The 72089-nt window shown below is 33.2% G+C and overlaps 1 long non-coding RNA gene across 2 annotated transcripts; it reads left to right on the top strand.

The window, feature by feature from the left end:
* Positions 1–11916: 11916 nt before the first annotated feature.
* On the top strand, positions 11917–71452 carry LOC129533314 (uncharacterized). Of its 2 annotated transcripts, none has more exons than XR_008679455.2 (3): positions 11917–11966; positions 12645–12734; positions 71299–71452. It is a non-coding gene; the product is annotated as an uncharacterized lncRNA (long non-coding RNA). The 2 variants fall into 2 exon arrangements; XR_010133223.1 differs by having other exon boundaries at positions 11954–12197.
* The last annotated feature ends 637 nt before the right edge of the window (positions 71453–72089 follow it).

Raw genomic sequence — 72089 nt, 5'->3', positions numbered from 1 at the left:
TGGGAAATATTTGACTTGGTGATTAACCAGTATTAGTCATATTTTAGTGTTAAGAATGAATCTCTGACAATCACAATATTGAAGAAAATTTAACTGAGGATATGACAGCTTTGCATTTCCAGTATAAAATATGAAATTAGAGAAACTGATTTATCATGAATGTTGAGAATGCACAAATATTATGCAGAAGGAGATATTTTTGGATTCTTAAATTCACTATATTTATTTTATTATAGTGACATGAAATAGTTAGCTTTAGCATAAATGTCCATCACTTCTAGACAAATTATAGAAGGAAAACAGATATATTTATAAATGAAGATTAATATATTTGATGGTGTTAAATTAAAAGTCTAGTACACATATAAATATATAACTAATATAATCATTGCCAAGATCTACACAATATTATAGTACTCTGCTCCCCAAAACCCTTTTCTTCTTTGCAAAAGTAAACATTACTCTGATATCAGATATCACAGATTATTTTTGCTGACTTTTAAACATTATGTAAATAGAATCAGGTAGCAGGTACTATTTTGTTTAGTATCTTTGCTCAATATTATAGACGTAAGATTTTTCCACTTTGTTACACAAAACAGTCCCAAGTTCATTGTCATTGTTAGGTAGCATTTTATCTCATGAATATACAACAAATTATTTACCCATCTACTATTAATAGTTATTTAGCTTAGCTTTTTAAAGGTCTTTGACTATTGTAAATAATGCATTAATATTCTTTTACTTTTTTAAATAAATACACTCAAACACTTCTGTTGAATATATACCAAGATGTAAAATCACTGAATTATACATAGGATATTTTTACCTTCAGCGATAATGAAGGTGATCAGGTTTTTTTAGTAACTTCTGTTTTAGGCTAGTTGTGTCAATGTGATTTAGTTATAATTTAGATTAAAATTGAAAAGTTAAATGCTTTTTCATATTTACATATCCTTTTTTTGTAATTTTCCTGTTTAAGCCTTTGCATATTTTTAAATCGTGACTTTCAATTTCTTATTGATATATAGGATATATTTTAAACACTTGATTAGTTATAATTATGAATATATCACAATCACTTGGCAAATTGATATTTTTTCTCTTACTGGTGAATTTTGATTAATAGAATTTACTCATTTTAATAATCACCAACAAAAAACTTTGTGGTTAGTTGATCCTTCGTATGGATTTTGGTGTCTCAATTTCATTCAGTACTGCTCTGATTGTAGTTATTTATTTTCTTCTACTAACTTTGGGGTTAGTTTGTAGAAATCTCAGCTGCTTACATCTTCAGAAAGGGTGAGGCTGGGCGCAGTGGCTCATGCCTGTAATCCCAGCACTTTGGGAGGCCGAGGCGGGCGGATCATGAGGTTAGGAGATCGAGACCATCCTGGTTAACCCCGTGAAACCCCGTCTCTACTAAACAAAATACAAAAAATTAGCTGGGCCTGGTGGCGGGCGCCTGTAGTCCTAGCTCCTCGAGAGGCTGAGGCAGGAGAATGGCGTGAACCCGGGAGGAGGAGCTTGCAGTGAGCCAAGATCGTGCCACAGCACTACAGCCTGGGCGACACAGCGAGACTCCGTCTCAAAAGAAAAAAAAACGGGTGAGACACAGGACCTCTCCCAATTCATTATAAAATGCATGTGTACCCTATACCCACAGGTCTGCCTGCCACCGTAATGTGTTCTTCTTCTTTTCTGCTTTTTATTAATTTTTCAGGTACTGCTTATTAGTAGCTAGTCTAACCTAGTTGCTCACTAATAAAAGACTCCAGATAAGTAAATTCCGAGGGTTCTTTCTGATTTTCAGGATAGCGTGTGGAATAAAGTCTATCCTGACCATCAATGATCCAGTATAGCCCTATAACCTTTTGTAGTTTTCTCTTCTGCAGAGCTGAGATGAACCACTGGAAGCCATCTTATGCCAATGCTAGAAGAGGGCCTATAATGCGTCCACATTTTTTATTTTGTCTTTTTCTAGATGACAAAAACATCTCCTCTCAAGTAAATAGAGACAATATTCCCTCCTGTTTTACTGCTTTGGCCACAATTAAGTGAAAAAAAAAATGTGTTTCCAAAGGAAAGTCTAAAAGACCATCTTTTCATGTGTAATTTCTCATCATATTTCCTTTACTACTGAAACTAGAAGCACGATGTCCTACTGTGATGATGAGTTGTGCAATTGAATTAGATACTACTCTTTATTCCCAATCAAAATGAAGAGACTTGAGAAAGCTTTCTGCATCTTCATAGTCTTTATCTTTCCTACACACATACACACACGTGCGCACCCACACAACTCATTCATTTACAATGCCCACAGTCACACACACAAATGCACAGACATAGGGCAGAGACACATGAACATGCTTATATAGCATGAACGTATTTTTTTGTAATATTAATGAGGTTTATTTTGGGAAACAGTAAAAATGAACAAATACTTTCCAAGTTTTCAAATTATAAATTAAAACAATATTATTTGTGTGGAGTATTTTACTCCTGCTTTTTAGTTTCCAAAATAAAATTGAAATTCAACCAAGTAAAATTTATTTTTGTGAACATGCTTAAGAAATGAATATATTTTGCACGTTATCTGCTTTGAACTTAAAGATCCATGAAAAGAAAACCCAATTTTGGTTTTCAAATATAAGTTTAAAAATGGTACCAATAAGAGTTTCAAATTGTCCATTTACAGAATACATTGAATTTTTTTTAATGGTATAGCCATACATATGATGTGTAATAAAATCTTTCCTAACCTGTGGTCGTCTTAATTGCATAAAAACTTAAGCTGATGTCTATTAATGTATTGATATCTGAATTGATATCTAAACAATACTTGCCTAAGTCATATTTTGATTCAGTTATAATGGTGACTCTATAATTGACACCAGAAACTTTAAACTCTAAAAATTTCTTCTGCATTAATCAATATTTAAGATTTTCACGAAAGATTGAACTCAGAGCCAACATTTTTCAAAATAAGTCATTTGAACCACTGTATATGAATGGAATTATATAGTATTCAAACTTTTCAGGTGGGATTTTTCTCACTTAACATAATGTCTTGAAGATTCGTCTAGACTATTGCATGTCAATGTGTTTGTATTGCTGCAGTATTGTGTGCAACAGTTTTAATCATCCTTTACCTTTTGATAGATACCTAGAATTCTAGTTTTAGGCTATGATGAATACAGGTGCTATATAAACATTCATGCACAGGTGTTTTTGTGAGCATACATTTTTGTTTCTCAGAGACAAATCCTAGTATACATTGATGTGCCGTTAGATTGTGATTTCTGGATTATATGATATTTGCATGCTTAGTTTGTAAGATGCTTCAAAATTGTTTTCTAGAGTGGTTGTACCATTTTAATTCCACCAGCAATTTAAAAGTAATACAGATTCTTCCAATTCTTGCCAGCATTTGGTGTCATTTTAAATTTTATATTTGAATGAGTGTGCTGGGATGTATCATCGTGGTTTTAATTCATACTTCTCTAATGTTTAATGATATTGAAGATCTTTTCATACGTTATTCATTTACCATCTATATGTCCTCTTCAAAGAAGTGTCACTATATTTCTTTTGCTCATTTTCTAACTAGATTTGTTTGTATATTTGTCTTTACTGCTGAGTTTTGAGAGCTTGTTTTATGTTCTAGATTCTAAAACGTCAAATATGTGATTTGTTAGTATTTCTTCCCACCCTGTAGCTTTTACTTTCTACCTCATAAGGGTCTATTACAGAACAAAAGTGTTATATTTTAGTAAAATTTACTTACCAGTTTTCCCTTTTATGAGTTGTGTTTTGGTATTAAATGTAAGCACTATTTTCCTTGCCCTATATCCCAAAGATTTTTTTTCTTTTTTTCCTGAAAATTTTATAGTTCTACCTTCTAAATTAAAATCTGTCATTATAACTTTTGAGTGAATTTTTGTATAAGGAACAAGATTTAGATTGAAGTGAAAATTTTAACTTATGAGTATCTAATTTCTTTTATGAAAAGGTGGGTGATTTTTTTCCTCCATTGAGTTGCTTTTGGATATTTGTCAAATATAGGTTATGGATTTTTGTGTGGATCTATTTATGAGTTCTCTGTTCTGTTCCCTGGATCAATATGTCTATCACTCCATCTATGTTATTGGCTTCTTTAGCAACCAGTCTCTGATATATGAGTCAAAACGAAATTCCAGGAAATTCACAATCATGGTGCTCTTCAAGTATTGAGGTCTGGGGTGCATAGTTCACTTCCCTCTGTCTTTCACCTTTCAAAATATTATGTCTGTTTTCTGTGTAAGATCCAAGGTTTTGGGTTGTACTTAGTGACAGGAGTAGGAAAAGGAATGTCTACTTCATCTTTCAGAAATATAAGTCATTTCCATTTCTTTTGGAGAAACATGCATTCATTTAAAAAATTTTAAAGAGAATATGTCATCCTTGTAGAGAAACAGGACTCTTACATGAAGGTGTAAAAAACTTATGTTTGACCGTTAGTTTACTTATAAAATTTTTAAAATAACAATTTTACACTCAACTCAAAATGAAATTCATTTGTTGAGAAAAATAAATCTAAGGCAAAACTGCAGGTAAATATTAGATGATTTTTAGTTTAATGATATTTTGCTCATTTATTTTTGCTTTTGTTTCTGAACTTTGAATGTGATATCCAAAATATCATTGCCAAGGCCAATTTCAAGGAGATTTTTGCCTATGTTTTCTGTTAGAATTTTTACAGATTCAGATCTTATGCTTACGTTTTGTTTCCATTTTGGATGCATTTTTGCCTATAGTGAAAGATAGGAATCTAACTTTCGTCTTTTGCAAATGAATACCCAGTTTTTTTGAACTATGATTTATTGAAAAGACTATCTTTTTTTCATTGTGTTTTCTTGGTGCCTTGTTCAAGAATTAGTTGATTGTATATGCATAGGCTTATTTCTGGGTATTCTATTATATTCCATTGATCTATGTGTCTGTTTTTATGTGAGCATCATAATGTTTTGATTACTATAACTATGTAAGATAATTTGCAATCAGAAAGCATGATGGCTCCAGCTCTATTCTTTTTTTTTTAAGATTCTTTTAGCTACTGGGATCTTTTGTAGTTTCATACAAATTTTGAGATTTTTAAAATATTGTTGTGAAAACTGCAATTGGAATTTTGACAAGGATTTTGTTGAATTTATGTATCTTTTTGGGTGATTTGAACATTTTAACAATACTAATTCATTTAATTCATGAACATGGGATATTTCCTTATTTATTTGTGACTTTTCCAGTTTCTTGTATTGATGTCTTGCAGTATTCAGTAAATCTTTTATCTCCTTGATTAAATTTATTCCCTGGTATTTTATCCTTTTTTATGCTATCAAAAAAGGCTTTTTTTATTTCTTTTTCACATAAATTGTTTTGGTGTTAAGAAATATAACTAATATTTTATGTTAATCTTTCATTGAATAACTTTACTGAATTCATTCATTAGTTCTAACAGCTTATTCATTAAGTCCTTAGATTTTTCTATGTCTAGGATCATGTCATTTGCAAATGGATAAAAATTTTACTTTAAGAAAAAAATAATCAACAAAAATGAAAAGATAATGGAATGGAAAAAATATTTTCAAACTATATGTCTGATAAGGAGTTAATTTCCATATATATGAGGAACTCATACAACTAAAAAGCAAATAAAAACAAAACAAAAAATCAAACAGCTTAATTAAAAAACAGGCAAAAGGTCTGAGTAAACATTTCTTCAAAAAAGATGTAAAAATGGCCAACAGGTTTATAGAAAGGTTCTCAACATCACTGGTCATCGGGAAAATGAAAATCAAAGCCACAATGAGATGTCATCTCTCACCTGTTAGGATGGCTATTAACAAAAAGACAAAAGATAACAAGTGTTATCCAGGTTGTGGAGAAAAGGGAACACTTGTACACTGTTTGTGGAAATCTAAATTGTTATAGCCATTATGGAAAACAATAGAGAGATTTCTGAGAAAATAGAAATAACGGTACATATGATTCAGCAGTCTATTTTCTGGGCATATACCAATAGGAAATGAATCAGCATCTCAGAGATATCCATGGTCCCATGTTCATGATAGCATTATTTACAATAGACAAGTGCAGTGGCTCATGCCTGTAATCCCAACACTTTGGGAGGCCAAGGAGGGTGGATCACCTGAGGTCAGGAGTTCAAGACCAGCCTGGCCAACATGACAAAACCTTGTCTCTACTAAAACTACATAAATCAGCTGGAGGTGGTGGCACATGCCTGTGTTCCCAGCTACTTGGGAGGCTGAGGCAGGAGAATCACTTGAACCCAGGAGGCTGAGGTTTCAGTGATCTGAGATCACACCACTGCATTCCAGTCTGGGTGACAGAGAGAGGCTCCATCTCAAAGGAAAAAGAAAAATAGACAAGTTGGGTAATCACTAAAAAGTCAGGAAACAACAGGTGCTGGAGAGGATGTGGAGAATGTGGAGAAATAGGAACAGTTTTACACTGTTGGTGGGACTGTAAACTAGTTCAACCATTGTGGAAGTCAGTGTGGCGATTCCTCAGGGATCTAGAACTAGAAATACCATTCAACCCAGCCATCCCATTACTGGGTATATACCCAAAGGACTATAAATCATGCTGCTATAAAGACACATGCACACGTATGTTTATTGTGGCACTATTCACAATAGCAAAGACTTGGAACCAACCCAAATGTCCAACAACGACAGACTGGATTAAGAAAATGTGGCACATATACACCATGGAATACTATGCAGCCATAAAAATGATGAGTTCATGTCCTTTGTAGGGACATGGATGAAATTGGAAATCATCATTCTCAGTAAACTATCGCAAGAACAAAAAAACAAACACCGCATATTCTCACTGATAGGTGGGAATTGAACAATGAGAACACATAGACACAGGAAGGGGAACATCACGCTCTGGGGACTGTTGTGGGGTGGGGGGAGGGGGGAGGGATAGCTTTATGAGATATACCTAATGCTAAATGACGAGTTAATGAGTGCAGCACAGCAGCATGGCACACGTATACATATGTAACTAACCTGCACATTGTGCACATGTACCCTAAAACTTAAAGTATAATAATAATAAATTTTAAAAAAGATATCATAATTGATGAATACAAAAAAAAAGATGTAGAATCAACCTAGGTGTCCATTGATGGGTAAATGGATGAATAAACTTTAGACTTTAGTGTATGTACATACACACACACACAAAATCTTTGATGTCACAGATGAATCTAGAAGACATTATGTTAAGTGAAATAAGCCACACACAGAAAGAGAAATACTGCAAATTTGCATTTATATGTAAAATCTGAACAAAGCTCAATACAAAAAAAGGAAGTAGAAAGGTGATCATCAGTGGAAGGATGGGGAGAAATGGGGAGATGTAAGTCATAGCATACAAAATTACAGTCATATTAGGATAAGTCTAAAGATGTATAGAATAAGGACTATAGTTAATAATATTATATTATATTCTGAAAATTTGCTGAAGTAGAGATTTTAGGTGATCTTACCATTTTTTTTAAAAGGTAAGTATGTGAGGTGATGGATAAATTTTTGTGGATTGTAATCACTTAACTATTATATGTGTATCAAAACATGTTGTATACCTCAAATATATATGATAAAAGCCATTGAATTGTTTAAAAATATCCAATTAAAATTTCATATTAAAATATTATGCCAAGATTTAACACATATGTGTATATAATATTAAATAAGATGTTATCTAAATTTATTATTAATTTTTAGGACAAAAAGCTAATGGACATTCAGTAATATCAGTGCTATATTGAATTCTACTCAATAAGCTCAGCTTCAGAAATTTAAGCCTTATTTGCCACAGGCACTGTGCCAGGCACTGGCTTTATTAATCTAATGGGTGTTCTGATAATAGTCTCTAGAGGCAAAACCAAAAAATTCTAGGAAGAAAAAAAAAGCCATCTAATTAACTTATCATTAGTGGTAATGCCACACCTATATTTTCAAATATAATTACATGCATACTTACAGCTGTTAAAATTCCTGTCTAAAGTTTATATAAAAATTATTTGCTGAGATATATATGTATATATATACACTAATGAAATGTCCTAGTAATTTTTGATTTCATTTTTATTGATCTTTTTTAGCATACTGAGGGGAAGTTGTCACATATAAGGTTAGTTCTAAGCTCTATCAGTAGAGTCACGTATCAATCAGTTCATCTTTAAAATGGAATCCCAGTGCAAGGTATCTTGGTAAATAGCTTTCTGTCTGGTAAAAAGAGAAATTAAGTGACTCATTTACGTTTAGAAAATTAGCTGATTTTACTCAGACTGAGTAACTGGAAAGAAAAATATGCCATAAGCACAAATGAAAACTTATCATTTTGTGCATTTCTTTCCCCCAGAGAACTTGATTGTGTGTAAGAGGCCAGCGTTTCGCTTTGTCTTGCATTCTGTTCTCACCCATTATGCCAACCTGTCTTTTGAACATATCATCTCACTGTGCAGCCAAGTTGTAAGACCATCTGGTGCAGTTAGCATTCCAGAAAACTGTGAGATTCTGAGAAGCAGTGATTTTAAAGTGCTTGAATGAGACACTCTCACCTAAGTTAATAACTTGACAATTGTATGTTCATCCAAATGTAGATCATTACATCTAATATTTGACTTCAGGTTCTGTGTCATGTATGTGTGTGTTTTTCTATGTCTTTGTGTTTATTACAATTAACAATTTGAATACTGAGTGTCTAGTCCACAAATTATATATATTATATATATATAAACATACATTTTGAGAAATCAATTTCTCCTCAAGAAAATGCTTATAATTAAATATAGGAAAAACTGTACTCTTGATATCCCACCGCCAAATATGTCCTTTATTGTCTTCTTAATTTCTGCAACTTATCTTCGTCTAATCTTTAGGGCAAAATCTTAGTCTGATTTCTTGCCAAAACCTTAAGGTCATACTGATTTCCTCTACTTCTTATATATTCTACATTCATTTGTCAGCAAAATCTTTCAGTTCTAATTTTTATATATACTATGTCATCACTTAAACATTCTATTTGATACTTTAGAAAAGAGACCTTACATACATGTGTATATATGTATATATGTATGTGTATATATGTGTATGTATATATATTTGTATACCCACTAATTCTTAGACTTTGTCTGTTACAACATTCCCCTGTAATTACTCTCTGTAAAGGTTTATTTCTTGCATCACCTGGCCAGTCACATTCCTGCCTCAAATGTTGTTGATTTATCTACCTAAAATAATTCTTTCTTATACCTTCAATCCACAGCTCAAAGAACATACTAGTAGAGGTGTTTTTACATGACTTGTATAAAATAGTAATCCCCATCCTCTGCTTTTCTAAAACTGCTTTGCCTAATTTAATTTTTGCTCATAGCACTTATAATATTATTATTATCTGACATAATACTTACCTAGATTTATTAAATTTAAGACATCATTAAATATAAGACATACCATTAGTTCATATATTATTAAGAGTGACAAAAAGAGCTTACAGTTAAACTATAATGTATAAGTTTGCCATCACTTAAACATTATATGTTATACTGTTGGAAAATAGGCTCTCTCTCTCTGTGTGTATATATATATGCATATATAATTATCTATTTATCTTGTGCATATGTTAATAGGAAAATAAACTGGCCAATGAATTCATTAAAATGTTCATACTCAGAGATATATTTTACTGAAATATTTACTGATTCAGCTTCTTTGATGGCCACATATCACTATTCAATGACATATTTTGTGACATTACATTTGGTTATATATGCAGAGGTGAGATTTCTCGATTATATGGTAATTCAATTTTTATTTTTTTGAGGAATCTCCATACTCTTTTCCATAATGGCTGTACCAATTTTCATTTTTGCAAATAGAGTACAAACAGTGTACAAACGTTTTCTTTTCTCCACATTCTCTTAATTATTTGTTAACTTTTTTTATAATTGCTATCCTACCTGGTATAAGGCATTATCATCACTTCTATCCCTTTTATTAAATATATACATTTATTTATGAATCTATCACTTTACTCACTAAACTACATGAGAACTAGCTTTTCAAAAAGGCATGGTGGTTAAAAGTACAGTCTTCAGAGCTTGACTGCTTGGGGTTCAAATCTCAGCTCCACCATTTACTAGCTATGTGACATTGGCACATTTCCTAAGTTCTTTGTGCCTTCATTTCTCATAGCATTATTGTGAGGATAAAAATAATTAATCCATGCAAATAACTTAGAACAATGCCTGGCACATATTGAGGCGTTGTAAGTGCTGTTTATTATTAGTGTATACTGTCTCTGCAACCAAAATATGTGAGACAATTAAGAATCTGATATTACTTATGTTTACATCCCAAGTTGGGTGCAGTGTCATGCACGGCTCAGTGTTTGCTACATGAATAAGGGAATGTCTCAGCACCCCATGCATCTCACAAGCCTCCCATCCTGATTCTAGCACAGCCTTTTCTCCTGTCTCTTTATTTCCATAAGTTTATTTGCCAGTGAAAAACAAATGTGCTATCCAATTGGATCCTGCTTTTCATATTTTATTGTACTGTCAATGATCTGAATGCTTAATTTGCAAATAATTTTGAGCACTTGCTTTGCATTAGTCCTCAGCTAGGCACAGGGAAGGGATATGGACACGAATGAGACACCAACGCCTCTCCTACAAGTAATTTGGTGTATAATAATGAAAGTGTATTCTGTCTTTGTGTCAGGCTTTAGGGATACAAAAAATATTTTGTCTTTGACACTTTTTATCAGCTATGAGTACCTCCAAGATGACAGGTGACTTTCCGATTTTCCCTATTAAATCTTTTCTTCATGAATACAGACATAACTCAACCTCAGATCAATTGGAATTATGCTCATCATTTACCTGGTCCATAGTATTAAGGCCAGATGTCTGTGATGATGTCCAGCTTCAAGATTTCTACATTTTTACAATGTTTGCATCATTACTATATGCCCTGGACTATCTTCGGCATATGATATTTTATTTAATTCTATAATCTTATGAGGTCAATATGTCTTCCCCATTTTATAGAGAGGAAACAACATTTCAAAGAAGCAAGTTACCTGCCAAAATTTACAAGTAAAATCTGTTGTTACCATCCAAGAAGGGAAATGCTGATCTTACCTGTTAGTTCTCTGTAAGAATTTAGGAAGTATTTTAACTGAAGTACTAGGGGAATTGAAAATGTTTCCGGAGTGAATAATTGCGTACCTAAGGAATGTTCCATTATAATGTTGAATATATGTGGTTCAAGTGTTCGGGTGTCTTGTTCACTGTCCTAAGAATGGCGTTCGAACATCAAGAAAAGTCTTATTTGTTGAATATTGAATGAATGGATATGTTGAAGAGTATTCAAGATAACCAGCAACTCTGTTTCTTTGTTCGCAAAGGTCAAACTCCCCTTTTTCTCATGTACCATGTTATGGTTTAAATTGAATAACCTCAAAATTCATATGTTGAAATCATAATTCCCAGAACCTCAGAATGCGACTTTATTAAAAGACAAGGTTTTTATAGAGGTAATCACTTAAAATGAAATCATTAGATTAGGCCTTAATCCAATATTATTGGAGTCCTTATGAAAAGAGAAAATTTAAAAACAGACACATGAATACCATATGAAGACAATGTGAACAGACACAAGAAGATGGTCATCTATAAGCCAAAGAGAAAGGCCTAGAATAGAGCCTATTTTCAAGCCTTCAGAAGGAACCAGCCTTACCAACATCTTGATTTTGGAATTCTAGCCTCCAGAACTGTGAGAGAATAATTTGTTTTGTTTATGTCATCCCATCTGTGGTACAACAGCCTTAGAAAGTCAATATAGATCCTACATCCTATTGTCACCACCATTGAAATACATTTGGTATCTTGTCACTCCTAATCTCTCTTCCTCTCCCACACTGGTCCAAGCCACTATCATCTCTTTACAAAATTATTTAACTATCTCCTAACTCATCTCCAACTATCTGCCCTTATATTTATATTTTTCACGAAGTAGTCATGTTGTTCCTTTGAATGCATATCAGATTCCTGTCCTTACCCATCCCTGGGCTCTGCTTCTCAGACAATGGCCTCCTGGTTCTTCTTTTAATGGGTTAGTTCTTGTATCTGTGTGTTCCTCCGGCTTTATATTTATTGTTCCCTCTTCCTGGAATGCTCTTTCCAAAGATGCCAAAATAGCTCTTCTCCTAACTTCCTTCAAGTACCTGCTCAAATATTTTAACAGCTGCATCTTTCAGTCAAGTCTCTATTGATCATACTCTAGAAAATGGCCTCTCATCATTCTCCACTTCACTCACCTAAATGTATTTCTTCTCTCCATTAGTACTTATCACTCTCTGACATAGTATATAAAGATTTAAATAGCTCATAAAGAAATAAGCAATAATTTAAGGTGATATATGCTATTTTATCACATGTGAATTGCAGGCATGATTAAATTTAAAAGGAAAAATGAATATTTATGTGCCATTTCTTCTGCTAAACGCTGGGGGTTTCTAGTTTTTACAAAGATTAAATAAAACTCACCTTCTGCCACCAGGAATCTTAAGATCAAGGAGGAGATTGTGGTTATAAATGTCTGATGGCATCTCTACATCTCAGGCGAAGCATGGAGGATTTCACAGATGAGGTGAGTGATACCTGAATAGCTATTGGAGAATATGTAAAAGGTCAGTGTGGATAAAGGAAAAAGGACATTTTAATTGAAGGATCAACATGTGCAGAATCAAAGAACAGTGAAAGATGATGGCAGGCTGAGTAACTGATTAGCTAAGACAAAAAGAAGAAGCTAGGTGGCTAATATTTTTTGTCTCACTTCTCTGGATTTAAAATATGGAAAGTTTTTTAAAAGTACATTTTATCCCTTTTCAAATAATTATTGCAGAACAGTATAACTATGTAAAAATACTAAAAAACAGTGTTTTAAGTGGGTTCGATTTTGAAACACTAATTTGAGTATCTTTATAGAATATCTTCACACCTTCCCTTCTTCCTTTGGGCATACCACATGCAGTTAATCTAACACATACAGATAATCTCTGAGTTATGATGGTTTCACTTAACAGTTTTTTTATTTTATGATGATGCAAAAGCAATATACATTCAATACACTCCTCTACTTACAATGAGGTTATGTCTAGATAAAACTATCATATTTTAAAATGTAGTATGTTTTAAAAGCAGTCTTGACTTATGATATACTCAACTTGGATAGGTTTATCAGAATGCGACCCCATCATAATTTGAAGAGCATCTATATTTAGTTTTGTTTCATTCTCCATAGGTGGTCATTTTGTAGTAAATATAAAATTATGTTTTAAAAAATTAATGAGCTGAAAAGCCTGTTACTATTTGGAAATTAAATATAGCATGCTACTTTACTTTTTTCCCAAGTATAAAGAATAAACAAGTCCAAATGAACTTTTAGAGTTTTAAACATTTTTGCTAATAATTCATACTTTGAATTCTATCTGTTTAAATCATGTGATCTTTTATTTTACTTCTATAATCTGTTACTTTAAATCATTTCATTTTGAGCATAGAATTCTCAAATATGCATAACCTCCTGCAATGCAGCATAAAAAGCTAAGGCTGTATGTAATGCATTTATTTTGAAATTAAGTAACCTAGAAAATATCAAGGTATTCTTGAATAAAAGCTTTACACAGAACAATCTTATCAATTCAATAACTTCAAAAATTATTTAATGTTAATGACTTCTTAAACATTAAATTGTCTAGTATAAATTAAATTGGCTCTTTCTGCATTTTAATCTAAAAGAAAATGACTAAAATAAGCTAACACAGATCTGTTCACTATAGCATGTCAACGAAGTGTTCGTTAAATTTTGTTTTTGTTTTGGTTTAAAGGATGGTTTTAATTTACAATCCGTAGTATTACATCTCATCGTATATCTAATTTTGCATGACTATTGATTCATGTATTAGACTCTGAAAATATTAACCAGAATTTTAATTGGCCTGTTCTGGTAATTTAAGAAAATAAAATTCACTGAAAGTTTATTTTTTAGTGATTCAGAATTGAAACAACTGCATTTTGTTAAAATCGTATACTGTTCTATCTTTTGTATGACACATGTAAAACACAGTGCTTATACTATCTTACTCCATCACATAGAATTTTAAATAGTATTAGTATAATCTGTGTTGTTATGATATTTTTATTTTTTAGCTGGTTTGACTCCAGTTGCTTTGGAAATAGCTTTAGGGCATATAAAAAAGTTCAAGTACAAGAGTGATGCCAGCTAAAGTTGGATAGCTCTCAATACTTTGGAAAGTAAATTAAAATACAATCCTACAGGTAGTGCTTCTGAAAGTCAAAGCGTATACATTATTTTTTGCATAATATTTAGCCAAACACCCCTGTGTTTGGCTAAATATTTTCAGAGTCTAATACATGAATAAATAGTCATGTATTAGAATCAACAGTATTAGAATCAATAGTCATGCAAAATTAGATATGTGATGAGAGGTAATATGGATTGTAAATGAAAACCATCCTTTAAATTTTCTAAAATTTTTCTGTTTTTGCATTAATCTTTTTATTCTGTTTTGACATTTCGTGGTTGTCTTACTCCATTTTTCTGCTTCTACAGGAGAATACCACATTTCCAAGTGTTTGTTATAGCAACAACCCCATTATCAGTACCCATGTTCTATCCTAGTTTGTTTTGTGCTTCCTTGACAGAACAAGTGAAACTAGGTAGCTTATAATGAACAGAAATTTATTTAGCAAGAGCGTGGCACCTGCATCTGATGAGAGTCATCCCATGGCAGAAGAGTAGGAGGCAGAAGTGAGTACACAAGACAGAGAGACAACAGGGGCCAAACTTATCTTTTTCTCAGAAACCCACTTCTGGAGTAACTAGCCAACTCTCATGATAATGACGTTAATTCAGCCACAAGGGAAGAACTCTCATGACTTAGTCATCTTATAAAGGATCCAGCTGTTAAAATGGTTATAATGACAGTTAAATTTCAACATATGTTTAGGGGGGGACAAACATTCAAACCATAGTGGTGGTTCCGTTACATTTAAGACAAGGCTTCCTGCATACATTTGAAATGCAAATAAAAATTTATTTTAAGAATACACAAAGTACTTTAAAAAACATCTAGAATCCAGTCACCATCTTTGAAAAGACATTATTCAAGGTGGCCATTAGGCAACTCTCTAAAGAGAAGATTTGGGAGCACTTCAATTTCTCTAGAAAAATTTATATCTCCTGCCTGGGGAATGGTAAATTAATGTTTTATTTTGTTTCCCTTTAGGGAGGGAAGCTGGTTTTCTCAACAGTCTGAAATTTAATTTTTCCAGAGAATAAGCTTTGATTCTTACTGAGCATTTTCAGCTATTTTTTTTCTTCATTGTGCTCTGTTTTTGGAAAAATGATATTCTACATATATGACATATATGCATTTTTTTGCAGTATAAATTTTAAGACTATTTTTTCACTTTCTCCCTTGCCTGTTATTATGACCTTCTGCTCTGCCAGAGACACCTAATATTTTCCAAGCTATCACCTCTTAAAACTGGCATTATCTATTGATATGCTACTTGATCTTTTTGAGACTATTTTGTGACAATGGTTATAACTACAATTAGTTTTGTACATTCCAAATGTGTTGAAATAATTTATCTGCTAATTTCCCCTCTACATTTCTGTTTGCCAATGTTGGCTTTTATCAATAGTTTTGTTTTAAATTCTTTTCAGTGTTTCAGAAGAATGTAGGTGGTACAATACACAGATGTGTGTATATAATTATTATTTATAACATGATACAATGGATATTTTATAGCATCTATTGAGTTTCATGGATAACAAATTTAATTATATGGATTTTTATATTATTTTACTTTAATTTGTTATCACAATAGCTAAAGCCTCTAAGGTAATATTAAAGATATTTGAGGTAGTCAACATTCTTTCTTCTTCAATTTAAACAACTTATTATCATTTAGTTTGATGTTTTCAGAGTTTTCTGATGGTCTTTACTACGCTAAATTATCTTATATAATCATTTGGTTATCAGTGTTTATATATATATTTTACGTATTTCTACTATCATTTTAAATTGCTTGTTTTAAAAATATGAACATGGGAGGGCTTTTTGTGCTTGAATCTTCTCTACAGATCACACTATCATTTGTTTTTAAAAAACTATATTTCAAGAAGATCGCTATTTTCATTATGTCTCAAGATGCTATCTGTCCTGTTTTAACAATGAAATATTTATTTTCTTTTTTTATAGCTGTTGAGTGTCCTGAAACAGTTTGTAATTTCTTTTGCCTCTCTGTAATTGTATTGTATCTTCCCATAGCATCTATATAGTAGGACAGCATCAGTCTCTCTGTGTAGACAATCTGCTGTAGTTGAAATAGACTGGACTTTTCCATTTGGTTAACCAATAAAGAAATGAAAAAGGGGGGAAAAAGGACATATTTAAGCCCATTTGCTAAAGCTGTTAGCTCTAGAGGCCTCTCAGGTCTCCAAACTCTTGGAGCATAAGTAGAAGAGAAGCTGTCTCTCTTTTGTGAACAATGAAAAACATATAGCCCCTATTATAGTGGAATAGGAGGCTTTTTTTTTAGTCTTCCAAATATTTCAAACAACAAATGGGAATAAGAAGAGACACTTTCAGGTTACACGCTTCAATTTACAGTCTTGGTCATCTCAGGCCTTGAAATCCACCTTCAAATGCCCTAGTCCTCAAGAAATAGCAGAACTTTATTTTTGCTGCTTGTCTATCAGTGTTCACATTTATAGTTCTTTCCTTCTGGAGATTTCCAAAGAACTCGAAATCTCATATGCACACTCACTGTTTCTTCCTCTATGCTACATAGCCTCCATAACTCTATATGTATTTTTCCAAGGGAAATTAAGAGAACAAGACAGCAATGCACATTTGGAAAGCCATCTCTCCAGAATTGTTCTGTAAATTTTAAAACTGCCTTTGTAACCAAATTAAAATATATCTTCTTAAAGAAAACCCTTCTGTTATTAGATTTTTTTTTAACCTGGACTCAGTGGTATTTCACATCTTGCTATTTTTCTAAGTCAAGTATCTCTTACTTTGATATTAATAAGCCCATTATTCTGTCAATGACACTCTTCCTTTCTTCTTCCCTTGGATAATTCTTCTTCTTTTTTTTTTTTTTTTTTTAGATGAAGTCTCACTCTTGTCGCCCAGGCTGGAGTGCAATGGCTCCATCTCGGTTCACTGCAACCTCTGCCCCCCAGGTTCAAGTGATTCTCCTGCCTCAGCCTCCTAAGTAGCTGGGATTACAGGCACTTGCCACCATGCCAGGCTAATTTTTATATTTTTAGTAGAGACGGGGTTTCACCATGTTGGCCTGTCTGGTCTTGAAATCCTGACCTCAGCTGATCTGCCCACCTCAGCCTCCCAAAGTGCTGGGATTACAGTTGTGAGCCACTGCGCCCAGCCCCCCTTGGGTAACTCTTATAGACCTTTTGGCTTTCACCTCAGTGCTACATCTCTGGGGTACATCTTCTGTCCCCTAAATTTCAGTTAGGTGACTCTTTCAAGAGCTCTCATAGCTTATGCTTCAGTGTTTGACTTATCAGAGAATGGATCGCCCTACATTTAAATTCTTGGTTATTTCTCTATATATACCACTGAAGTGTAGGTTTCATAAAGTCAAGAATAATTTCTAAATTATTTATGGTTGCATCCTTATCCTTTTCTATAGCCTCCTTGCATATAATAGGTACTGATAAATTATTTGATGAAAGAAGAAAAGCATGGTCAATTATTGGAATAATGAGGTCTAATGACAAAATTTTTCAGACTCAGAATAGCTTCTAGTAAGATACTCTAGGAACCTTTTTGGTTTCTTATTTTTGACATTAAAACTGTTACAAAGTATTATTTTATCACGTGAAATAATGTAGTAAAAAATGTATAAAAGCCAACCTAATCATGTCTTTCCATCCTCCACCTCCTTATCTCACTGTGCATCTCCTTTGCCAATATTATTGAGTCTTATATTTACATCTCCATGTAACAAAATTATTTTGTTTCCTCATTTTACTAAAATATAATCATATTAGCAGCAGTTGGCAACTTGCTTTTGTCACCTCATCATATATAATGAACGTGGCTACACACCAGTGATTATACATGAAGCCTCTCAGTGGCCTTCCCTCCCCTTAAAGTTCTTTAGAAATATATTTCAGCAGAGATTCCTGCTTATCCACCATTATTCATTTCCTCTTTCTCTATACAATACCATCTTCAAGATTTAGCTAGTCGTATGGCTTTTTTGAACCCTTTTTCACTTCCCTCACAGTTAACTATGTCTTTGTGACTAGGATTTTACAATTAGATATGGATTATTAGAATGGATATATTACAAACTGTGAATTTTTGCTTCATGTTTAAATAATTGCTTGACTTCCATTTTCTAACTTTGCACCTTGTCATGTGATAGAACATGTGATTTGGGCAGGTGTAACAGTGTGGAAAACAGCCAAAACCTAGAGATGACAGAGTAATAAGATGGAAGCTACTAAGAAGTGCACCTAAACCGCTTTGACTTTGTAGACTAGAGCAAGCTCTCTGCCTTTGACCTTGTACTATTACTGGACTGCTAGGATATAGATGAATAAGCTACAGTTTTGTTTGAGCCGCTTGATTTGGGAATCTCATTATTAAGTAAGTGTAGCATATACCTTAAAAATATATTAATTTATACTTAGAAGTAGAGTGCTGTCATAAAGAAAACTAAACAAAATGGCATGATTTTGCATTCAAGCTATAGCAAGCAAAAAACAAACATTCCAGGCTGGAAAGCAGGTGCTTCCCTGTTATTCTATAGTAAATCATTTAGTAATACTCTATAACAACTTGAAAGACATATCATATAGCTATCAAGTCTATAATTCCAAAGCAAATGGTAGAAAGATTCAAATTATTGGTGCGCATATGTGTGTTCTGATGTTTTCATTTTTAGCAAGTACCCGATTAGGGAAGAGAAACAAGCACACAAGAAATAATTGAAAAATCGAGTTCTCCCAATAGCAAACATTTTTGCTAGGTCTGCAATGTAAATTAACAGAGTAAGGCAGCCAATGAAATTAGTTTTCAAATTAAGACAAGAAAATATTTTTACTAAGGATCTCCTTAAATAGCGCTCTATTAAATAGTCTTGGTTAGACAATGGGGTAGCCCAATAGCAAAATTTTGATTTGAGATTAATGCAGTAACATCCAATCTTACAATTTTGATAGCCTTAAGGTTGCCACAATTTAAATGAAGGACAAATGGATGGGTCAGACACAGAGAGCAGTAAATAAATAAGAGTCAGGAGACAAATATACTCAAGAAGGGATCTGTGGGTTTTATTAGTTCCACTTGATAGTGTATTAAGGAAATAGACTTGAAACTTACTGTTTTATTGAGACAATGTTATTTCAAAGAAAACAAACAAAAAAATCATTCTGTGAAAGCCTTTTGTCCAGTCCCTAAAGCAACACTTGTTGTCCACCATGTATCAGCAGAAAGCAGTCTGAGGAAACTGGCCAATAAGGAAGCTTACACTCAAACAACAACTTCAGACTCAGGTATTGAAGATAATGAGCAAGCAAGGCTCTCTCAGAGATCAAACGCAGGAACCATGGAGAAGAAAATATAAAGGAGTTCCCAGTAGAGAATCACAGGCATCCTGATGAGATAAGCAAGGAACCGTCCACATATTTAATATATATATACTGTATGATCTAAGTGTAAACTGAATTTATGTTTTAAGAAGTGAAAACAATTACACTGTGAATGTTAAAACGAATGATTAACATAACTATTAAATATTGCAAACAAAATATTGTAATTTTAGTTAGTTTTATTTATTGAGCTTTAAATTACACATTAACATTACATCTATTTACTTTTCTTCAAATTCCCAAATTGCAACAATGAGAATGCTCCCATAGTGGTGAAATTCATGAAGAAACGTTAATATTTGTGGAATATAGTTTTATTTAACTTTTCTAGAATAGGTTTTCTCAATCTTGATACTATTTACCATTGGAGCTGGAAAATTCTTTGTTGCAGGAGGCTATCCTATGCATTGCACGCTACTTAACTCTTGGCTTCTACATACTAAATTCTAAGAACACCTACCTCAGTTGTGACAACCAAACATGCCTCTAGACATTGCCAAATATCTCCTGGGGGACAAGATTTCTTCTGTGAAAAGCCACTCTTTTATTTATTTATTTATTTTTTGAGACGGAATTTCATTCTTTTTGCTCAGGCTGGAGTGCAATGGCACAGTCTCGGCTCACTGACACTTCTGCCTCCTGGGTTCAAGCGATTCTCCTGCCTCATCCTTCTCTCAGGCTCACGCCACCACGCCTGGCTAATTTTTGTATCTTTAGTAGAGAAGGAGAGTTCATCATGTTGGGCAGGCTGGGCTTGAACTCCTGACCTCCGGTAATCCATCCGCCTTGGCCTCCCAAAGTGCTGGGATTACAGGCAGGAGCCACTGCACCCGGCCAAAGCCACTCTTTTTTTAACATTTATACCTTTTCCCAGGAGTTCTTGCAGATAGCCTTCCAGAAGTAAGAATACTGTTCATATTCTTTTCACTAAAGGGTTTTCTAACAATAATCTAGGCACTTTTGTTTTCTTTATCTGCATGATTTAAAAAATACTTTTTTTTCTTTTATGACGTTTTTCTTCTCTTCACCATGATTTGAATACATGCCTCTAAAACACAGGAACCAATTAGCAAACATTTCTTTTTACCTGTGGCAGTTCTTACCACAGTATCTTTTCCAATTAAGAAGAAATGGTGAAATAAAGGAAGACAGAAGGTAAAAGAGAGGAAAATAAAAATGCCAGACTTATAGTGGGAGGTCTACCATTTGTGGTGACCTTATTAACTATATAACTGTTCTAGATGTATCTCTGTACTGGCTTGGGTTTTGTTTTTTGCATAAGTAATATAAAAACAGAAAATTGCGTTTGAAAAACAAGTAATTTATACAAATGGCCTACATTTACTATATTAAAGTATTGAATTAAACCTTTCACATTTCACTTTTTTAGTTATTGAAAAAGAGCAAATTGCATGACTCATGAGTTGGGATTCATATGAATTAAATAAAAGCAATTTGATTTTTACCTTCAAATTCTGATTTTGTAAATATATATGTAAAATAATCCCGCAAAAGCGACAGATTTTCAAATATCTTGTGGAAGGAAATTTAATCCTAATGAATGAGACTCAGACACATTTCTATTTAATTATAGTTCAGAAATAAATATTGAAATCAGTGGTTATATTTACTTGTTACACATTATGTAAGAAATGAGAAAATGCAGCCATTTTGTTGTTTCTTTACATGTATAGATAACATAAAATAACAGATTGCTCATATTTACAGTATTAGTGACTAAGAAATGATGAAGGCTGAAAAAAAACAAAGAATGCTCTTCCAAAAATATTCGTGCAACTGTGTTAATGAATTCTGATTAACAATATTCAAGTAACTTTACGAGCTGTAGAACGACAACTTTGACTTAGTCTGGTTCTTTGAACTGATGTGCATAGTCTTCAGAAATCAATCAATGACACTTCTGACTTTTAACTCTTGTGCCTTACTCAATTTTTTATATCCTCTGTAAAGTCCAAAAGGCTATAAAACATGTAGTAGCTCTTCCTCATTTGATTACTTTTATTCTCTCTACTTCTTAACTGCAGTTAATCTTCCAAGCTTTGACAATAAAAATGGATTCTATGTAAGGATTTATTATCCAAAGTTAGGTAGTCACTGGAGAATGCTATTCTCCCTGGTTTTAAAAATCTATCAGTCAGTGTCATACGCTACCCACCAAACTACTCAGGTGATAGTGTTAAAAGTATTTTGGGGGAAGAGATTTTACAAAAATCAATAGCTCTGTTTCAAAAGTGTCATAAAAGTTTGGAAGATACTGCTCTGTATCTTTATTTTATTAAACATATTTACTTAGCATCTACTATGTGACAGCACTATTCCATTCTGGTAAGTTGTATGAACAGAATAGAGAGACATGAAAGAGAGTGGCAATCATGAAAACATAACTTGTAATGGGCGGTCAGACAATTCATAACAAATGAAACCATAGTAGACTGAAACTTAGTTTATCGATAGATATCAGGCATATACCAGTTGATAGTAAGCCATTTAAATGGAAAGCAGTTAATGGAAAAAAAATCCAAGGGAGGATTGAGATTGAACCTTTAGAAATAAAAGAAGGGGCTGGGCACAGTGGCTCACACCTGTTATCCCAGCACTTTGGGAGGCCAAGGCGGGCGGATCACGAGGTCAGGAGTTCGAGACCAGCTTCACCAACATGGTGAACTCCGTCTCTACTAAAAATACAAAAAATAGCCGGGCATGGCGGTGTGCACCTGTGGTCCCAGCTGCTCAGGAGGGTGAAGCAGAAGAATCGCTTGAACCCAGGAGGCAGAGGATGCAGTGAGCCGAGATTGTGCCACTGCACTCCAACCTGGGCGACAGAGCAAGACTCTGTCCAAAAATAAAAAGAAATAAAAGAAGGATGAGGTCTTTGGCACGTAGCAGACAGTGAAAGAAACAATTAAGAAAAAAACCTAAAAATCACGAAATATGTTCAATGCTACATAGAAAATTACAATTATTACTCATTGACAAAAAAAGTAAATAAAAGACAAATCTAAATATTGCCAAAACAATATTTTAAGTACTTTTTTATGTAGTGTAACTCTTAGTAATATTTAAAGTGGCTTTTAAAATACCATAAGTTGATTCTGGAGATTATGATGAAGTATCAATAGTGAAAATGTTAGAGATTTATAGCTATGAATTTATATAATTCAATATTTAAAACTTTTAAATTTATTTTCAACATTTTTGTTTGTTTCTTTGTTGGCTGGATATATTTGCTTTCTTTAATTTTTCCCATATCTGATTCCTCATTGTCTTTGAAAATGAGAAACAGAGCATGAATCTGAAGAAGTCATACAAACGTGAGAAAGAAGTTGAGAAAGAGATTTTCCTGCGTAAGAAAATGCTGTGTTTGAAAAGCATGTGGAAAGGTCAGTCTGAATATAAATAGAAACTGGCAAGATGGAGTTCAAAGTGAGGCACATCAGTTAAAAGGGAACTATATGACAGAAGGGAAGGACAATGTTAAAAGATAAACAATTAATAATATAAATTGTCTCCATCTCTTATAAAACTTTAACAAAATGTACATTGATAGCTAAATTTTCTGATATTTTAATGGAATAAATAAGCTGAAATTCTTCTTTTACAAAACCAATTAAAATTCTCATTGAATATATATTTCGATAATGAATAAATTCCAGCTAATTTTGCAAGAATTCAAAGAAATCATCAGAGAGCAAGAAAGAAGCAAGTGCCAATATATACGGAGAATGATGGTTCTAGTCTATATTAAAACTTTATCCAAATAACACACCGGAATCTATAAGCAAAGCTTTTGACAAATGGTGAATTGGTTGAGATGACCATATTCCACATGACACCCACAGATTGGGCATCATCCTAAGAGAAAGTGAATAAACTGCATAACAAAACTATAATAAAAATACTGTCCAACAGAGTAGAAAATAGCAATATTTGTTTGGATCAAATTTGATCTGAATAAAATGGAGAAAAACATGTCCCTGTGACTTTGTAGCCATCAACTGGGTTTCACTTAGATTTGGGACCTGAATTCATACTCTTCACATTCTTTGCAAACACACACACATACAACACACACACACACACACACAGCACACACACACACACGTAAATTATATTACTCTATTTTATTTTTATTTTGTTAGTTTTTATTTTAAGCTTAGTGGTACATGTGCAGGTTTGTTAAACAGGTAAATTGTATGTTTTAGGGTTTGGTGTACAGAACATTTCATCATCCAGGTAATTATCATAATATCTGATAGGTAGTTTTTAGATCCTCATCTTTCCACCTCCCTCCCCCATTGAGTAGGCCCTGGCATCTGTTGTTCCTTTCTTTGTGTCAGTGTGTACTCAGTATTTAGCTCTCACTTATAAGTGAGAACATACGGTATTTGGTTTTCTGCTACTGTCAGTTTGCTTAGGATAATGTCCTCCAGGTTTATCCATGTTGCTGTGATGGACATGATCTTTCTTTTTATGACTGCCTAGTATTCCATGATATGTACGTACCTCATTTTTTTTTTAACCAGTCTACTGTCGATGAGCATTTAGGTTGATTCTATGTCTTTGCTGTTGTGAATAGTGCTGTGATGAACATACACATGCATGTGTCTTTATAGTATAACGATTTATTTTCTTTCAGGTATATACCCACTAGTGGGGTTGCTAGGTTGAATGGTAATTTGTTTAAAGGTTTTCTAGAATTCTCCAAACTGCCGTCCAGTGTGGCTGACCCAATTCACATCCTGACTGGAAGTGTATGTGTTGCCTTTTCTCTGCAACCTCATGAGCATTTGCTATTTTTTTTACTTTTTAATAGTACCTATTCCGACCGTTGTGAGATAGTATCTCATTGTGGTTTTTATTTGCATTTCTCTAATGATTATTGGTGTTAAGCATTTTTTTCACAGGCTTGTTGTCTGTATGTCTTCTTTTGAAGTGTCTACTCTTTTTTAACTGCTTTAGACATATGGCAGGGACAGAAGCCAGTCTCTGCAAGATGAAAATATTCTAAATTGAGAACTTAAATAATGACAATTTCTAATGAAAAATTTGTCAAGAATCACAAAACATGGAGGAAGCTGGAAACCATCGTTCTCAGCAAACTATCGCAAGGACAAAAATCCAAACACCGCATGTTCTCACTCATAGGTGAGAACTGAACAATGAGAACACATGGACACACGAAGGGGAACATCACACACCGGGGCCTGTTGTGGGGTAGGGGGAGGGGGGAGGGACAGCATTAGAAGATATACCTAATGCTAAATGACGGGTTAATGGGTGCAGCACACCAACATGGCACATGTATACATATGTAACAAACCTGCACTTTATGCACATGTGCCCTAGAACTTAAAGTATAATAAAATAAATAAATAAATAAAATAAAAATAAAAAAGAATCACAAAACATCATACAAATTTTCTTAACAGTAGACAAAAATTTGTGTAAAATAATATCAGAATTTAAGACTTCAAAAACAAAAATATTACATTATAGGCTATTATATCACTATAGTTGGTATTTAAAAGAAATGAAAATTTATTTAATTATCATCATACCGTTATAAATACCAGACATATTTGAAAATGATAACAAAGTCCCGAAACTCTCAAATTCAGATAACTTGTGAATAATGATAATATTTAAAATTAAAATTAACGGGTTTAAGCAGCCAATTTGGCACAGATGAAGAAGAAAAGTAGTGCAGAAGAAAACAGACCTGAAGAAATCAAACAAAATGCAATACAGAGAAACAGAGATCAAAATTATGAAGAAAGAGTACAGATATTTGGAAGATATTTGGAGAAGGACCGACCTTAACATAGAAAAACTTCCAGGAGAGAATAATATTATCACAATTTTTTTTAATAAAGAAGAGTTAAGAAACGTACTGTTAGATACATAAAGCACAACAAATTCTAAGATAATGAAAAAAATATAAACCTAGATACTATTTTACTTAAAAACTGACAAAGATTACTTTTATCAGTAATACTAGAACCCAGAACCAGTGAAGATTATTTTCGAAGAGGGGAAATATAATGGTCTACCTAGAATTCCATTAAAATGTGTGAAATAATATTTTAAAAATATAAAATGATTACATTTCCAGATTAAAAATTGAGTTTTTCACTAAACAAACTTAAAGGTAAAGAGTTTATAACACAAAGGTTTGAGAGCTACATTTTACTATGCTGTTATATTATATATATATATAATTTTTCATACCTACATGACTTTTGATTTTTCCTGAAGTTTGTCATTAACCACATTTTTCAAAAATGTGATTACCTTTATGCATATTTACTACACTTTCAATTTGTGATTTACTGCTACTTTTTATTGGTACATTCAAATGTCATCAATAATTGTCAGTTTCAGCCCTTAAAGATGAAATTTTAAATATGAAAAGTTAAACTATAAAGGTCTAATTTGAAGTCTGCAATGGACTGAAAGTTGGTATTGCCCTGAAATTCATATATTGAAATCAAGATAGAACCCTCATGAATGGGATTAGTGCTCTCATAAAAGGGACCCCAGAGGGCTAGCTTGTTCCCTTTCCACCTAGTGAGGATAAAATGAGAAAAGAACAGTTTGCAACACAGAAGAAAGCCCTCACCAGAATTTGACCACGTCGGCCCTCTAATCTTAGACTTTCAGCTTCCATTTCTATGAGAAATAAATTTCTATTTTTTGTAAACTCTTCAATCCATGATATTTTGTAACAGTAAGTCAAACTACGATGACAGAGACTTTTAATCTGTTTCAGTCTCACCTTTATTACCTTTGCCACTCTTTTTCCAAAATCTCCATTGATTCTACGCAGATTTCGAGCACAGAAAAACTATAATGTTTTCATCTCTCCCTTTGGATCATTTCTCTGATTTCTGTATCTGTTTATGTCTCTGTTTTTGAAATGTGCATTCTATAGCAATTTTTAGAGCAAAGTATATCTTAATTTGAGTTTTCTAGAAACAGTTATAAGAGGAGTTCTGCTTTTGTTTTTTATTTGAATGAATCCTTGCCATAAAAATAAATGACAGAAGCAGGATAGAACATTAAAAAAAGACTAAGCAAGGGTGGCATTCTAGCAAGTGTCTGACACCTTGGAGCACTCTGGAATTTATATCCCTGAGTTGATCTCACTTTTCTTTCTTTTTTTTTTTCTTTGAGATGGAGTTTCACTCTGTTGCCCAGGCTGAAGTGTAGTGATGCAATCTTGACTCACTTTGACCTCCGTCTCCCAGGTTCAAGCAATTCTCCTGCCTCACCCTCCTGAATAGGTGGGACTACAGGCACCTGCCACTATGCCCAGCTAATTTTTGTATTTTTTGTGGGGGAGATGGGGGAGACGGGGTTTCACCATGTTGGCCAGGCTGGTCTTGAACTCCTGACCTCAGGTAATCCACCCACTTCGACCTTCCAAAGTGCTGGGATTACAGGTGTGAGCTACCATGCATGGCCTGATCCCACTTTTTAATCCAAGGAAACTAACATTTTGTAACTTTATATCAGTTTGTCAAAGTCTGCCTGTTGCCACTTTGGAGGTGTTGTAGCATAATCTCTCAGGAGAGCCGGCCCTTTTAACCCAGAACAATGCTGAGAGGAGTACAGCAAAAGAATCATTAGAAGGTATCACTATTAGCACCTGGTAGGTAGGTACAACTGGCAGTAAAGAAAATCAAGATAAATAGCTGAGTGCATCCACTAAGGTTTGGTTAATTGAACTTATTCTTCATATTCATAATCCATCTAGTTGCATATTTTCCAGAATTGTTGTTGGTCAGATTGCTGGGAATGCTTAGAAGAGACAGGATAGCAGATTTAATTAAATATTTCACTGCTGTTGTTGGTTGCAGGCCACTGCTGCAGTTAATTAGGACAACTGACACTTTTCCTCCATCCCAAATTTTAGACTCTTCTCCATCTGGCATAGCAGCACTTCTTGTCTAGTTGTTAACCTTGTAGAGTGAACGAGACCTGCACTATTGAGGGTTCTGAGACCTGGATCCCATGCCCTTATCAGGCTGTGATTGCTGCAATTGTCCATTTTTAGTTGCAACTACACATAAGAGTAAAAAGAGTCATTCCATTTGGTTACTTAGGTCTCAAGCACATTCCTCCTCTTCCCCATTGTTTGTATCGATGACCTTGAATTGCCATCTACAAGATGATAACTCAGCTGTACTTTAAAAGGCTATTTGTTTAAGCCTCTTTGGTAAAGAACAGTAGATCTGTGATCATGAGTACACTGCTGAATCACCATTTCTGTAATGCAGCACACTTAATCTGAAGCAAAGTCATGTAGGATTAATGTCAGCAGATCAGACATTCTCTGAACTGTTGAATAGAGTTACTGCCTGTGATATTACAATCCCAAAGGCAAACATATTCCAACATGGTGTCAATTCTGAGCAGGATAAAATATTTTTCTTTCAACGTTAGTAAGGGTCTTACGTAATCAACTTGTCATCAAGTGGCTGGTCGGCCTCTTTGGTCTCTGTTGGCTACCAGTTGGACATTCAGCAGTGACAATAGCTAGATATAGCTTGGTGAAAGAGAACTCATACTTTTGGACTCAAGGGTAATCATCATTTTTAATAAACGTGTTTTCTATAATAATAATCCTCTTACAAAAGCACAGTGTTGACTAAAGATACAGCTAGACTAACTTCTACTCACTGAGTTATTCTGTCAACATAGTTTGATGTTGCCACTGAAGGATTTGGTGTTCTTGGTGGAATATGAAGGTACTCACCTTTATATATACATCTCTGAGTCCCTCCACATGCCTCTCTCTGAGACTTCCCAATCTCTCATCTTCTAATCGTACTTCTAGGCCCTTGACCAATCATCTAAACCAGTATCCATTATTGATATTGCTTGAGAGATGTGATTAGGCTGAAAAAAAACAGCCCTTTCAGAATTTCTGAACTTTTACAATTAAGTCCTATTCTGGTAGTCAGATAATTCTGCCCTCTATTTGCATATATAGATCGCTTTAAGTACTCTGAAGTCTTCTCATGCTCACTATGCTTTAAATTTCTGATTAGTAGATTTAAACTTACCATTTTTTATCACAAGAATTACAATTAAATTCTTAACAGCTTCAACAATCACTGGCACTCCAGGGTTTCAGTAAACAATAGCTGTTATTATTCCTAAATTTGACCACCATCAATTCTCTTTAATTCCAAACCAGGAGGATGAACTTCCTCCTTTTTCAAGTTCAAGTGTCACCTCAGGGAGCAAGTCTAGAAGACAACTTACATGATTGATGTCAAATCTTTCAAGATTGCCTATTTTTAATCATGTAATAATTTTTATTTTATTACTATTTTATTTTTATAAAATGTTTGGATATTTCTATTTGATTTTAAAAAATATTTTTCATTATATCCCAGCAATACTTTGTAAATATTTTTTACTTCCTGAAGTCCCTCTTTTAGGCTTCACTTTAGGGAAGAAGACTTTGGTATAAATTTTCTCAATTTTTATCTATAAATGTTGAGATTTAACTTTGCTCCTAAATGATAGTTTTGTTCATATGTGTTGACAACTATTTCTCTCAAAATTTGTAGTTATTCTCTACTGTTTTTCTGTTTTCCATTATTTTTGTTGAAAGATCTGTTATTCTTTCTTTTTTTCTTTCCTTTATATGCAACCTCTCCTTTTCCATTGGTTACCTTTAAGATTTTGTCTTTGTTATCAGTGTTCCTTAGTTCCATTCAACGTATCTGATTTCTTTACACTGATTTTGTTTATAATACTCTGTACTTCCGAAATTAGTGGATTCGTGCTGTATGAATTCTAGAAAAATCCACAATTATCTCTTTAAATAATTTCTTTCTTACATTTTTCCCCATTTTTCTCCTTCTCATGGAGAAGGCTTAGAATAACTTCTTCCTCCTTTATCATTACAGGGATCAGTAGTCCACACATTGTGTTTCAGGACATCTCTACTTGTTTCTTTGCTGTGGTCCAGGATAGTCTCCTACTCCTCACTCCCACTCCTGCCCCAGCATGTATGGTTCTTGCCTCCAGAGGTCCCAGACTTGTCTCTCTATTCTGATCCATGTTTACCTCTGAGTTTAGCAGCTTGGAATCCTGTCTATTTCTTAGCTGCAGTGGGCTAAGTTCCCATTCTCGGTTTCATTATTACACAGCATTCTGAGAGAACTCTCCTACAGTTTTCTGAGACCAGACACTGGCTTTCAATACTTTTTTAAATGATCCATAGTATAAAATGTATAACACATATTATTCCAGCCTGAAAGTAGGTTCACAAAATATGGATATACTTTTATTCTATTTATATATTTTTATTCTAACCTATCCTTCCCTAACTTATGTTTTCTATTACATTTTAACATGATCATGCTTCTATACTAACTTCAAGTTTTGTAACTGGTAACCAAAATGTTTGAAAATGCATTGTTCTAATAGCTTTATATGTCATATACACCGTAAAGATTTTAATTTTTTTATTTCTAGCCTCATCTTCTTTCCTGAGACTCATATCTTCAAATACCACTCCTAACTTTGCGTATTCACTTGAATGTCTATACATTTAACTTATTACAAACCAAATACTATTTTCTCTCACTAGTATTATCAAATTTCCTCTATTATCCATCTTTTTCATCTCAAATAATGATAACTTTATAATTTCAGTTGCTTAGACCAAATAAATGCAATCATCTTTTTCTCTTGCTTTCACATCTCAAAATATTCAGAAAATTTTCAATGTTCTACTTTTAAAATATAATCATAATCTTATGATTGTTTTTATCTCTCTCTTATCAAACTCTAATTTAAGCCACCATATCCATAGACCACAAGAGGCTTAGAATGGCTCTCTCTGTTTCCATGTGCTCTACATAAGCCCATCTCAACAAGCAGCCATTAAGATATATTGGAAATCTAAATAAAAGTATACAGTTTTTCCACTCAAGACATATTATAGCTTTTCATCTCATTCAGAGACTTTCCATGGCCTAATTGGCCATAATTAATACCCCATTCGTATGCTAACAATGATTTTTTTTGTCTTTCATCACACTTCCATTTGTTAATACTGCTCCAGTTGGTTTGGTTTTCTTGTATTTCCTCAAAATGACCAATCAATTTATTTTAGTGGAAATATTTTTTCCTCACAAACATATGGACAGTCCCCTCACTTTTTCCAGTGTTTCCTTAAATACCAACTTATTACAATATATTTCCTGCCTTATCAATGTAAAAAAATATTATTCTCCATAACTCTTTTTCTAATTGCACCACTATACTTTTTCCTTGTAGTTTCTGTGACTTCAAATGGGTTTATTTGTTCACTTTTTATTCCTGGCTGTCTTCATTAGAATATAATTTCTGTTTATTGCTGCATTTCAAGACTTAGAAAAAGTGTACCACGTAGCAGGCACTATCCTATACCTATAGATCACTCTTAACTTACTCAGGACTTTTATGTCCTTCAAATGCATTGAATTATTTTTGTTTATGCAGGTTTGTTTCTTGTTACCCTCTCTCTTAAATTTCTTTTCTTTTCTTTTTTTTTTTTTTTTTGAGACAGAGTGTGGGGCTCTGTCGCCCAGGCTGGAGTGCAGTGGCGCGATCTCTGCTCACTGCAAGCTCCGCCTCCTGGGTTCACGCCATTCTCCTGCCTCAGCCTCCTGAGTAGCTGGGACTAGAGGCAGCCGCCACCACGCCCGACTAATATTTTTTGTATTTTTTAGTAGAGACCGGGTTTCACCGTGTTAGCCAGGATGGTCTCGATCTCCCTAGCCCGTGATGCGCCCGCCTTGGCCTCCCAAAGTGCTGGGATTACAGGCGTGAGCCACCACCCCCGGCCCCCTCTCTCTTAAATTTCACAATTGCAGATATTCTAATAAACTTAGACAAATTCTATTTATTTTTATTTTTAAAAGCTAGTTTATTCTAAAAGCCTGTGACTCTTTGACATTCTTTTGTTTAGGTCTGGTTATATTAAGGTGTAATTTACAAATAAAAATTGTATATACTCAAGATGTACAACGTGATGCTTTTATATACTTATGCTTTGTATAACTATTACTACAATTGAAATAACCAACATATCCAACATTACAGTTACGCTTTGTATGTGTGTGTTGTAAGAAGACAAAATCTACCTTCTTAGTAAATTTAAAGTAAACAATACAGTATTATGATTGTGACAATTTGTCCATTAGCTCTCCAAAATGTAGACATCTTATAACTGAAATTTGCACCTTTGACTATCGTCTCCCCATTTTCCTCATGCCCCAGCTTCTGACAATCATTGTTCTACTCTCGGTTTCTATGAGTTTAACGGTTTTTACATCCTACACATAAGTGAGATCACACTGTATTTGTCTTTCTACGTCTGGCTTATTTCACTTAGCATGATGTCCTCCAGGATCATGCATGTTACCACAAATGACAGTTTTTTATTTTTATGGATGAATACTGTCTTATTATGTATATATACACATTTTCATTATCAATTTATCTGTGGGCAGACACTTAGGTTGTTTCCATATCTTGGCTATTGCAGATATTTCTTTGAGATCTTGATTTTATTTTTTTTTAAGATATATACACAGAAGTGGGATGGTTGCATCCTATGGTAGTTCTAATTTTAATTTTAATATTTTTATGCATAATTTGTCTTACCTCTTATTAAATGATATCATAACAACCATGTGTTGAAACTCTAAGTTTAAACTAACTTTTGCTCATTTTAAAAAATTATATAATAGCCTTCAAAAAGAAACTTAGGCTTCTTTAAGAAGTAAATGTGGTTTACAAAGGCTAGAAATAACAGAGTTTGAGATGCACATTTTAATCCAGAATTGCTTTATTCCAAAGCCTATGTTCTTAATCATTCTAGCATATTGTAATATATGCTAGAAAGTATCTCAAACGTGTTCGTGTTTGTACTTACGGATATAATTTAATATTAATACTTTTAAATCATTTATTTAATATTCTTTCATGATATCTATTTCATGAGCCATATCCACATAAGTATAAATAACTCATGAATGTATCTAACAAAATTGTTTCATGACACAGTCCTGTAGTTCAATGTGATTTTTACAGATAAACTGAAAGAGTTCACTAGTTGTTAACAGTATCGTTTTTTTTTCCTCATCTCCACCTTTCATTCTTTCTAGCCTATAAGCTTAATTAAAGTATTTAAAATATTTGTGGGTTTATTTCATAGAAATAAATATATAGGTAATATTTAAAATTAATAAAGATTTTTATGGCTATATTATGAACTTCCACAAGGCATATGGTATAAATCACGCTATTATTGGACTTTTAAGTCTGTCCTCAATATTAAGCTCTAAAATAGCAAAAAAAAAAAAAAAAGAAAAGAAAAAAATTCCAAAAATAAGCAAAAAATCCCCAAAACTAAGCAAGATTCTCCCATAAGATTTCACTATTAATTTACCTATTTTTATAACATGATTCTTAATAAAGCACTGATAATACAATATTATATTAATAAAATTGCATAAAATATGTTGTTTAAACTTAATAAGAATGATGAGCTCTTTTTATTGGCATTCTTATTTAACTGCATATCTCTTTTATTCTTAACCATAGCGAAGTTTGCAGAACAGATGCCAATATTAGAAATATTAGATTTCTAAATGTCAGAATTATTAAAAGTGAATTTCTAACATTTTCATTTTAATGCATCTACATAAGGAAACTTCAGAATAATTTAATTATTTTATTAAAATTACATAAATGACATTAATTTAATTATACCACTGTCATCGTTGGACTTATGAAGGAATTTGACAAGATAATTGAATGTTTGTATTTTCTGACTCCTTACTGCTGCAGCAACATATGTAGCTACTTCTTAATCATGATTAAGCTTCATGGTTAGTTACTCTGATCATTATTAAATACTATCATTATTGTGTATTAGGTTTCAAAGTATTAAATTTAAGGTAGAAGAAATGCACCCATGGACAGCCTCCATTACTCAGGCATATGAATTCTATTTAAATGGTGATTAAGTATATTTACAGCATGTATTTTACAGGCGTTAAAAAGAACTCCACTTAAAACTAAAGTAAAATATTTTGCAATTTAAGTTTTCTTTCTTCCTTTCAAGTTACAGTCTTCAGCTAAGACTCAAGTGCCTCCATAACACAATATCTAGAGCTTTACTTTCTTTATTTATCCACAATTTCTTCTATTTTTTGTAGTTGTGGTCGTGATGCAAGAACCTCAGTTTGAATTTGATTTTTGTTCTAGATTCATCATGAAATGTATGAGAGTTGACTTTAATGGGAAATTCTCATCTGAGGCCATATGGAAAGAACTACACTGTAGATTTTCAACCTGGTTATATATGCTGTATCTCTTGTTTGACTCTAGATGGTCCTCATGTGTCCACTCTGGTCTAAGGAAAACAGAGCCTAGGACCCGAGTGGAGCATGCCTCTGATTACTGACTCCATTGCTATCCTATCATTCTTCCAGTTCTGATACTTTTATTCTTAGACTCATTCAACGTGTTTGTTAATTCTTCTTCCCCTAATCCCTTTAATATATCTAATTTGAGGGAAAAATGAGATGCTTTCTTTCCATCCACTCTTCATAACCTGTTGCTAAAGGCACAAACTTAATGTCCTGTGTCCTATGTTAGATTAAAAACAAACAAACAAAAAAACCTAAAATAACAAAAAACAAAGGTATTATTTGGAAATGCAAAAATACCTTATCTGATTTTTAGTGCATTATTCTTCCCCTAGAATTCTGGCTGATTAAAATAAGGTAGCTGTTTGGCAAAAACCTCACTTGGTACCTGTAAATATTAACTTCTCATATATCACTATTATTTAGCACAGTTCCTGACACATATGAAGTGCTGAACAAATTTTAGCTATTATTATTTTTGTTGTCACCATAGCTCTGAACGAGAGCACCTAGGATCCAAAGAGCAAGTCTTCTAAATGTTGCCTTTTATCTGAAAAAAATAAAGATTCCAAACTATTTTTAATATCCATAAAATTATTGAAAGTGTTTTTTACAATACAACAAAATGCAGACCAGTCTTGATAAAAGATTATATATACCTGATGACAGTAGTGAGAGGGTAGGGAAATTAAAAAAATACACATATAGTTTATGTTAAAAGGTATTTGCAATTATTTAATTCAGCATTAAGGCTGGAGTCTATTAGAAGCAGTTTTTCCCATTATGGATCTGTAGTCATATGCTCTGTGATTCTTGGTACACCAACAAAGAAACATTGAAGAAATAGATTCCAATTAAAGTAAATCACTGTTCCCTTAAATTAAGAAACATGGGTAAGAATGTAACTGTATCTCTGTCAGTAACTGAAGAATTCATATGGTTCAATCATACTTACTTTATATAAAACATTTTTTAATTTACAATTTATTGTATACAGCATTATTTTCTTAGTATCTCATTTATTTTCTGTTTTTATGAAGCAATAAGGTTTTCCTCTAGTAAAATTCATGAGTAAGCAGAAATATGAATAGGGAATAAACTATTGTGTCATAGTTATTCAACAATTTACCTTTTTAAGGGTGGCCAATAACAAATAAAAATAATAGGCAATGACAAACGGAAAAATGTGAAATATTATATTTAGTAAAAAGTACAAATATTTGCAGGTATTATTCATCTTCAAATACTGGCATGACTTATAAAAACAATTTTAAGTAGTTATTTGTACTTGTTTTAGACATTCCATATAAGCCATAACAGCATATGTTAGAAATAGTTACCCAGTAGTAAGCAGATAACTCTTTATATGTTTATGGATTGTAATGAATCCATATTCCATGTAGGGCTATGAGGTGTTGATTCTGATTCCACAGGAATTAACACAAGTTAGCATTTTTTTTTTTTTTTGGAAAGGGGGTAGAGAGCAAAGGGTTCGTGGATATCCATGCATAATTGACATAAATTATAACAGCTATTAATACCTGACTCCTGATGATTCACCAATAAACATGGATGAGCTTTTAGGGATTTTTAGGTTGTTTGTTTGTTGTTTGTTTTTAGTTTTTTTAGATCTTTCCTGATTACGAACCCAGTCTGCTAATGTGAAGAAGCCTGGACAAATTTAGAGAACTGCCCCACTGAAACTAACTGTGGTGATCATCAAGAAATGAAGATTGAACCCCAAAAAGATACTACAGAATTCATCTTTGTGAATTTGGGGCTCTAGTGGATAACTAATGGTTCCTGATTGAGATTCAAGGACAATTGAATGAATATCGCAGACCTCTTGACTCACTTAAGAGTTCATAAACAAATACGCAAATTGGAGAGCGGTAGCATTTTGATAAATATTATCCAGCTTTTTTATAAGATGTTAAGAGTCTCCAAAAATAAAAAGCAGCAACAACAACATTATTAAGAGTCAGATACTATTAGGACCACTATGATCTATTCATTGGCTGTCATACCTCCATAACAGTTTAAATTACAAACAAAACCAGAAAACAACTGTTAGCTTGCCTGACAGTTATTTAATTACTATTGGCGTTGACAACTTAGATTATTTTCAATAGGTAGATCTTTAACATTCTTCATCATAGTAGGATTTTGCAGAATTTTATCCCAACTCAGATAATTTTCTTTTTCTAATTTCCTATCATTGAGAAAGACGAAAATAAGAATACAAATTCAATATATTTATATGTTCAATTTGATCAGGCACTGATTTTGGGGGATAGTTTATTTTAGTTTGAGACGTTTTTAGCCTTATTTGGCAGATATGCACATCGATTGAATAGACCCATCTGTTGTCCCAGCAATTAGTTGGCTTGCATCTAGATAAATCAGGCATGTATCCAATGTGAGAAGAATTTTCCGTGGGAGGCCTTGATTATGAAATTAAGATGTGGCTTCCAAGAGAAATGCCAACTGAATGTAAGCCATGAGCCTGTGCATTCATTCATGGCATTTTGGGAATTTTCTGAGACATACACCGTTTACTCAAAATATTAATTGAAAATAGTTCATTTGTCAGAATAAAATTGGCTTCAGATTTGCTTTGAGTAATTTTGTGGTGTATTAAAACACCCAAATCACAACTGATAAAAGTATGCCTCACTTGTTAGATTTACTTAAGACTTCTAGAGCTTGACATGTTAATATTTGCATAACTATACAAATATTTTAGCAGAATATTTTCAGACAACTAAGCTTTAAAAAATATTTTTTCTAAATGTTAAGGTCAGAATTGAAAACCAGTGTAGTTCAAGTTGTCACCATCTATCTACTGTTTTATGAAAACCAATGGGAAAAAATAATTACTTTTTTACAGAAATTTCTCACGTGTTAATTAATTGGGGTATTGGGCAATTTTTATTTTCAGTGCTCAAGATATGAAAACAAATGTCATTAATAAATATAAATACAATACTTATTAGAAAGTATACTAAACTTACATACATCTAGTATTCCTCAATAAAACTGTCCATCCATTCATATAATAAATCCATCTTGAAATCCAATTTTGTGCTGACATTCTAAATTCTGGTGAAAAGTAGTAAAGGAAATATTAAAATTTTAATTAAAAAACATTGCCCTTCTTGAAGGTAGAGTCTAGTGTGGATGAAAAGATAGTAAATATAATTAATTTATTAAATAATACTTTATTATATACTAGTTTGCTTGTATAAAATAAAATATTTAATTTATTAATTCTATTAATATTTTATATATTTAACTTTATTATATGTAAGTGAACTAACCTATAATAAAATATTATTGAATTCATTAATTCCGTTTAATTTCTCTGAAGAAAAATAAAGCAGAGAATAAGAATAGCAGTAGAGACTGTATGTTCCAATTTTAAATTGAGTAGACAAAATTTAACTGAGAAGGTGATATCTGAGTGAATACTGAAATGACATGAGAGCGTGAACCCAGCAGATTTAGGCAGTTCAGAGTACCAGAATGAGAAATTAGCAAATTCACATATCATGAGGCAAGAATGTGCCTGGTGGTGTTTGGGAATGCCCAGGAGCCAGTCTTCTGTGGCAGTGGTTAGGGAGAGGGCAACTGGAGATGCAGAAAGGGGTAATGGCCTTTGTAATTACTTTGATTCCTATGCAGAGTGCGATACAGATCATTGGACAGTTTTAAGAAGAAAAAGCTATAGGTTGAATTTTGAAAATAGAAGTGTGATTGCTTCTGAAAGAATTATTTACTGAAGTGCAATGGTGGAAGCAGTAGCAGTAGAAGTGGAAATAAATGATTAGAATCCAGATTTTATGTAGGTAGTGCCTAAAGAATTTGATGAAGATGGAATATATTCCAAAGGAAGAAAGGACTAAGCAATTATTTTGAGTTTTTGGCTTCAGCTACTAAATGGATACAGGTCAAGTTAACTGAATGGAATAGAATTTAATTTTTTAAAATTAATTTTCATTTCTGCCTCTTAATTATTTTGATAGCAGAAGTGTAGACCTTTTGCATCTTTCTTTCTCCTCAAACACATAATCCTCATTTACACGTATTGAACCTTTGTAACCCAATTCCGTGGATACATCCTATACTAGCAACTACGCTACATTCAGTCCTGTTAACAAGCATCTCACTATTTAAACTCCATTTCTCTTTCTCTGGCTCATTTATTCAAATATATCCCTGAACAAATTCTTCAGCCTCATTAAGACTCTAACCTATAGACCTACACAGTGTTTTCACTTCTGTTGTTGCTCATCTGAGATCACATGATTACAGTCTTAAACACTTCTTTACAATCAGCTTTAAAATCAATGTCCTTTTCTCTGTGATCTAATCTTACTTATCTAACAAAATAATAATAATGTTTCAACTCAAATATCAATTTTCTCCCTTTTGTATCTAATCAACTGTAGGTTTTTTTGAAAAAAGAATTACCCAACCTAAGGTATTGGATTTACTTTAAATTTCTATCAAGTGGATTCAATACTACTGCTTAGTTATAATGATTGCATCAAATGTTTGTTTTTCTCCTATCCAGGGAGAAAATTAGACACATTTATGCATCTATACTCCTACTCTCTGAAATTACTGACTCATTGTACTGCTATTTCTTTAGATAGTGAGTCTCCCTAAATGAGTCATTTATGTGCATGGTTTTAAATACATTTACATGCAGGTAATTTCCAAATATTTATCTCTAATCCAAATCTCTCCCTCAACTTTTAATTAATTTAGCCAGTTGCCTACTTGGTGCCATTAATGTTTCATATGTAGGTCAAACTTAATTCCAAAATAGAATCCACTTTCCAGTACAACATGTAATTTGTCTGTCTTCATGGAAGAATTATTTATTCAGTTAATCAAGCTGGATATCTAGGATTCTTCATTGATATATCTATTTTCCTCATCACCCACTGTTTGGCTTGTATTAATATAAATGTCTCTCTCACTCCCAGCATACATACCGCAAGGATTTTTGATACACACACATGTATGTGCCTCTTTCCTTTTGTGCACAAATAGACTTACAAAAGTTTAAAAGTTTTGGTATAGCCTTCAATCTAGTTTTTAACTATGAATATGTGTGTGTGGGTGTGTATGATTATGTTGGAATATCAGTTTAAGGGGAAGTAATGTGGAGAAAATTTCTTTATTCCTAAATGTATTCAATTTTGAATTCTGGATTTAAGAAGGAAAAAGTAGTAAAATGAAAAATAAAGAAGCTTCATATAATATAGGTATTTAATTCTCAGTAACATTTTTTCAAATCTATTTATAATCTATTTTATAATTTTGTGTAGCACATGACTGATTAAAGTTTTTCTGTACCTTAGTGGTTTGTCATATGTGCTTAATTTATTTCTCTTAAAGTAAATCATATGATGTTATTTAACCACTTTCTTCTGGAGTGGTATGAGTTTATTGATTCACTTAATTAGATATGTGTGGGCCACAACATATATATAACAGCAGACTTATCTTCATATTGGTAATATCATTGATGAGAAATAAAATAATACTAATAAAACATGAAACCAAACGAGTCTTACATTAACCCATAAGCATAGTTTATCATTAACTGAAGAATTCAATCAACTTAATTCTGCATACTTAAAGAATTAACAAAGAAGAAACAATATATTTGGAGTAATATTGTAACCTGAACTATTGTAAAATCAAAAATTCTTAAGAAAGAATAATCAACCTGCTATCATCTTATGAAACACGTGCCTAATTTTCCTTTATAAAAACACAAAAATGCTATTTGCATTATAAAAATATCCAAATGCCAACCAGATTTAGTAAAATTAAGAAGCCATGAAATACGTTAATATCAAAGCAAATGTCACCTTCAGAGGATTCATTAGATGACAGAGAAATGAAAAGTATATGCACACATAGGGCCCGGGAACTAATTACTTACATGGATTATTTTCCCAAGAGATAGGAGACATGCTTATGCACACAAAAAACTCCTGAAATGTGTATTTGTAATGAAGACATTAGATTAACAACAGTCATATGGATATAAACCTATTCTTTTTATTGGACATAAACACATTCACTGATGAAAATTAATTTTTAAAAACTACTCCTGAATATAATAACTAATAGTACACTTTTTCAGGCTTTGTTTCTATAATGATGTAACCTGTATTTCTGATATAATTAAAAGGAAATATGCTAAAAAAGAATACCTGCTATAATAGTTTTTTTATATTCATTTTATTATTTAAATGGCAGCCTAAATTAAGTGATTTTCTTCTCCCCATACAGTTTGTGTTGCTCCTGGAAAGTATGAAGCTTCTACATAATCGCCATTTAATTGGCATTTCATAAAACCCTTTTCCATCAATAGTACACTGTTTTCACCCTCTTCAGTATTGGTACTATTATAATACAAACTTTAGAATCCAAATTTAAATTCCAAATTTTCTATGTCTTTATTTTAACTTTTCACAATAATCATGAATTCATTCAACAAATATATACAGGCTTATTTTTTAAACACGCACACACACACATACACGCACGCCTCTTGAACAAAATGCCTCCAAATGTTTACAATACATATGTTTAAACTGAGGAGTAATGGGTGATTTTCTTTGTGTTCTATGATTATTTGTATACATTTGCTATCATGATCATGCATGTTTTCATATTAAGAAAAAATATAGTAAAATAGCTGACATTTCATTTTCATTCCTTTTTTTCAGGGGAAAAATATATCAAATTGATAGTACTTATCAAAATCTTTATTGATTAGAGCAATGATTCACAAACTTTTTACATCATGATACACACAAAGTATAATGTTTTGTGGAAACATTAGGTTAAACTAGACTTCTCAAGTCTAAAAGCAGTCAGCCTAGTGGGCCAGTGTCTCAAATGCTGAGGCAGGCAGTACCTGGGGACACTGGTAACTCGGAACTTGTACACCAATTTGCCACACCTTGGGGACGACCTCCAAATTATTTGAAGACATACTGTTTTACCAATATTTCAATTATTCTTCAGAGCATTGCAAATACATTTTGTATTGCAGAGTTTCTATTACTAACTTTCTTTTTTGCGTGTTTGGTGATTAGGATTCCAGAATCAACTAAAAAATGATAAAGTGAGATATTTGTCCCCTATTGTCCTTTACAGAGGTTGAATATAACATTTTCTCTTAGTTTTATCCTAAGCTGACATAATGGCTTGATGTTTGATACATGCACTGTCCATAGTTGAACTGATCCAAGATATATTCATGTATATTTCAGGAAGCCAATTATATCCACTACTTAGAGAAAAACAGTCAATGAGTATTATTAGGGAAAGATAGACATTGATTTGAAATTATTTGAATTAATTAAGATAATCATTGCCAACCCATTACCACATTGATTTTACTATTTTTGTGCTAAAAACCAGATATACAAATGAGGAATGGAAAGAGATGGGGTTTGGGTTTAATGTGTTCATAATAAAAGATTAATAACCTACTAATGTGTAAAATGCTATTGACTTGTGACTTTATAGAGCTTTTTCTTTCCAATAATAATAAAAGCCCAACTATGTTATACTTACTTAATTGAATATCATATAGCTATTAAAAATCTACTGTAAAAGATAATGTAGCAACCTTTAAAGTACATATCAATTAACTATGGAAAAAATCAGGACTCAGAATTATGATAACACGTTTTAAATATATAAAGACACATATGCTAAATATTGCCAGAGAATTGATGTAGTTTGTATATTTGTTGCTGCCCAAATCTCATGTTGAAATGTAATCCCCAGTGTTAGGCTGGGGCCTAGTGGGAGGTGATTGGGTCATGGTAGTAGATCCTTCATATTTTGGTGCTGTCGTTGCCATAGTGAGTGAGTTTCCTCAAGATCAGATTGTTGTAAAGTGTGCCACCTCCATCCCCACTCTCTCCCTTGTTCCTGCTTTCAGCTTGTGATGTGTCTAATCCCATTTCAACTTCTGCTATGAGTAAAAGCTACCTGAGGCCTTCCGAGAAGCCGTGCAGATGCCAGTACCATGCTTGTACGGCCTGCAGAACTGTGATCCAATTAAACCTCTTTTCTGTATAGATTGTCCAGCCTCAGGTATTTCTCTACAGCAATGCAAGAATGGCTTAATGCAAAATAAAGCAATATGCTACCATAGCTTGCTTATTAAGATGATGTGGTAATAAGTGAAGTTTTATATTTAAATATTTTTGTATCTTTTTCCACTTTCTTTGTTTCAATAATCTATTTTATGAGAGAACAATTTTCTTTTTTCTTACATTGTTTTTATTATTAGAAACTGAAGCTAAAATACAAAAAAGAGATGAGCCACAAAACATTTGTCTCTCTAAACCCATTTCCATCTTATTATGACATTCTGTATGAGAGAACGCTGACTTGTTATACTTGCAGCAGGTGGTACAGGATTAAATGCCCTACATAATCAAGGACCTTCTTTCTATGAAGCAAGCTTATTTGCCTTGGTAGATAAGAGCTTGGTAGATAAGATGTCTCCATCGATTGGGCCTTTTGATGGATAGCTGCTTTTGACTCCCACTGTGTAGCTGGAATCAGTCACATCTTATCAGAAGAAACCACTGAATCTTTTTATAGTAACGAGACACTTTAGCAATAAATCATTTATTTCTTGGGGCAAATGTATCCCTAGTGTCATTTGTAAGCAAGTTATTACCTGTAAAAAGATGGGCTTTTCTGAAGAAAGCCAATGGGCTTAGGCACTGCTTTTTGATGACAGCAGGAGCTGCTCTCGGAATCTTTTCTGAAACTCAACTCACTGAAACAGGTACGGGTGGTATGACACTATTTTCTTGAACCTAAAACAAATGAATGGCACCATATTCCAAGTCACCTGTAAGCCTGTTAATAATCTATTCTCAATACATCAGCTAAAGAAACATTTTAAAACACAATCAGATCAAATTACTCCTAATTTCAAAACCTTGAAATGCTCTTTATTTCACTCAAAGTAAAAGCAAAGTCCATTCTTGCTTTATAAACTCCTGGTGACTTGGCATCATTACTCACTGATTTTTTTTAAATCCACAATTCTTTCTTGAACACTCTGCTCCAGTCATAACCACCAGATCATTTACTATTTAATGCAAACACTGCATAGAGTCAAACTCAGGGCTTTTTCACTGGCTGTCTTCTGTAAGTAGAGTGAGGTTTTTCCCAGACATTCACATAGTGACCTTCCCTACCTTCTTCCATTAGTAGGAGTCTCTTCAATAAAGCATATTCTGAGCACCTTACTTAAAAATGTACTATGCCACTTGGCACTGGACATTCAGTCTCCACACCTTGTAAACTATCATTTTTTTCTACAGCAACCATACCCTTATAAACTAGTGGTCACAAGCACTTTCAGTGGGTAGTTGAGAGCAGGAACAAGAATGGTAAGAACCATGGTTAAATGGACAGGAATGCAACAATATATAATACAACTGTGGCCTGGATATAGATGTTGTCGGGGAGGGAGATATCAAACCTGGTTTCAAGATTTGTAATTTGAATGGCTGGATAGATATAGGTGTCTTTTGCTCACAAACAAACAAAAAAGAACAATAGAAAACCATCTATCAAGAGAAGTTGAGAGCACAATATTGAACATGGTGGGTTTGAGGTGTCATTGATGTATCTGTAAAGAGATATGAGGTAGGCACTTGGATACATAAATTGTGAATTCAGGGAAGTGGCATGATCTGGTCATTAACCTGTTATAAATATTAAAACTGTAAGTGTGCAGGGGTCATTATGGCCAATATACTTAATAAAACAGACACGATGATTCAGCCAGATGATAACTAGTCATCTATGTTGCTGAATACATCAATGCTCTCAAAAAGGCACACAGTCATGGTGGCAAAGACGAATACTACAACTCAAAGATTATAAAAATGAGGTTCTAAACATTTTACATTCTGATGCTGCTTTACCAGAAATGGCAGATTGCTCAGATTTCCTTAACCAGGCTTCCACATCTATTCCTAATTGTTACGATTACTGGTGGCTAAGAGCTCACAGCTGTGTCCTTTCATAAAATTGGCCTCAATTGGATTCAGTCTGGTAATCAGGGAATTTGTGCAGCATCTCAAAGATGATCTACAACATTTTCATGTCCATAACATCGTCTTTGTCTCCCTATGGCTAGATGTTTGGAAAAACATTCTTTCTTGGTTTTTTTTTCCTCTCACCTTTTCTACATCATTGTTTGATCCCTTAATAAATTTCCCTTAAGGATACTCTCTCAATAAATCATGTACACCTTAATCCTTGTCTTACATGAGCATATGGCACAGAACCCAGTGTCACCTACCATTGTTGCACTCATGCTTTAAAGTCAACTCACACTTCTGGTCTCACGGAGGGTTTCTTCTGAATTGCTTACAGAAGAGAAAATATTCCAGAAAATAAATTCTTCCTGTTATCAGAGCCATGGACATGCGAATGGACGTTAGGGTTTTGTGGAAAAGGGAATTATCTGAATTAAAGCTATCCATGACAGTAGCAAATGGCTAATCTGGCTGGCTAGAGATCTGAAAAAGTACAGATTGAAAGATTGAGGATAATGAGGCCAGGACAAAAGATAAATGACTCATCCTACTATTGGCAACAAAAAGTGTGAAGATTTTTTTTATGACACCTTGTCCCGCACCATAGAGAAGACACCATGGGAGACATTTAATAAAATAGACATGATGATGTAGCCAGATGATCCCAGTCATCTGTGTTGTTGACTATACCAGTCCTCTCAAAAAGGCACACAGTTGTGGTGGCAGAGATGGATGCTGCGACTGGAAGACTGTACAAAATGAGTTCTAAAGAGTCTATATTCTGATGCTGCTCCGCTAGAAATGGTCACGAAAGTCAACAATAATTTACTTCTTCTAACAGTGCTTCTATTTCATTTATTATGAGATTTTAATAGATTTGAGAATATTTAACATTTACTTTTGTTCAGTTCTTTACTTTTGGCATTTAATGAATTGTGTAGATTTTCTTTCTTCTTCTTTTGAACTTCTTCATCTTTTTGAACACAAGTGTTTTCAGAATTCTTCGTAGGCTTTTTTGTACACTTCCCCTTTGGAGGTTATATTAATGTCCAAGGTCTTAACCACAGCTGTATTTGAGATAGGTAGAGAGATAGATAGATATTCAATATTGAGAGCGTATAGCATATAAAGAAATAGGTACTCCTAATTTGTGATATGATGATTGATTTTTCTTTGGAGAACAATATATTAAAGTTAAAAATGTGTGCACTCTTGACCTAGAAATTTTAATTCTCTATGTTTATTTAGAAAAAGGCATGTACTTGTCTACAGACTAGGCATGAGCAAAATTTTTCCTTGCAGCATTGTTCATAAAAATGACTCTTTAAAAATTAAAATAAAAATTAATAGGGTAATAGCAATAAATAACTGCATTATATTTATATTATGTATTACTATAATTCGGTTTAAAAATAATTGTTTGTGTTTTTCGATAAGCAGATACCAAGAGAGCATTAGACATGCAAAAGTTTTATTGAATAAGAGCCCACAAAGGGTAAATGGGAGGGAACAGGACTAGGCAGAAGGAGTCTGCAAATTTTGATTCAGATCTGACAATTGTGGAAGGAATAAGGGGAGGTTTGGGTAGTAAGAACCTCAAGCAATAGTGCAGCTTTGAAAAAATCTCAACTAGGCTGAGGGCAGACCTAGACCAAACATGGCCTCTGAGATCTAACCCATGTTGCGCAGATATGGTCCAGCTCTTGTACCCCTGCTATGACTGTCATTGATTGAGAGTATTCCAGATAGAAGATGGCTTCCCCCTGACTAATGCAGGGGATACTAAAGGGATGGAAGCTAGAGGCTGTCTGTCAACTATACTCCCCACAGCATGTAGACATAAAGGATTTTCTAGCAGCATATTTCCAGTACCACCGCATCTAATTCACTTCGTTTGTAAAAAGCAATATTCAAAACAATGTGTATAGTGTTATACTATTTATACAAACACATACACAAGACAAAAATAGCCTTATAAACACAGAATATTTACCAATGTATTAGCAGTAATTGCTGTTTGGAGAAGAACAAGAGGTATCTCTTGTGATTTTGGGGGTCGTGGGGGATGGCATGGGGACAGAGGTGTTCCCACAAGATACTTCTGCTTTATTTATATGGTCATTATGTTGCAATACTATTAACATTTAAAATATATATATATCCATTTAAAATTGCAAGTAAATTAAATTAAATGAGAACCCTTATGTGGGCAAATGCATTTTTTAAGAATAGCTGGTTATTGTTAATTTAAATTTTTAAATGATTTTTGTTGTGAAATATGGCACACACACACAGAAAACTTTGCAAAACAAAAGTGCAAAGCCCAATTAATTTTCACAAAAAGTTCCTTCATGCAAGCCCCATCCAAATAAGAAAAGGACCATAGCAACTAAGATGGCACCCACACAGCCCCTCTCTAATCACCGCCTTCTTCTTTCACAAATAACTTATGCCAGACTTCATAGTTAATTCTTTTCTTTTATTTATATATTTAGATACAGGAAATATATATATATATGTTCTATTTAATTTTATTTCCTGTAGAATAATGTTATAGAACATGCACATAAGAAGTACAAATTACTTACCCTCTTTAAAATGTGTTATACCTTTTTTTATGCAGTGCTACTTAATTGAATTAGACATTTAATTTTTATTTGACTTGAAATTCTGATATGCAGCATGATAGTTTATTTGTCTTAGTATATTTCTCATTATATTTAATATATATTATGTGTGTGTGTCTATATAACTATCTATCTATATAGATGTGTATATTATAGAGATAGATAGATATAACCAATCCCTTTGTCAGTTACGATGATTAAAAAACCTCCTGCAATTTTGTGGCTTGTGTGCTCACTTTCATAAGGATGTCTTGAGATAAACATGACTCCTAATTTTTATGTTGTAAAATGGATTCTGTTATGCTTTTTATATTTGTGTTCTATTGAAGATTTTTCATTCCACCTCACATCATCTTAAAAATATCCTATAATTTTTACTACAAATCATACAGTTTTGCCTTTTTAATTTAGGTTTCCAACCCAAATGAAGTAGGTTTTTGATTTACAATGCAACATAGAGGCAAAGTAAATTTAATTTTTTTTGTATTTATATTAAATTATTTTACTATAATATATTGAAAAGACTCTCCTTTTCACACTGTTCTGTATTGCAACTTGTATTAATTTACAACTGCTGGACATATACATATGATTATAAGTATATATAAATATATAGAGCTATGTATCTAGCATATTACCTGCAAGTTGTGTGGGAAAACATATTCTAATTCATTTATATAACACAAATTTTTATTTCTAAACTGAATTGAACTTTAAAAAATGATGCCTAAAAACTGCTTTTTTTCATAATATGTATGGAATTTTGACACTCTAGTTGAAGCACATCTCTATTTGAGCAGGCAGTTGGATGAATTATTTTAGATGATTGTTTAGCCTGCAGTGACTATGCTCAGAGGTTTTATAGGATTTGCAGAACTTATCTTACACTTTCTTATTTTTTGCTGGATTTACTTGCCCACCCTGGAGACTCTCCTAAATTGCTAAAAGCATCTCTTATAATTCCTAAAGGGTTGTAATCATTTATTTGCTTCATATACATAGTCAGAATAGTAAATTATATTTCTCTAAATGCTGCTCAGTTAAACTTTTAAAGAATAGTAAACACTAAGTGCCGAGACCAGCTGGGTCGGGGAGGCCCTAACCCAGCTGCACTAGAGGAATTAAAGACACACACACAGAAATGTAGAGGTGTGGAGTGGGAAATCAGGGGTCTCACAGCCTTCAGAGCTGAGAGCCTCAAACAGAGATTTACCCATGTGTTTACTGACAGCAAGCCAGTGATAAGCATTGTTTCTATAGATTATAGATTAACTAAAAGTATTCCTTATGGGAAATAAAGGGATGGGCTCTGGCTAGTTATCTGCAGCAAGCAGGAGCATGTCCTTAATGCACAGATCGCTCATGCTGTTGTGTGTGGTTTAAGAACGCCTTTAAGGAGTTTTCCGCCGTGGGTGAGCCAGGTGTTCCTTGCCCTCATTCCGGTAAACCCACAACCTTCCAGCGTGGGCATCATGGCCATCACGAACATGTCACAGAGCTGCAGAGACTTCGTTTATGGCCAGTTTGGGGGCCAGTTTATGGCCAGATTTTGGGGGGCCTGTTCCCAACAACTAAGCAAATTGACATCTAACTTTTGTTCTGTTGTTCTACTCTTGTTTTTATAGTACATAAATTCTGATAAAAGTAAATTTTGATAAAATAAATTTTGATAGCAGATAATAATGATAATTTCGCCACTGCTTTTCAAGTAGAATAACATATCAGTCATTTTCTGTTTGGGGCATAGAAGTAGTTGGCTAAGGCTATAACCTTAATTCCTCCAAATGTATTTATTACTAAAATGTTAAGTTGAATTTTACATAAGTGGAATTGTCTTTAGCTATAGGTTGAAAAAAACTAAAGATAAAAGATTGAACAAAATCTCGACAATATACTGTCACAGAAAAAAAAAGGAAGAAGTAACAACTTCCTATAATATTAATTTCCCCTGGCAAATCCGAACTCCTGAATAGGTATGCACACACAACACTCAGAAGATATATATAGGTGAATGTAGGATTAAAAATCCCAAACTTCAAAGCAGCATTTATACCCTTGGGGAAATTTACCGCAAATTAAAAAAAAAGGTCATAGTGATATGTAAGCTTTTAGTTGGCTCTTGAGCTACCTTGAGGGATTTCTAAGTTATGAATATATAGGTTTAGTTAACAGCAAGCTAATTATGTCATGAATCCATGTTTTATTTAATTTTATTTCCTGTAGAATAGTGTTATAGAACATGCATATAAGAAGTACAAATTACTTAGCCTCTTTAAAATTTGTTACACCTTTTTCTATGCAGTGCTACTTAATTGAATTAGGCATTTAAATTTTACTTGATTTGAAATTCTGATATGCAGCATGTTACTTTATTTGTCTTAGTATGTATTTTCATTGGTGTATTCTTTATAATACAAAGTTATATGCAGCAGAGATTTAATTTACTAAATGATGCACACTGAATGTTTAAGAAATTGACTTTGAGAATGTTAGTGGTTGTTTATACAAGTTTTTAAATTATTAGTTTGCAGAAAAATTGGTTACTTACTTAATTTGTCATGAAACAAATGAGTGTAGAGACTTTACAGCACATATTTCTTTTTTTATTCATTTGCTTATTTTTAATTTGGTAAATATTTGCATATAACCTACCCCATGTTATACATAAATATATTCAACCATTTATAAGTTGCAATAAATATTACAACTAACTATGCATTTTCATGAGTAGAAACACTATGGTAACAAGAAATGAAGTTTTTCCTTTACCTTATCTTCAAGCCAATATGGTATGGTCCAGAGTTTACTCTAAAGAAAAGAAAATAGAAGTAATATAAATTTAGTTTCATAAATGTTTATTAGGCATATATTATGTTCAAAACACTAACATATTAATGTATACATATATATGCACATAATATGTATATGTATGTGTTTATATGTATACATATAAAAGTATGCAACTATATATACGTGTCTCTCTTTATTTCTTAAAATGAATACAATTCTTATGGAACTGGGCTCTGTATTAAAACAAGCATGGAATAGAATTTGAAAATGTTCATAGGAGAGGTAAACATTTAGAACCATTATTAATCATAACTGGGTTATTATTTTAAAAATCACATGTGGTCAGGGTGATAAAGACATGGTGATACAAGTTAATACTAACATGGCTTTTCGATAACAGAGATAATTTGAGTAAGTAGATATGTGGTAAAGACCACTCCAGGTTTAGCAAAAAAAAAAAAAAAAAAAAAAAAACAAAGAAACCCACTGAGTTTGGTTAGTGGTCAATGTACATGCAAGAAGGTCTTAGGGTGCAAAATTAGAGTGTGTTGAGTGGCCACTTGTGTTTTTCTATTAGACATGAAAGTCATTGATTCCAGTTTGGCAATCAGGAGAATATCATGATCAAGTTATCCTTTAGGACTACTTAGCTAACTGAAGTGTATGTCATTAATAATATAACTATAGTCATGAAACAATTATAATATTGCTTAATAGATAACATTATTAAGTAATAATGTAGAGGGTAAGATTTTTGGAATCTAAAACATTGGTATATAAGAAATTTTCTATAACAAATAATTTTAAACACAAGTCTACAATTCTTCTATTGGTGAAAACAAATGATAAGTCAGTTGTTAGTAAAAAATATGCATCCAAATATTTCTGTGTGTTTTTTGTTTGTTTTCAATTTAGCAAGTTCAGATTTCAACTAAGTTCAATATTCTTAGCCTCTTTTTCTCATCAAGGCATGGAATGTGGTGCCAAGATCAGGATTTGGTGGGTTTCTGATTATGTCTGTATTTGTACGTATCAACATGTTCTGATCATATACCCGTCTGTCAGGTCTCTACCCATGAGGTTAATAATATTTCCATAAATTGTCTGTGTCCGTGTCTTTGTAATTCATTTGGTTCTAATAATATATTTTGTAAATCTTCCAAGTGACTCTAGGGCCATGAAGTGCAGTTGTTGCAATATTGTGTAAATAGTGCCCTATGGATTTTTCTTCCCTAGACTTTTTTCTCAATCTTCCATGCCACTAAAATGCTTTCCAAGAATACGAACAAAAAATAGAGATCAGGGCTCCTCTAATATTAGATCACCAAAATAAAAACAGTAACAGTAATATTGTAAATAATACAAATGACTATTTGTTGTTCATTTGTTGTTGTTCATTCTTTGCTGCTAAACCTGGAAACTTAGAGTACAACAATGTCTTTAGGGAAATTTCAAAAATAAAATATTTCAAAATAAAAATGACCAAATACGTTTTTAGATACATATTATTTTCCTGTTTCCTCCTATGACTTTGGAAACACTTTTACAGAAATTTGTTTTTTGCTAACAAGTAGGGAGTAAGATCTTGGGAAAGAAATACAGCAAAACAGTCCAAGGGCACATTTCAGCCCTTTCTTAGTGTGCATGTTAGACTAAAAAAGCAAAATGAAATGTCTATGTTTATAATTTATCACAACTCACAAAATTAAAGATAACATTTTTGTTTGAGGACAAAATCTTATTAAAACTATAAAATAGTAAAGTTTTCGTATATATCCTCTAAAAATATCGCATGAAAAACTGTAACTGCTAGGTAACTGATTGGAATTTTTCTGGTTTTCAATTTGCCTATCTTCTTTTTCAATTAGTGAAATCAAATTTTGCTATTGACATTTCCACCAGGAATATAGATGTTATTATCTGAGGTGGCTACTGTGAAATAGTGGGAATGCAGCTTTTGTAATGTTCATTCTTTGAAACATTTTTTTCTATTTAAAATATACTATGTTGAAATATTGAGCTATAATTTAAAATAAATAAATAACATGAGGTATTTTAATTTTATTTCCAGATAAATGTAATGATAGAAATTCACCTGTTTAAATACCTATACATTTAAGATATAGATCATTTATATCATCCTAAAAAGTTTCTTCACATCAATCCTACCCTCCATGATGGAATCCGGGAACTATCGATTTGCCTTTTGTTACTAAAGAAAAGGTTTTTTATATATATATTTACATCTGTGCTATATGTGTGTATCATTTGTGTCTGGTTTCCTTAGCAAAGCATGATGTTTTTGATATTTATGCAATTTGTTACATGTTCAAGTAGATGGTTTTATTTAACAAAAAGTAGTATTTGATCATACAACTATACCACAATTTGTTATCCTATTCATATCTTAATGGTTATACATGTTGCTTCAAGATATGAGGTTTATTAATAAACCTGTTATATGCATTTATATACAACATTTATATAGACTTACATTTACATTTATCTTACACAAATTCTAAAAAGCGCAGTCTCTAAAATACATGATAGATATATATGCTTAACTTCATAAGGAACTGCCAAAATCTTTTCCAAAATGGTGGTAATATTTTACAGTTCCATTTACAATGTATGAGTGCTCCAGATGAGCTGTATCCAGTTAACAGTGAAAGCTTTCAGTCTTACTCATTTCAGCCATTCTAGTGTATGTGCAATACCATTAATTGCAGTTTTATTTTCAATTTTATTGAAGGTTAATTATATAAAAATAATGTGTTTATTGTATATTTGTGTATTTTTATAAATGTTCATTTTTTGCTAATATATTTTTTATTAGAAGACTATAATTATTACATAATCTAAAATCATTTTTCACATATATGCATTCTGAACATATTTGTTTAAAGTGTGGGTTGACTTTTCATTTTTTGAATAGGGTTTTCAAAGAGCAGAAATTCCTTAATTTTGGTGAAGTCCAATTTATCATTATTTTCTTTTATTATCTGTGCTTATTTTGTTCAATAAAGTATATATTTGTCTACCCAATATCATAAAGATATTTTCCTATAATTTCAAATGATTTATAGTTTTAACTTTTTGTATTATGTCTGAGATCCATTTTGAATTAATTTTTGCATATGATGTGAGATTAGGATTAAGTTTACTTTTTCCTAAATGGACACACAGGCTTTTCAATACTATGTATTTTAAAAAATAAACTGAATAATGAATTGCACTAGGGTATCTATCAAAATATTTTCCATAAATGTAAAGGTATATGTATACATTCCTTACTTTGTTCCTTAGACAAATAGCATATCCTGGCATGATTACACTTTTCTTTAACTTTTACTTTGAGTTCAGGGGTTCAGGTTTGTTACATAGGTAAATGTATTTCATGGGGGTTTGTTGTACAGGCTATTTCATCAGCCAGTTATTAGACCTAGTGACCATTAGTTATTTTTCCTGATTCTCTTCCTCCTCCTACTTTCCACACTTGACAGGCCCCAGTGTGTGTTGTTCCCCTCTATGTGACCATGTGTTCTCAGTATTTGGCTCCTACTTATAAGTGAGAATATTTGTTTTTTGGTTTTCTGATCCTACATTGGTTTGCTAAGGATAATGGTCTCCAGCTCTATTCATGCCCCTGCAAAGGACATGATATCATTCTTTTTTAAGGCTGCATGGAACTCCATGGTTATGTATCACATTTTCTTTATCTAGTCTATCATTGATGGGCATTTAGGTTGATTCCATGGATTTGTTATTGTGAATAGTGCTGCAATGAACATATCCATGGATTTGTCTTTATAGTAGAATGATTTGTATTTTGGGGGGTGTATACCCAATGATGAGATTGCTGGGTCGAATGGTATTTCTGTCTTTAGGTCTTTGAGGAATTGCCACACTGTCTTCCACAATGGTTGAGCTAATTTACACTCTAACCAACAGTGTAGAAGTATTCCTTTTTATGCACAACCTTGCCAGCATTGTTATTTTTTGACTTTTTATTAATAGCCATTCTGACTGGTTTGATATAGTGTGTCATTGTGGTTTTGATTTGCATTTCTCTAGTGATTGGTGATATTGAGCTGTTTTCACATGATTATTTGCTGCATGTATGTCTTGAAAAGTTACTGTTCATGTCCTTTGCAAACTTTTTAAAGGGGCTATTTGTTTTTCTTGTAAATTTGTGTAAGTACCTTATAGATGCTGAATATTAGACCTTTGTCAGATGCATAGTGTGCATAAATTCTTTCGTATTCTCTGGAAATTTTGTTTGCTCTGTTGATAGTTTCTTTTCCTGTGCAGAAATTCTTAAGTTTAATTAGATCCCATTGTCAATTTTTGGTTTTGTTGCAATTGTTTTTGGCATCTTATGATAAAATCTGTGCCTGTGCCTATGTCTTGAATGGTATTGCCTAAACTGTCTTCCAGGGTTTTTATAGTTTTTAGTTTTCAATTTAAGTATTTGATCCATCTTGAGTTAATTTTTATATATAGCATAAGGAAGGAGTCCAGTTTTAATCTTCTGCATATGGCTAGCCAGTTATTTGAGGAACATGTATTAAATAGAGGATTCTTTCCCCATTGCTTGGTTTTGTCAGATTTGTGAAAGAACAGATAGTTGTAGGTGTTCAGGCTTATTTGTTGATTCTATATTCTGTTCCTTTGGTCTACACATCTGTTTTTATACCAGTACCATGCTGTGTTGGTTGCTGTAGCCTTGTAGTATAGATTGAACCTGGGTAGCATAATGCCTCCATCTTTGTTCGTTTTGCTTAGGATTACCTTGGACTATTCAGGCTCTATTTTGGTTCCAAGTGAATTTTAAAATATTTTTTCTAGTTTTATTAAGGATGTCAATGGTAGTTTAACAAGAATAGCATTGAATCTATAAGTTGCTTTGGGCAGTACAGCCATTTTAACAATATTGATTCTTCCTATCCATGAGCATGGAAAGTTTTTCCATTTTTTTGTGTGTCATCTCTGATTTTTTTGAGCAGGGTTTTGTAGTTCTCCTTGTAGAGATCGTCCACCTCCCTGGGTAGCTGCATTCCTGGTATTTTATTCTTTTTGTGGCAGTTGTGAAGGGGATTACGTTCCTGATTTTGCTCTTGGCTTGACTGTTGTTAGTGTGTAAAAATGATAGTGATTTTTGCACACTGATTTCATATCCTGAGACTGCCGAAGTTGTTTATCAGCTAAAAAAAACTTTTGGGCTGAGACTGTGGGGTTTTCTAGATGTAGAGTCACTTTTCTGGAAACAGGAATAGTTTGACTTCCTCTCTTCCTAGTTGGATGCCCTTTATTTCTTTCTTGTTCCAGATTGCCTTGGTCAGGACTTACAATACTATGTTGAATAGGAGCTGTGAGAGAGGGCATCTTTGTATTGTGCCAGTTTTGAAGGGGAAATCTTCTAGCTTTTGCTCATTCATTATGATGTTGGCTGTGGGTTTGTCATACATAGAGCTTATTATTCTGAGGTATTTTTCTTAATTTCCAAACTCATTGAGAGTTTTTAACATAAAGGAATGTTGACTTTTTTCAAAAGCCTTTTGTCCATTTATTGAGATTATCATGTGTTTTTTTTGTCTTCAGTTCTGTTTATGTGATTAATAACATGTATTGATTTTGCATATGTTGAACAAACCTTGCAACCCAGAGATGAAGCCTACTTGATCATGGGGGATAAGCTTTTTGATGTGTTGCTGGATTTCATTTGCCAACATTTTTTTATTGTATCGCTGCAAGGTTCTGCTATCAGGATGATGCTGACCTCATAAAATGAGTTAGTGGGGCATTCCTCCTGCTCAATTTTTTTGATTAGTTTCAGTAGGAATGCTACCAGCTCTTATACATCTGGTAGAATTAAGCTGCTAATCTATCTGGTAAGCTGCTAATCTATCTGGTTCTGGACTTTTTGGGGTTTATAGGCCATGTATTACTGCCTGAATTTCAGAGCTTGTTATTAGTTTGTTTAGCAATTAAATTTCTTCCTGATTTAATCTTAGGAGGGAGTATATGTCCATGAATTTTTCCATTTATTCTAGATTTTCTGGATTATGTATATGGAGGTGTTTATGCTATTCTCTGATGGCTGTTTGTATTTTTGTGGGGTCAGTAGTAACATCTTCCTTTTCATATCTGATTGTGTTTATTTGAATCTTTTCTTCTGTGTTAGTCTAGCTAGTGATCTATTTTATTACTTTTTTTTCAAAAAACAGGCTCGAATTCTTAGATCTTTTCACTTGTCTATCATGTCTTCATCTCCCTCAGTTCAGCTGTGATTTTGGTTATTTCTTGTTTTTGCTAGATTTCGCATTTGTTTGCTCTTTCTTCTCTAGCTTTTTTAGTTGTGACGATACATTGTAAACTTGAGATCTTTCTTTTTCATGGGAGCATTTCGTGCAATAGATTTCCCTCTTAATACTGCCTTAGTAACACTGCATTAGCCTAGCTGTGTCTGAGAGAATCTGGTATGTCGTATCTTTGTTCTCATTACAAAGAACTTCTTTATTTCTACCTTAATTTCATTATTTACCCAAAAGTCACTCAAGACCAAGTTTATCAATTTTTAGTGATTGTATGGTTTTGAGTGATTTCTTAGTCTTGATTTCTAATTTGATTGTACTTGTTATGATTTCAGGTTTTTTTTTTTTTGCACTTGCTGTGTAGTGTTTTACGTCCAATTATAATTTTAGAGTAAATACAATGTGTTAATGAGAAGAATGTATACTCTGCTGATTTGGGATGGAGAATTCTGTAGATATCTACCAGGTCCATTTGATCCAGCGCTGTGTTTGGGTCTTGATTATTAATTTCTGTGTCAATGGTCTGTCTAGTATTGTCAGTAGAGTGGTAAAGTCTCCCACTGTTTTTGTGTGGAAGTCTAAGTCTCCCTGAAGGTTTCTAAGAACTTGCTTTACGAATCTGGGTGGCCCTGTGTTGAGTGCATATATATTCAGGATAGTTAGATTTTCTGGTTGAATTGAACTCTTTACCATTATGTAATACTTTCCTTTTTCTTTTTTTTGATATTTGTTGATTTAAAGTGTTTTGTCAGGTACTAGGATTGCAATGCCTGATTATTTTCTGTTTTCTATTTCTTGGCAGATTTTTCTCCATCCCTTTATTTTGAACTCATTTGTATCATCACATGTGAGATGGGTCTTTGAGGACAGCATATCAATGCATTTTGGTTCTTTATCCAACTTCCCACCCTGTGGCTTTTAATTGCTGCAATTAGCCCCTTTACGTTTAAGGTTAGTATTGATATGTGTGGATTTGATCCTGTCATCATTATGTTAGCCGGTTATTTTGCAGACTTGTTTATGTAGCTGCTTTAGAGTGTCACTGGTCTGTGTGCTTCAGTGTGCTTTTGTACTGACTGACAGTGGTTTTTCCTTTCCATAGTTAGTGCTTCCTTCAGGAGCTCTTGCAAGACAAGTCTGGTGGTAGCAAATTCCCTCAGCATTTCTTTTCTGGAAAAGATCCTATTTCTTCTTTATTTATGAAGCTTAGTTTGGCCAGATATGAAATTCTGGGTTGGTTTTTCTTTTCTTTAAGAAGGTTGAATATTGGTCCCCAATCTCTTCTGGCTTATAAGGTTTTAGCTGAGAGGTCCACTGTTAGTTTTCTGAGCTTCCCTTTGTAGATGACCTGACCTTTCTCTCAAGCTGTCTTTAACATTTTTGCTTTCATGTCAACCTTGGAGAATATGATGATTATGTGTCTTGGGGATGATCTTCTTGTGAAGTATCTTACTAAGGTTCTCTGCATTTCCTGAATTTGAATGTCGGCCTCTCTAGCTAGGTTGGGGAAGCTCTCATGGATAATATCCTGCAATATGTTTTCAAAGTTATTCCCATTCTCCTCATCTCTTTCAGGGACACTAATCTGTCATAGATTCAGTCTCTTTACATAATCTCATAGTTCTTGGAGGTTTTGTTTATTTCTTTTCATTCTTTTTTTTTCTATAAACTTGTCTGCCTATTTTATTTCAGAAACCCAGTTTTCAAGCTCTGAGATTCTTTACTCTGTTTGATCTATTCTGCTGTTAATACTGGTGATTGGATTATACAATTATCATACTGTGTTTTTCAGCTGTGTCAGATTGGTTAGGTTTTTCTCTATACTAGCTATTTTGTCTGTCAGCTCCCACATTGTTTCATCATGATTTTTAGCTTCCTTGTATTGGATTTCCATGTACTCCTGTAGCTCAATTATCTTCATTTCTATACGTATTTTGAATTATATTTCTGTCATTTCAGTCATCTCAGCTTCAGCCTGGTTCTGAACCCTTGCTGCAGAGGTGATGCGATCATTTGGAGGAAAGGAGGTACTCTGGCTTTTTGAGTTTTCAACGTTCTTGCATTGATTCTCATCTTTGTGGACTTATCTAACTTCGGTGTTTGAGGTTGTTGACCTTTGAATTTTTTTTTTCTTTTATCCTATTTGATTACCTTGAGAGTTTGACTGTAGTATACGGTGAATTCAGCCAGCTAGCTTTGTTTCTATATTCTCAGTTTCCAAGTCCTGAACTGTGTGCTTTAACTCTAGAGGACTTCTATGGACTCTGACTTTGTTCTCTGAAACTTCGAGGTTTGGAGTCCACTGTCCTGGGGGGCCTAGGTGTGGCAGTTGTAGCAGTTGTTGCATCTAGTGGATGCAAGAGTGCCTGCCTCCCTGTAGGCCTTAACCACAGTAGTGGAGGCAACAGAGCTGAGGTAATCAGGGTGGCCCCTGCTGGACCCTGTGTGCACAGTTGTACTGGAAGTGGTGTTGACTTGGGGTGGGGTGCTGGCCTGCACAGGTCTTGCTGCCTTCTCTGTGCCCTGCAAGCAGGACTGCTTACTCAGGGTGGAGGAAGATCTGCCTTTCTCTATGCAGTGTTAGTACAAGGGTGGGGTGCTGGCAGGGGCAGGGCTTGCTGGCTCTGTGTCCACCAAGACTCCATCTGCAATGACAGTCAGTGGGAAGAAGGGGACAGGCTGCACTCTCACATGTTGACATGGCAAGTAAAGCAAAACCTGCCCATGCAGACACACACTAACAAAGTGATGTGGGGAGTTGCCGTGGGCTAGATACAAACTGCAGTATGGGGAGTGAGCATGTGGGCTGGTGAGTGAAAGTAGTAACTACCTCACTGGAGCTCTCCACCAGTCAGGCATGGCCCATCAGCCCAGAATCTAAGATGTGGGCCCCCAGGGCACCCGAGACTCCCCTGTAAGCAGGAGTGGCCAGGCTGAGACCCTGGGAAAGACCAGCAGACCAAGGGATGCTCAGATCAGACTAGCCGCATCTGATGTGCAAGGCCGCCCCGCAGAGATTAGGTCAGGCATTTCCCCTAGAGCTAAAGTCTCTTGTGGGAGCAAGTCAAGCATAGGGGGGATGATTTCCCTGGCCGTGCTCCATTATAGACACTCCTGCACTGAACACTCTGGGATCCACATCAGTTGGCTTGCTGCCCCACCATTTCTCTGAGCAGCTCTCTCTGCCACTTCAAGTGTCCATGGTGGTCAAGAGGTCCCCTCCTTCTGGTGTTCCAGAGGCCTGTAGTGAAAGCAGGTTGCTCCTTGCCACTTCAACTCACCCATCCCCCCAGAACTGTTGGAGTTCAAAAATGAATCCTCATGTACAGCAGCCCATGCAAGGTTTCCAGCTTTCCCCTCCTTCAGCCCAGTTTCTATATCTGCCTTCCACCCACTCTCGGTGCCTTCCCTCTGAAGATCTTATGAAAGCACGCCTGTCATCTCAGTCCCTCCATGGGAGCTGTTCCACTGGTCTGCATCTAGATGGCCATCTTGTCCTCTCCTTCCAATTACAGTCTTTATAGAGAGTGTTGAAATATTAAGTATATGTGGCCCAACTTTGTATTTTTAGATATTATCTTGTATATTATAGAACCATAAAAATTTTAGAATTAGCTGTTTAGTGACTACAAAAATACTAGTGGGATTATTTTGAATTTCTAAGTTGAGTTGGGGAGAATTGAAACCTTAACAATGTTGAGTCTTTCCATTGAAGGACATGATGTATCTTCCCATTTTATTTCCTTCATTCTTTCTTATTTCTCTCCACAGTGCTTTATAAGTTTACCATTGTTAAGTATTCCATTACCATGATCCTGAGTATTTCCTGTTTGTTTATTTGTTCTCTTACATGATATTTTTTTAAAAAAATATTTTCCAGTTTTTGTTGCTTGTATATAGAAATAATATAGACTACTGGCTATGAACCCTGCAAAGCTGAAAAATTTGTTAATGGATATCGAACCCTACAAAGCTGCTAGATTCAATTATTAGTTGTAGTAGCTATTCTGGATCCCTTAGGATTTTCTATGTATGTAAACATGTCCTCTATTAATATGAAGAGTTTTGATTTCCTGTTCTAATGAACAAGTTTTTACTTTCTTATTCCCGTTTACCCATGTCCCCAACCCAGCAACTGTTGTTTCCACTATGAGTTAAATAGAGATGATAAAAGTGGTCATCTTTGTGATTTTCTATGCTGAACATTATACAATTCAATATCTAAATACTAAGTACTCTATTAACTGTAGGCTTTTTTTTTTTTTTTTGGAAAACGGCTTAAAGAGATTAAAAGTATTACCTACAATTAATGGTGTGTAAAAAAAATTTATCATTTAAGGGCTTTGATTTATTTAAATGCTTTCTGCATCCATTGAGATAATGACATGATTTTCTTGTTGATAGTTAATATAATGAATTATGTTGATTTATTTATATTTAAATGAACTTTATTCATTTATTTATTTATTTTAGAGATAGAATCTTCCTCTGTCGCCCTGGCTGGAGTGTAGTGGTACTATCATAGTTCACTGTAAACTCAAATTCCTATGTTTAAGCAATCCTCCTGCCTCAACCTTCTGAGTAGCTGGGACCACAGGCATGCACCATCGTACCCAGCTAATTTTTCTAGTTTTTTGTAGAGATGGGGGTCTGACTATGTTGCCTAGGCAGGTCTTAAACTCCTGGGCTCATGTAATCCTCCTCCTTTGTCTTCCCAAAATGCTGAGATTACAGGAGTGAATCATTGTGCCCAGCTGACTTTATTTATTAGACAGTTTTACAGTAAACAAAAAAAAATTGAGCAGAAGGTGCAGCGATTTTTGACATACCCTTCTCTCCCTAGACACGTGCAGTCCTGCCCACTATCAGCATCCCACATTGGACATTTATTACAATTGATAAACCTACATTAATATATCATTGTTATGTGAAGTCCATAATTCCCAGTAGAGTTCATTCTTGAAGGCGTACATTTTATGGGGTTTGACAAGTGTATAATGACATGTATTCACCATTCTGTATGATACATTAGAGTATCATACAGAATAGTTTCACTGCTCTATAATTATCTGTGCTCTATTTATTTCTCTCTCTCCACTAACCTCTGAATTTTTTTTCTATCTCCATGGTTTTCCTTTTTCCAGAATGTCATACAGTTGAAATCTAATAGTATGTAGCCTTTTCAGATTAACTTCTTTCACTTGGTAATACACATTTAAGTTTCCTCCACATCTTTTTGTTTTGTTTTGTTTTGTTTTGTTTTGTTTTGAGACGGAGTGTCGCTCTGTTGCCCAGGCTGGAGTGCAGTGGCGCGATCTCGGCTCACTGCAAGCTCTGCCTCCCGGGTTCTCGCCATTCTCCTGCCTCAGCCTCCAGAGTAGCTGGGACTACAGGCACCCACCACCACGCCCGGCTAATTTTTTGTATTTTTAGTAGAGACGGAGTTTCACCGTGTTAGCCAGGATGGTCTCAGCCTCCTGACGTCGTGATCCGCCAGCCTCAGCCTCCGAAAGTGCTGGGATTACAGGCGTGAGTCACTGCACCCGGCCCCCTCCACATCTTTTCATGGCTTAATAGCTCATTTCCTTTAACTGTGGAATAATATTTCATTGTCTAGATGTATCACATTTTATTTATACATTCATTTTCTGAAGAATATCTCGGTTATGTTTGGGTATTTATGATTAAAGCTGCTATACATATTCACATGCAGGCTTTTATGTGAAAATAAGTTTTCAACTCATTTGTTGAAATACTAAGAAACATGATTGCTGGATTATATGGTAAGAGGATGTTTAACTTTGCAAGAAATTGGCAAACTGCCTTTCAAAATAGCTTAACATTTTGCATTATTTTCAGCCATGAATGAGAGTTCCTGTTGCTCTACCTTCTCAGCAGCATTTGGTGTTTTCTGTACTTTGGATTCTGGCCTTTCCAATAGGTGGATAGTGGTACCTCATTGTTATCTTAATTTGCACTTCCCTAAAGACATATTTTTATATGCCTATTTTCTGTCTGTATATCTTCTTTGGTAAGGTGTCTGTGAAGAACTTTTTCCCTTTGATTATTCAAGCTGTTCATTTTCTTACTGATGAGTTTTAAGTACTCTTTGTATATTTTGGGTAACAGTCCTTTATTAGATGCCTTTGGTAAACACATTTTTCCCCTTCTGTGGCTTTAATTTTTATTCCCTTGACAGTATCTTTTGCAGAGCAAAAGTTTTTAATTTTAGGCCAGGCGCAGTGGTTCACGCCTGCAATCCCAGCCATTTGAGAGGCCGAGGCGGGTGAATCACATGAGGTCAGGAGTGCAAGACCAGCCTGACTAACATGGTGAAACCCTGTCTCAACTAAGTACAAAAAAAAAAAAAAATTAGCCAGGCGTGGTGGCACATGCATGTAATCCCAGCTACTTGAGAGGCTGAGGCAGGGAATCACTTGAACCCAGGAGGTGGAGGTTGCAATGAGCCAAGATTGTGCCATTGCACTTCAGCCTAGGCAACAAGAGTGAAACTCCTTCTCAAAAAAAAAAAAAAAAAGATTTTAATTTTGATGAAGTTCAGCATATCAATTTTTGCTTTAATGAATTGTGCCATTGATGTTGTAACTAAAAAGTCACTGTCATAACCAAAGTCACCCACATTTACTCCTATGTTGTGTGCTATGAGTTTTACTGTTTTCAATTTAACATTTAGGTTTATGGTGACTTTTGAGTTAATTTTTGTGAAGTGTTTAAAGTCTACGTCTAGAATTGTTTTGATTTATTTTTAAACTTTAAACAACTTTAAACTCTTGAGATAACCCCCCTTTGATCAGAATGCATATTTGTCTTATATGCTTCTTGACTAAATACATTCAGATGTTTTTATAAATATGTTTTATGTCTATGCTCATGCATAAAATATTGGTTTTAGCCTTTTAAAAATTTTAATGTATTTTCTTGGTTAAGGGTGATCTTATCAAATGCTAAGAGATTTAGTCATAGAAATGCTATTTTTTATCAATATTTCTTAGAATTCACCAGTAAAGTTATCTAACTTTTATATAATGCAAAGAAGTTTTCTTTGTGTTAATAATTTTGTTTGTCTTATCACATATTTTCTGTTTTTAAAAGATACAGGGTTATCAAATGTTTCATTCTTTTATTAGACAGTTTTGTTAGTCTTTACTTTCAAAAGAATTTTTCCATTTTGTCTAACTATCAAATTTATTGCTGTGAAATTTTTGTACATATTTAATTTTTCTTTGGTCTATGTAGAAACTATATTGTTGTCATCCTTTTCATTTCTTAATTGAGAATGTGTGTCTTTTATATTTAGTTTCTTTCAATTTTATTGATGTTTCTTTAACTTTGTATTTCAGAGATTTGAAATAACAACACATTTCTAAGATATATTAATTTTAACTCTGCTAATTATCCTTGACTGGTAGTTTCTGCATATTTCCTGGTAACTATATTTTCTATAGGTATAAATAATAACATCTTTCTTTATCACAGCCTATCTCATTAAATAATAGCTAAAGAAGGCTTTAACTGCCTCATTCTTTTCCTGGTTGAATAAAAATTTAAATTAAAAAAAGCATCATTTTCCTTCCAACATTAAACCACTGCTGCTCAGAACAAAGACCCCCATTACCTTGCAAAGTTGATGTCTGTATCTCCTTTTCTATCAATTGCATCTATCTTATAATTTCCCCAATCCCTAAAGTGTTAATGTTTAAATAATTTCTGGTTTTTCTTTTCTTAATTTAAAACCTTTTTTTTTCATTTTTGTCTACACGGTTGCATAATTTCACGTAATTGCTATCATAAGATGTTGCACTCTCATTTTTTTTTTTTTTTTTTGAGACGGAGTCTTGCTCTGTCACCCAGGCTGGAGTGCAGTGGTGTGATCACTGCTCACTTCAACCACCACCTTCTAGGTTCAAGTGATTCTCCTGCCTCGGCCTCCTGAGTAGCTGGGATTACAGGCACCTGCCAGCAAGCCCAGGTAATGTTTATATTTTTGGTAGAGTTGGGGGTTTCACCATGTTGGTCAGGTTGGTCTCAAACTCCTGGCCTAACATGATCTGCCCACCTAGGCCTCCCAAAGTTCTGGGATTGCAGTTGTGAGCCACAGTACCCGGCCAAAGTGTTGTAGTCTTAAAATGATTGTATGTTAAATCTGGATATTTATTAATTTCTTGATCCGTTTTATAAAATAGTGGGTAGTTTATTTGGTTTTTCCTGTTATGTATCTGGTATGATTTTCATTGATTTCTGCTCTTGCCTTTATCATCATCTTTCTTCTTTTATTTGGATTTAATAAGCTCTTTTTTTTTTGTTTTCCCTAGCTGTTTAAGATAGAATAGTTGCTTTCAACTTTGATTTCAACTTTTCATTTGTATGCATTTAAACTACACATTTTTCTCTAAGCACTCCTAGGATTATATCTTCCACGTTTTGTTATGCTGGGTTCTCATTTTCATGCCATTTAGAATGTTTTTTTTTTTCTTGTGAATTTTTTTCTTTGTACTTATATATTATTGATAGCGGTTTGTTAAGATTCAGTTCTGGGGACTTTACATATATATTTCTGTCATCCCTTTCTAATTTAATTACATCTTTGTCAGATAAGTTAGAATGATTTATGTCATTTAAAATTAATTTAGATTTATTTATGGCCTAGCATTTGAAATATTTTGATCAAAATTCCATATGCATTTCAAACATAAACACTGGTTTTGGATATAGTATTTCTAAATATTAATTATTTCAACCTCGTTGCTAATATTGTGTAAGACTTCTGTGTCCTCATTGTTTTTTTACTTGTTCTCTCAGTAACTGAGGGAAGTGTTGAAATCTCCAACCATACTATGAAATTTACTTAATTTTTTTTCAGATTTTCTTTCATGTAACTTGAACTTCCTTATCAGGATATTTAAGAATTTATGATTCCTAATTAACCACTTTGTAATTTTCAAATGTCTCTCCTTATTCAAGTGAAATCTTATAGCCCCTCAAGCAGTCATAATGCCTTCCATTTACTGGTTTTTATCTTACTTTATTTTTTCCTTTTAACTCATCTAATTTAAGTTGAATGCAGTCAGTTATATTTCAGCAAAATTTGAGTCTTCACAAACAAGTATGATTAAAGGATAAGTATTACAGGAATTGAGGTTATTTCAGGGAAATGACTACAATGCCGGAAACTTGAACCCTTGAAATAATTCAAGTTAGAATGTTAAACATAAGCAGTAAGCAGCAGAATCAATGAGCAGTTTGTCTTGCTATGGTTGTAAATATTTAGGACTAAGAGATTAAAATAGGTAAACCTTAAAATCAGGATGTGGTCCTCACCTTGGGGTGCTTGCCATCACAATTTTGAAAATCATGTAATTATTAGCTATGTCAAGAACTAGGATAGGACCTTGAGAAGAACTGATATCTAGCCAGTACCAGTAATGAAGCTTATCAAGTAATATCCAGTCTGATTGTTCTTTGCTACCAGTATAGATTTAAAGAGTGAATATACCAAAATATTATTGAAAGTGAAACAAACTCAATGTTGTGTGAATTAACTATGTGGACATGGACACTATAATATTCATGACATGGATTTAGAGGAAAAAAATCAGTGATCTAGATACTAAAATATTTAATGAATCAGGAGACATGATGAGTGTTTAGTATATAATTAAAGTAGGATATAGATGGTTATATAATGTGATGGTTTGTATTTCAAAGGAGCCATATATTTATGGGGGATGAAGAACAATGTTCTACAAGTGCCAACTAGTTAAATATTAAATATTAAAATGCCTACTTTATTTTGGAACTAGAGAAAGCATGTAGTAATCACAGAAATAACAAAACTAACATTTAATTGAGCTCTATAGGACATATCATTATTAGAAAATTAGGTTCAAGTGATTTCATGAAAGCAATAGAAGCAATCAAAAAATGGTAGATAGAATAGGGAACTATGTGGATGACAGATTCTAAACTCTATGGCAAGAATAAGCAATGATATCAAATTAGATGTATAGACATGAAAGGAAAATGATATGGGTGATAAATAAGGGTATAAACATTTTGTTTACATGTAAACAAATTAACTATATAATATGGTTTTTCATGATGTCTTCTTGTAAAACATTGTCCATCAGTTATTATAAAATCTTTAGGATTAGTCACAGGTAGAGATGAGTAGAGGAGTACTATGGCAGCATCCAAGACCACACAGAGTTCTGCATAAAATCTTAGTACAAAAGAAGGAGTGCTAAAGAGGTCCTGTTTAAATCCAACAGTATTTGAAGATCAACTTATAAAATAATTAACTCATCTTATTGCAAAACATTGCTTTGTAATATTTGCCATGATGCCAATTGTGTGTTATCACAAATGCAGATAGAACGTTTTGAATGTTAGCCGTTAAGAAAGAATAATTGGAAGAAAAAAGAAAAGCACAAATATTATTAAATAAACTGAAGTTTGGATTTTAGACGAAAATGAAGCTTTTCATTAGGATATTTATTAGAATTATACTCTATTATCACTTTTGAAAACATACATATTTTTAAAAATTTGTTATAGTTAATCTTTTAAATATCCTCTTTATACTATGAATTAAATATATTAACCTATATTTACTTTTCTCTTTTGACATACTGTTTTACGACATTATTTAGGAACTGAACATATGTGTGTGTGTGTATGTATGTCTGCGTACATGTGTGTATATATTTATATACATATATGTGTATTTGTATATATAAACTTCGCATCTAATTTTATGAACCATTTTTTCTTACATAATGTCTTGTGAGATGTGTGTCCTCAAGATAATTTACACAGTTACTTTGTATTTTATTGTTTCCAATTTACATTGACTTTTTCATATATTTAATGTGTTTAAAAAGAAAATAAAATTGATTGATGAGCAGATAGACAGAAAATCTTAACCATGTAGTTATCAAACGTAACCTGCAAAGAAATAAAAAGAAATAATTATTGTATAAAGCAAGAGTACTGCAAAACATAACTTAATACATTTGAAATTTATTATTTATTCCAAAGATATTTTATTAATTGGTAGTATAGGCCAGATACTGTTATAAGCTAGGGGATATATCCTGCTCTCATAACACTTATATTCTAGAACAGGAAGAATCATTCATTAAACAAACAAGCAAACATACATGCAATATATCAATATATAATATTTAAATTATCAATTTGTTTTCTATCTAAAAAATCATTTTTTATTATTGAGAAATCTAAATGTTATGCAGACTATATACACATGTATATACACACATATATGTATATATAAATGCATATTTAAAGCATTTCTATAATGTATTTCTATATATGATTTTACTGGTCCATATGTTGTATGATCTATACATAATTTTATTTAAATGAAACATTATTACAGACAAAAATGAACAAATAGAAAAAATTAAATTTCTATTAGGTGTCATGAATGCCATTTGAATATTTTGCTTTAATACTTCTGCCCATCATGAGATTCAGCACTTAGTTTTGAGCTGCTTTTTAAGAACTCAATAATTGATGTTGATAACAGTTTCAGTGTATTTGGAAGCCAACATTTTGGAGAGGGTTTCAGACACAATAGGAAGAGTGAAAATGGCATGAGTGAAAAGAAAATGCGCTTTAGTTGTGTTTCGCTTAAAATTATTCAAAACCGAGACAGTGATGGCAAAGTGATGTGGAGACAATCATTAGCCTTATTAACTTGTTAGAAATTTTACAGTGCGTGAATGTAGGGAAGGTACATGAAAGAGAAAAATGATGACTCAAAGAGTTAGGGAATTGTAGGAGTTATTTTATTTATCTATTGGTTATTTATTTTTAATTAACAAATAATAATTTTATACATTTATGGGGTACAATGTGATGTTTTATATAGGTATACACTGTAGAAAGATTAAATCAAGATAATTAATATATTTGGCACCTCGCCATTTAAAACGGCCTCCTTTAGCAATTTTGTAATATACAATGCATTATTATTAACTCTGGTAACCATGCTGTGCAATAGATCACTAAAACTTATTCTTTCTGTCTAACTAAAACTTTGTAGCCTTTGGCCAACAACTCCTCATTCTACACGCCTAGCCCCACAGCCTCTAGTAACCACCATTTTACTCTCTCCTGTGAGTTAAACTTTTTTAGATTCCTCATATAAATGAGATAGTGTAATATTTGTCTTTTTGTGCCTAGCTTATTTCACTTAGCACAATGCCTTCCAGGTTCATCCATGTTGTCACAAATGACTGAATTTTCATCCTTTTAAAGGCTGTTTTATATATATATATATATGTATATTATATATGTGTATACACCAGATATATATATATTACATATGTGTATATATATATCCACCAATAGAGTTCCAGTGTTCCTTTTTCTCCACATCCTCATTTATACTTGTCTGTCTTATTTGATAATTGCCATTCTAACAGATATGACATGATATATCATTGGGGTTTTAATAGGCATTTCCCTAATGATTAAAGATGTTGATTTTTTTCATATATCTGTTCTCCATTTGTATTCCTTCTTTTGAGAAATGTCTGTTTAGATTTTTGCCCATTTTTTAACCAGGTTATTGGTTTCCTTGCCTTATAGATTATATACACACACACACAGACACATATACATACATGTACATATACACACACATACATATACATATCTAATATTTTATTTATCCATTCATTCGTTGATGGACACTTAGCTTGCTTCCACATCTTAGTTATTATGAATAATGCTGAAATAATGCAAATGCTGATATCTTTTGGATATATATCCAGAAGTGGATATACATGCTTGATCATATGATAGTTCTATTTTTAGTTTTTGACAAGCCTCCATACCATTTTCCAAAATGTCTGTATTAATTTATATTTCCACCAACAGAGTTCCAGTGTTCCTTTTTCTCCACATCCTAATTTATAATTGCCTGTCTTATTTGATAATTGCCATTCTAACAGATATGACATGATATGCCATTGGGGTTTTAATAGGCATTTCCGTAATGATTAAAGATGTTGATATTTTTCATATGTCTGTTCTCCATTTGTATTCCTTCTTTTGAGAAATGTCTGTTTAGATTATTTGCCCATTTTTTAACCAGGTTATTGGTTTCCTTGCCATTGAGTTGTTTGTGTTCCTTCTATATTTTGGACACTAGCCTCTTATCAGATATATGGTATAGAAATATTTTCTCCTGATCTGTGAGTTTTTTTTTTTCACACTGTTAAACGTTTCCTTACTTGGCAGAAGTTAGTTTGATGCAATCCAGTTTGTCTATTTTTGTTTTCTTACCTGTGCTTTTGGGATCCTATCCAAGAAATCATTGCTCAGACCAATGTTGTGGAGTTTTCCCATGCTTTCTTCTTGCAGTTTTACAGTTTGAGGTCTTAAGTTTATCTCTGATCGATTTTGAATTGATTTTTGTACATGGTGTAAGTTAGGATCTAAATGGTGTAAGTTTGATATATGGTGTAAATTTGGATCCTTTCAATTTTTTGTAATTGGATCCAAATTTTGGATCCATTACAATAAATTACAATTTTGTAATTTTTACTCACTGCATGTTCCTCATTGCATGTTCTTGGTACTTTTGTAGAAAATCAATTTATTGTAAATGCATGGGTTAATTCATGGCTTTCTAGTCTGTTTCCTTGGTTGTGATGTCTGCTTTTATGCCAGTGCCATTTTATTTTGACTACAACAGCTTTGTAATAATATATTTTTAAATTAGGGAGAATGATGCCTTCAATTTTGTTCTTTCTGGTCAAGATGGCTTTGACTATTCAGAAGTTTTTGTGATTTTATACATATTTTGAATTGTTTCATTCTATTACTGTGGAAAATAGTATTGGAGTTTTTATAGAAATTGCATTGCATCAGTAGAATGCTTTGAACAATATAGACATTTTAACAATATTAATTCTTCCAATCCATGAACACAGGATATATTTGTGTTTATTTGTGACTGATTCAATTTCTTTCATCATTGTTTTATAGTTTCAGTATATAAATCTTTCACCTCCTTGGTTGAATTTACTCCTAACTACTTTATTTTATTCTTATTTGCTATTGTAAATATTTTTTCAGATTGTTTATTGTTAATGTATCTCTCCTGATTTTAATATATTGATTTTGTATCCTGCAACTTTACCAAATTCATTTGCCAGTTCTAATACTTTATTTTTGATGGAATTTCTTAGGGTTTTCTTTGTATAAGATCATATCATCAAACAATTTCACTTCTTCCTCCTTTTTGTATACTTTTTGTTTTCTTTTTCTTGCCTCATTTCTTTGTTTGGAACATCTGGTACTACATTTAATGGAAGTGGCAAGATTGGGCACAATTGTCTTGTTATTTATCTTAGGGGAAAAGCTTTCAACTTTTCACTATTGAGTATGAAGTCAACTTTGAGCTTGTTATAGATGATCTTTATTGCATCAAAGTGAAATTTCTATACCTAATTTGCTTGAGGGTTGTATCATGAGAGAATGATGAATTTTTATCAAATGCTTCTTTCTGCGTCTATTGAGATGATCAAAAATAATTTGCTAACTATTACAGAGGTATCAGGTACACAAGTGGAAAATTTGGAATAAGAATATTTAATAATAACCTTTAGCATGCTAAATTTAATAATCACTCCTCAATCTTTAACCAAAATGGTAATCAAACCGCAATCAATGGCTTTTTGTTAGCATACGTGATGATTCCTTCTTTGATAAATATTATTTGTTTGGATTTTAGGATTTTAATATATTTTTCTTTCTTTTTCAATAACTATATTATCCTCCTTAATCTCTTTAGCTAAATGTTCCTTCTTTCCCAGGTGTGTTAGAATCTGTGTGGAGTAATCTGTTTATAATTACTACCTAGGAGGTCTCATTCAGTTTCACAAGTTTAAATACACCTTTAGTTCTTGCCTCTCAGGTTCATATCTCCTGCTCAAATATCACCCAGTCTCCATTATTATGTATTCAGTTGCTTAAACAACAACTCCACCTGATATTTTAATAAGCAAATAACATAATATATCCATAGATTAACTTCTCATATTTCCTCCCAAACTTTCTCTGGCTGTTCCCTTTTGATTTTCAGTAAATTGAAAGTTCATGTTTTCTTTTTTTTTTTATTTTCTCAGGGCAACAAACACAAAGCAAACAAATAAAAAAAAGGAAAGCAGCAAGAACAACAGAAAGAAAAATGTTGAATTCTTCAAACTACCTAATTTTGATTTTTCTATATCCAACCCAATTTTGTTAATTTTATCTTAAAATATCTTCAGTCTATGAACTCTTATAACCACCATCACCATCTGTCACAGAGATTGCTGGAATTGCTTTCAAAAATCTCTATGTGACTTCTCATCTTTTCCCCAATAAAGTTCTCAATTTCAACAAAGAGATGTTTTAATGCAAAGCTTTACTTAAGCATGATGAATAAATACTGAAAATCTAATGTAGAGCATGGTGGCTATAGTTAACAACAGTAAATTATATACTTGGAATTTACTAAGAGTAGATCTTAAATGTTCTCACCACACACACAGAAAAAGGTAACTGTGTGAGGTGGCAGACATGTCAATTAGTTTGATTGTGGTAACCAGTTCAAAATACATACATGTATAAAAACATGATGTTGTACACCTTAAATATATATATTTATATTTGTCTTTTTTTGGTTAAATATACCTCAATAAAGGTGGAGGAAAATTTAAAAAGAATAAAAATTAGGTCCAGATACCCTCTGTTCAAAACCCATATTAATTTCTAATTTTACTCCAAATAAAATTCGAAGGTCTTATAATCACTGACAAAGCCCTGCATAATCTGGCCCCTGTTTTCATTTGACTCACCTCTGACTAGTTTCTTCTTGCTCACACCTCTTATTTGAACTGGCTTCTTTCTCATTGTTGAACACTTAACCCGAGTC

Source organism: Gorilla gorilla, chromosome 3 (genome assembly GCF_029281585.2).
Source record: "Gorilla gorilla gorilla isolate KB3781 chromosome 3, NHGRI_mGorGor1-v2.1_pri, whole genome shotgun sequence".
In the NCBI taxonomy this organism is placed as follows: Eukaryota; Metazoa; Chordata; class Mammalia; order Primates; family Hominidae; genus Gorilla; species Gorilla gorilla.
This window is presented reverse-complemented; position numbering and strand designations above follow the sequence as displayed.